Source organism: Daphnia pulex, chromosome 5 (assembly GCF_021134715.1).
Source record: "Daphnia pulex isolate KAP4 chromosome 5, ASM2113471v1".
In the NCBI taxonomy this organism is placed as follows: Eukaryota; Metazoa; Arthropoda; class Branchiopoda; order Diplostraca; family Daphniidae; genus Daphnia; species Daphnia pulex.
This window is the reverse complement of record NC_060021.1, coordinates 4,586,390-4,639,137: the sequence shown is the minus strand read 5'-3', so window position 1 is coordinate 4,639,137 and position 52,748 is coordinate 4,586,390. Positions and strand designations below refer to the sequence as shown.

The 52,748-nt window shown below is 38.3% G+C and overlaps 10 protein-coding genes and 1 long non-coding RNA gene across 12 annotated transcripts; 7 read left to right on the top strand and 4 right to left on the bottom strand.

Annotated features, from left to right (window-relative positions):
- The first annotated feature begins 7,794 nt into the window (after nucleotides 1-7,794).
- Nucleotides 7,795-9,658, top strand: LOC124194803 (alpha-aminoadipic semialdehyde synthase, mitochondrial-like). Its single transcript, XM_046589189.1, has 4 exons — nucleotides 7,795-7,800; nucleotides 8,040-8,288; nucleotides 8,350-8,592; nucleotides 9,473-9,658. Exons 1-4 carry the CDS (start codon nucleotides 7,795-7,797, stop codon nucleotides 9,656-9,658), a joined length of 684 nt encoding a protein of 227 aa, XP_046445145.1.
- A 16,440-nt stretch (nucleotides 9,659-26,098) lies between these two features.
- Nucleotides 26,099-26,585, top strand: LOC124193987. Its single transcript, XM_046587973.1, has 2 exons — nucleotides 26,099-26,362; nucleotides 26,425-26,585. The coding sequence occupies exons 1-2, from the start codon at nucleotides 26,126-26,128 to the stop codon at nucleotides 26,503-26,505; spliced, it is 318 nt and encodes a 105-aa protein (XP_046443929.1). The 5' UTR covers nucleotides 26,099-26,125; the 3' UTR covers nucleotides 26,506-26,585.
- Nucleotides 26,586-27,018: 433 nt separating this feature from the next.
- On the top strand, nucleotides 27,019-27,652 carry LOC124193339. Its single transcript, XM_046587105.1, has 2 exons — nucleotides 27,019-27,282; nucleotides 27,345-27,652. Exons 1-2 carry the CDS (start codon nucleotides 27,046-27,048, stop codon nucleotides 27,423-27,425), a joined length of 318 nt encoding a protein of 105 aa, XP_046443061.1. The 5' UTR covers nucleotides 27,019-27,045; the 3' UTR covers nucleotides 27,426-27,652.
- Nucleotides 27,653-27,892: 240 nt separating this feature from the next.
- On the top strand, nucleotides 27,893-30,774 carry LOC124193336 (kanadaptin-like). Of its 2 annotated transcripts, none has more exons than XM_046587101.1 (7): nucleotides 27,893-28,687; nucleotides 28,761-29,277; nucleotides 29,358-29,544; nucleotides 29,635-29,789; nucleotides 29,866-30,039; nucleotides 30,098-30,502; nucleotides 30,572-30,774. In XM_046587101.1, the coding sequence occupies exons 1-7, from the start codon at nucleotides 28,218-28,220 to the stop codon at nucleotides 30,710-30,712; spliced, it is 2,049 nt and encodes a 682-aa protein (XP_046443057.1). In that variant the 5' UTR covers nucleotides 27,893-28,217; the 3' UTR covers nucleotides 30,713-30,774. The 2 variants fall into 2 exon arrangements, with proteins under 2 accessions (XP_046443057.1, XP_046443058.1); XM_046587102.1 differs by having other exon boundaries at nucleotides 27,945-28,687; nucleotides 30,575-30,774.
- On the bottom strand, nucleotides 30,533-32,235 carry LOC124193338 (snRNA-activating protein complex subunit 1-like). The gene is made up of 6 exons (XM_046587104.1): nucleotides 31,944-32,235; nucleotides 31,694-31,840; nucleotides 31,483-31,636; nucleotides 31,250-31,412; nucleotides 31,009-31,164; nucleotides 30,533-30,944 (listed from the first exon to the last, which is right to left on the bottom strand). The coding sequence occupies exons 1-6, from the start codon at nucleotides 32,081-32,083 to the stop codon at nucleotides 30,820-30,822; spliced, it is 885 nt and encodes a 294-aa protein (XP_046443060.1). The 5' UTR covers nucleotides 32,084-32,235; the 3' UTR covers nucleotides 30,533-30,819.
- A 115-nt stretch (nucleotides 32,236-32,350) lies between these two features.
- Nucleotides 32,351-34,204, top strand: LOC124193337 (beclin-1-like protein). Its single transcript, XM_046587103.1, has 3 exons — nucleotides 32,351-33,014; nucleotides 33,081-33,833; nucleotides 33,900-34,204. The coding sequence occupies exons 1-3, from the start codon at nucleotides 32,614-32,616 to the stop codon at nucleotides 34,066-34,068; spliced, it is 1,323 nt and encodes a 440-aa protein (XP_046443059.1). The 5' UTR covers nucleotides 32,351-32,613; the 3' UTR covers nucleotides 34,069-34,204.
- A 3,885-nt stretch (nucleotides 34,205-38,089) lies between these two features.
- On the bottom strand, nucleotides 38,090-40,277 carry LOC124193610 (brain-specific homeobox protein homolog). Its single transcript, XM_046587519.1, has 4 exons — nucleotides 39,491-40,277; nucleotides 39,090-39,390; nucleotides 38,623-38,925; nucleotides 38,090-38,312 (listed from the first exon to the last, which is right to left on the bottom strand). The coding sequence occupies exons 1-4, from the start codon at nucleotides 39,572-39,574 to the stop codon at nucleotides 38,194-38,196; spliced, it is 807 nt and encodes a 268-aa protein (XP_046443475.1). The 5' UTR covers nucleotides 39,575-40,277; the 3' UTR covers nucleotides 38,090-38,193.
- A 1,031-nt stretch (nucleotides 40,278-41,308) lies between these two features.
- On the bottom strand, nucleotides 41,309-45,853 carry LOC124193456 (leucine-rich repeat neuronal protein 3-like). Its single transcript, XM_046587272.1, has 5 exons — nucleotides 45,601-45,853; nucleotides 42,781-43,434; nucleotides 42,322-42,705; nucleotides 42,056-42,234; nucleotides 41,309-41,948 (listed from the first exon to the last, which is right to left on the bottom strand). Exons 1-5 carry the CDS (start codon nucleotides 45,697-45,699, stop codon nucleotides 41,576-41,578), a joined length of 1,689 nt encoding a protein of 562 aa, XP_046443228.1. The 5' UTR covers nucleotides 45,700-45,853; the 3' UTR covers nucleotides 41,309-41,575.
- Nucleotides 43,501-45,596, top strand: LOC124193457. Its single transcript, XM_046587273.1, has 2 exons — nucleotides 43,501-43,890; nucleotides 44,401-45,596. Exons 1-2 carry the CDS (start codon nucleotides 43,750-43,752, stop codon nucleotides 45,223-45,225), a joined length of 966 nt encoding a protein of 321 aa, XP_046443229.1. The 5' UTR covers nucleotides 43,501-43,749; the 3' UTR covers nucleotides 45,226-45,596.
- Nucleotides 45,854-45,963: 110 nt separating the features above from the next.
- LOC124193459 lies at nucleotides 45,964-46,448 on the top strand. The gene is made up of 2 exons (XR_006874269.1): nucleotides 45,964-46,183; nucleotides 46,263-46,448. It is a non-coding gene; the product is annotated as an uncharacterized LOC124193459 (long non-coding RNA).
- Nucleotides 46,449-46,914: 466 nt separating this feature from the next.
- On the bottom strand, nucleotides 46,915-47,511 carry LOC124193458 (cysteine-rich PDZ-binding protein-like). Its single transcript, XM_046587274.1, has 2 exons — nucleotides 47,178-47,511; nucleotides 46,915-47,103 (listed from the first exon to the last, which is right to left on the bottom strand). Exons 1-2 carry the CDS (start codon nucleotides 47,389-47,391, stop codon nucleotides 47,015-47,017), a joined length of 303 nt encoding a protein of 100 aa, XP_046443230.1. The 5' UTR covers nucleotides 47,392-47,511; the 3' UTR covers nucleotides 46,915-47,014.
- Nucleotides 47,512-52,748: the final 5,237 nt, after the last annotated feature.

The window sequence follows — 52,748 nt, the reverse complement described above, 5'->3', positions numbered from 1 at the left end:
GGTGGGAAGCTACAGGTTGATTGACTTTGGTTTTCTAAAGGAGATCGCCTTTTTTAGACGAGTAGGATGCAAAGCCTTAGTAAACCTTTGGACTGAGAAGTGATCACTCAGATCGTCAGAGACTTGGCAATCAAGCACCATTGTCACTTGACCTAAAAATGTATAGATCTAAAATATGGCCATCAACTGCGTTGGTTCGTCACCATACTGATGCAAGTTACATATGGCTCAGTAAGGGAAACTTATAACACACTGGATTTACTTCTCATAAACTAAGCCACGATGTCACGACATCACGATGCCATGACCAATTTTAGCTCCCGATTGGGTCGAAAGCAAAATTTGGAGACAGTTCGTTACTGACACTGAGAGACGGGGACCAAAAGATAGCTACATATCTGATGTCAACACAGTTGACAGCGGGAGCCGTTGAGATATGTTCAAACTGATTACAATTGAGATCAAAATATGAAGCAGCCTGTGGTGGATTAAGTCATGGAAAACTATATCAACCCATTTGCCTCTAGGATCAGGGATCAGAATTTTAAAATTGGTAGCATTCAAAGACAATGTTTTCAAAAAGAAGTAAAATTAACCGATCCCACGATACAAGCAGCCACTGCAGAAAATCAGCAGACGACTATATAGCAATATAGTATAAATATTTCAGAATAAAAGATCAGGGAAAGCTAGTTCTAACTACCAGAAGTATAGGTAATCAGTTTTCATTGGATCTCAGTGAAATCTTTTTTTTTTTTGTGGGGATCTTACAAAGAGTTAGGTATGGTGTGATTTATTTTTTTTTATTTCCTGTTAACGGGGAAAGAGGAGCAATAGAGAATACTTTAAAGCCCTTTAATTTCTGATTTAACTAATTGACCAAGACGGGAACGATCTCTTAAAAAAAACTTCGTTAGCTATGTGTTAGGTACGAAAATGAGATTTTTCTAAATTTATCTCTCCAACCAACTTTAATTTATAAATCCTCATTATTAGTTTCAGTACCCCCCCCCCCATTTTCTTCTCTGTGTATTTTGTCTTACGTTACATGGGGTACCCCATAAATTATCATTTTCTCTTTTGACTTCTATTCTTCCTAATGAGCATTAAGACAACGAATATTTCTAGATGGGGATTTAGATGAAGATAGCCAACAAAGAGACAACTAACCGGTCAGCGGAAGTTTCTCCGGTAGTCTCAATCTCTGCCTTTGACCATTCCGTCCAACTCACCCAGATTAGTTGGGTTGGGAAGATTTAGGCAATGAGGCGTTGTTCAGCCTGTATGTAAAGATGATGAAAATTATGGTGTCCTGGCAGACTTATTAGAATCAAGGGGGAAAATGTCCACATTTCATCATTACTACAGGGAAATAACGAAAAGGAACTACGGGAATTACGAAAGAGTGGGCCTTCAATCAACCATAAAAATTTGAATAGATTTATTCATCATAACTATAAAGTGTAAAGTCTTGTTCATGTAGAGAATTTATTTAGACCAAACATGTAAATGGCAAAACTCGATCTTATTAATGGTTAACTGAAATATCAACGTCACTTGCAATTTTGAGAAAAAGGATTTGTGGAAATAGGATTTTTCAGTTCATTTTTGTCTTTTCTTTTATTTATTAGCTACTGGTGTGGTTCCACAAAGTTCTTGAAGCCAGTGGTCTCTTTCCTTCGGAATCATATCAATATAGTCGTTTTATAACTCGATTACTTCTTGATCTTAAGCGTTTGTAACGTTAAGCTAGTCAAGCATATTGACATTTAAAAAATTTTTCCAATCTCTAGGTTCAGTCATGAATTTAGACAAAAAACATAACATAAATTTCATTTCAATCAATTATATTTTTGGGCTTACAAATCTTCTTAGACTCGAGCAAAATGCCTCTCTCTCTCTCAGTTTCAAAATGCTCGTCAATCATAGAACTATGTTATTAACAAATAAAATCAGAATACACGAGTAATTTAAACCCAACTGTTCAATTTAGGAACAGAAGGCTGATCTGTGGATCAATTACCTCATGATATGCCAAGAAAAACGGTTCGTAAGGCCGACGCCAACCTAAGTTATATTATCCACCAAAATAATTTTCGATGTCTCCAATGAACTAGCCCTTAACATTTTCTTCTTTTCTCCTTGGTAATGAAAAGCCTTCGCTCAAACTTGTCAGAGTAATATAGCTAGTAATGTTACTTTTTAAGATTCTTGAAACGTTGAAGTGATCTGTCACTTAATCAAACCTTCTGTAGTCAGCGTTCTAACAAACTAAAGCAAAGAAAGACTCCTAAACAATTTAGAAATAAAAGAAAACACAACACAGAAGTATAAACATCGTAATTCCCACAGAGATAAAATTAACAGGAAATTGTTGCCAGAGAGAAGGAGAGAAATATGTTGTTGAAATGCTGCATCATAAAGCTGGAAAGAAATAAAAGAAATTGTGAATTATTAATTTTTTTCATCCACGTAAATTATGAACAAAATTCGTAGACACACCTTTCAATCGTTTCATTATATTGCAATTAAAAAATTACCAATTAAACTTTATAAAAAATATCTGTATACTGATTTAAGGAACGTTTTCATCCGCGCCCATTTTAGTGCCCTTCTAGTCGGTATGTTATTATGCCTACCTCTATAAAGGTTTGGCTTTTTTGCGTGTGTGAGGCCTCGATGCGTTCTGTTTCCAAATTTTGCATGTTTTCTGGTTCTCACAGGGTGTCCTCCTTCATTTGGCAAGGAGATTATGTTTGTGACGAGTCAGGATCATCATGGCTTCAAGTTGCGCTTCTATTAATCAAGAGTAGATTTAGGCTAGGGCTTTGCATTTTATTTCTTTTTGAGTGAGGGGTGGTCACTTGCCGCTGTTTGGTGTTGTTTCCCATTATAAATTTTTCTGTGTCGGAGTTTTTGGCGCATATTATGCCTAGCTGTTGCACGGTCTGAGGAGACTTTTCTATTGATAATTTATGGTTGCATGCTTCGCTTTTCGTAATTATAGGTTACTGAGTTTTCCTAGGTGTTAATCAAGTGTTTTAGCTGCTTTTGTAATTGTGTAAGACGATCCTTAGCTAAGCTCATCGTGTCGACAGCTGTGTGGGTTTTGAATTCAGATAACCATGTGCTTTGTGGAACGTTCTTTTGGTGGCCTTCAGTGGTGTCTGAACTGACACAAAACACAACAATTTTAAATGGCTATTACTTCTGTAATTAATACATAACATATGTTTCAAATTTTATTTATCTATATTTATTTTCCAAAAAAATGAATTCGTTTGCAAATGATGGGAGATAACGGGAGAAAACTAGAGCTATCCAAAGTGGGAAAAGTCTCCCCTATGGCGTTTCATTATTATTTTTTTAGGGAGGGGAGGGGGCTGTTAGGTGCACTATTTATCAATTTTTTATTTTTTATGTAATTTGCCCTGAAGAAGGAAGGAGAGAAACGGCAAGGTTAACTCCCTGATTGAAAATTAAAGGGTGCCTATTTGAAAGATGATTCTTCATTATGAAGGGAAGGAAGAGGCAAAATGGATCTGTACAACAGTTGGTGGGTGGGCCTCTAGAAGAAGTATATGTATTGGTTAGGTTTTATGTATTGGTATTACATCCTTTTGGCTATCAGAATCTAATGAGATGGTTTGCATGCCTAGCCTTCCTCTGAGTGGTTTGAACCTTGTGAGTATGACATTTTTTTATTGCGATGCTTCCTGAATCTGTATACGAGGAGTTTGACATATTGGATAAAATGACATCAACCATCACTGACAACGGAAGAAACTTTGTGAAGGCGTTTCGCTTATATGGGCCTACCTAAATTGCTATTTCATAGCTAGGTTCAAGAAGTTCAAGAGTTTTTAATCTGCTGGGCGACGAAGATTCTGTATTTAATTAAACGGATGACGATAATGACGCAGTAGTTGCAAAAGATATCGATGATGACCGTGCAGTAGATAAGGATGATGATCACATAGATCAGAGGTCCTTATTATGAGGAAGAACTTCGCCAGTCATTCTGGCCAATCAGCCTCCTCAGCAGCCTGGGGAAAATTTTCGAAAGAATCATTCACACCAGACTAGAAGAGATCGCAGAAGCACAAAAGTGGTTCAGCAACGTTCAACATAGCTTAAGAAAAGGAAGATCAGCGAAGACGGCCGCGGTCTCGCTAACTTCATACGTCGAAGAAAATACCCGTGACTGTCTTCCTCAAAATTAAATCAGCCTTCGACTGCACTTTGCACTCAGCAACTCTAGAGGCAATGATAAGTAAGGGATACCCCTATACCTAGTGATCTTTCTTTCTCTGGATCACACTCATGGATACGGTATTTGATCTTAAGTTCACTTTTGTAATCCTGACGACCTGAATGTAAGCTGTACCATAACGAACCCAATCCAGGCAGCACATAACGTGCAAACATTCTACAACCTATTTGTTGAGTGGCTTCAGTCAATAAAACTAACTATCAACGCAGCAAGATCGACCTTCATCATGTTCGACTGTTTGCGCAAGAGGAACCACCTTACACTCAACCAATCAAGATCTTGAAAGCTATGATTGCATCGTCGAAGCCAGAAACTTTCCTCGGCCTCACACTCGATCCACAACTAAAATGGAACCTGCTCATTAGGAATCAGTGCAACTCTGCACTGAGGGCTATCGATGCCGTTATACAGTGCCTCGGACTCACTTAGGGACTAAAAAAGAAGCGCCTAAAATCGCTCTATTATTGCAAACTCAAACCTACAATAACTTACTGCTGCTCAATATGGTCTGCTTAAAAATTGTTGAAACTGAAATCTCAATCAATCAACTGAGACTTAAAACTATGAACTGTGAAAGCTTTTACATACATTAATCACTACAAAAACAGGGTACATAAAACAATAGTTAAAACTAGTTAGCTAAAACATGAGCCTAAACTAAAATTTTAATACAAATATTATTTCCTTTTACTTAAAATTTAGACAAATATTGGGATTTCGAAGTTTGAAACCGGATTTGAATACTATATTCACATCCTCGCAGAAATCGGACATCATGGGTCTTTCAGCGGAGCATCCCGAAACTAATGGGCTTGTCGAAAAAATCAATAGATCAATCGCCTCTACGCTAGCAGCTTTTGTGAATTTTAAACACTTGGATTGGGATGAGAAAATCGCAAGAGCTGTGTTCTCTATAAATACGTCGAAGCCGTCTACTATCGAGATCACTCACTTTGAATTGGTCTTCGGTAGACCGGCGGTTATGGCAATAGAATCAGCGTTTCCGTGGCCAAACTTTACTCCCTGAACGCACGAAGAGTGAATTGTAGCGGTATCTCGATGGCGAAAACCAGCCCGCCGCCTAATTCTTATCCGCCAGCGGAAAAGCAAATTAAATTACGACCGTCTCCGAAAGTCTGATCCATCCTTTTAGCTTTGCGAACTAGTTCTGATCGAAGACGGAAAACAAAAGATAGAACCAAAAAATTCATTCCACGGTTTGAAGGCCCATACTAAGTCTACCGCAAGGTATCTCCCACCTGCTATGCAGTAGAATACTTGCCATGCAACAGAAAGAAGCGTCTTTGGCGTCACTTTAATGCACACGACAGCCAAATCCGTCGATATTCCACACGGCGTGAGACGGATTGGTGCCCCGACGATGATGATGAGTATGAAAATCTGGATGAAGAGACCGACCCAATGTAGATTCCGGATTATGGAGTGAACGATGGAGCCGAAGCTGCGCCATACAACCCGGGAAGCAACGATCAGGATATCCAGCAGTTCGAGCCGAAGCCCCTTCTATCGCCTTTCACCACACGGACCGCAAGAGCTGTAAGGCATAACAACATCAACGACGACTTTATTTATTACTAGCTTTTTGTGTTGTTCCCTTCTGTCAGCATTATTATTTTTTGTGTGTGTGTTTTGTTGTCGTTGTCTTATCTGTGTTCCGTTTTGTTATCCGTCTTATCTGTCCGTCTTACTGTTGTGAATTATTTCTATACCTTAAAAATTTATTTTATGTCTTTGAGACAGAAGCAGATCGAAATGATGCTTGTATTACTTGTTAAATATTAACCCTATTTAAAAAAAAAATTACTCAAGAGATAAATTTTAATTTTTTTTTTTTACCTTTTTTTTATTAACCTTCTGATTTTTGCGACGGACACGTCGATTCCTCTGTTTATTGCCTCGACGCTTGGGCTTGTTTTGGAAAAGTAGAATTTTTTTGGATTCCCCATCCATGGCTTTTGCATCCTGAATCTTTACGATTGAAAAAGCTTTCATCAGAAAGCACCCTTTCTTGAGATTCCATTCCCCTTCTTTAAATGGCTTTTCCTGTTACAATTAAGGATAAGATAGTTAGGTAGGTAACTTATTAACCTATTTTATATATTTACCCCAGTGAAGTAATCTGGATTGCTTGTGAATTATTTCACAAACCAGAGTCCACGTTTCCGATTTTACGTAGGCTGGAGAGTGGTCTATCAGAACGTAGAGCACCTCTCTGCAAAAAGACGCTTGTTCCACGACAGTTTTTGCATTTTTTGCTCCTTCAATTTTTCAAAGTGTTGCATGACCATGTCATCCATGCCATCCATGCCGTCCAGCGTTAAGTGTTTTAACGAGGGTAATTTCAAAATCTGTAATAAACATTTTTCCAACTCAGTGCTCCAACGTTACAGAACAACTGTTGAACTAAGAATGAAGAGTGATATGCCCCCCCCTTCTCCCCACCTCACAAGTCATATTTAAAATTAGGTTTTTTTTTATTTTATCAGGTGTGTTTCATTTTCCTTTTTCTTGCCAGCATGATATGCGAAATTTTCATTTTTCTTTCTTAATATCGCACAGGGAATGCTACAATGCTTACTAAATTAGGATCGCCCCCAAGGAGCATTGACTATGGTCAATGGATTGTTGCAGAATTGTCCTGATTGGGGCTTAAGAATCACAGGAGTTCAGTAGTATTCTATGGGTAGCTCATGATTTATCTCATCTTTTTTAATATTATCTTAATATAAATAATTTATTCTCAGACTTTGATGTCTTGGCTTTGAATCTGGCTGGCTACCCTTTGTTCGTTTGTTTCTTCAAATCCACCATGGTGATCTTCGCGAAGTAACTTCTCGGACGCTCCCAAAAACTATTGTGAACTTTATATCCCAATTATCTTAACTGCCTGTTGATATAATAACTGGCTGATTGTTACACTTGGCCAATATCAGTGACTGCAAGAACTTTACATATTAGCATTTTTTGGCTTTTTCTGTGAAGTCTTGCTACAAGAACATTGTAGAATACTTTGAATTAAACATTTCACATTGCGTTTTTACTCTAGAAATGATTCTATTTTCGATTGTTTGTTCGAATCTGGATCCATGCCTTACGTCCCTGTCCCCTTCCCGTTTGAAAACAGTAAAGAATTTGAGGACTGCTTCTTTGCTGATTTCATTGCCGAAGGAATCATTCAACTACGTAGTTGTTATGTTTGTTAGTAAATCGATTGAGCCATTTAACTACCAATATATTTGCTCATGACGTTGATCAGTATTTGGCTCATGACGCAATTGAAATTTCCAACGATAAGATCCCGACGGTGCGTTTTCTATCCCACTACTAATAATAAAAATAATAAAAATCGCCTTTGGATCGAGCAGATCGTGTGGAATGCCAAGAAGGGCCAGTTGTTCAATACGAGCAAGGATAGCAAGGGATAAAGCGGCCACTTTAGCGCTTCCGCCGAAGCTTTTATCTTTGTTGACGAGCATATATTCCCCTCCTTCGCCACTATCATGAGGGTATTAGCTTTTTTTAAATATTTGTTTGATCGTACGCCCGAAATTTTCCTGTTTTCCGAGTGTTGTGGCATTACGTAAGAGTTTAATGTGTAATGTGTCACGCCATAAGTATGAATAATGAGAGAAGTTTCTCCAGCAATCACGAATCCACCCCACGTCTCCGACTCCCTGCGCCAAAGTGAGGAGAAAGATTCCCAGTTGAATATCAACACACACACACGTAACACTGGAGCATCTAGAAGGGGCTTATTAGTAAAATATGGGTGAAGGTTCTTGTTCAACCCTCCAACAGAAGATCTTACCCCATGATGGGTTATGCAAATGCCGGAGCAATCACCCAGGAAGACATAAAAAATGCACCCGTCATCGTAGGAGTCAAGCAAATCCCCATCGACTGTTTGCTACCCAACAAGACCTATTGTTTCTTCTCCCACACAATCAAGGCTCAGGAAGCCAACATGCCTTTGCTGGACGCAATGTTGGAAAAGGTATCCTTTTATTGGTGGTCCCGCAATTGTTATATTCGCTTCATTATTTCGTTTTCCGTAGAATATCCGACTGGTTGACAACGAGAAAATGGTGGATGCAAACGGCCTGCGTGTTGTGGCTTTCAGCAAGTACGCTTGTGTGGCCGGCATGATCAATATTCTTCACGATCTAGGTCTACGACTCTTGGCCCTCGGACACCACACCCCGTTCATGGTGAGGATTAGCATTTTAAAGATTCGCAGGTTTTGTTTGTGCCATTTGTTCAAAAACTTGTTCCTTTTTTCTCTCTCTCTCTACAAACTGGTCATTAGCATATTGGACAAGCGCACACAAGGGGTCCAGCAGTGCAGCATTGGAAAAATATTTTGGTTCCCCAGCTCAAGAGGCAAAAAGGGAAGTCCTTGGTTGTCTTTGGAAAAAATTTGGAAATAAAGGCAGAAAAGGAAACGAAAAGGTAGAATAGTACGGGGGAGGAAAATATAAAGAAGGGAGTGAATTTCACTTATATAGCCACTAGCTAATTAGTGCTAAGAGAGGCCACGGATAGCACCCTTAATCGAAACAATTTTAAGAAAAATCTAGCAACCAAGTCAGCCGTGAAAACTACCCCCGGACAATCAGTCCTTCGCGTGATGACATCTAGTGGGAAATTCAACTTTTGAGATTTTAGAGCGTTGTGCATCAACTATGGTGATTGCAGAACCATTTAAATTTGGGGAGTTTTTGTTAAAAAAAGGTAAATATCCCCTAGGCTTTTGGAACTTTGTTACTTGCCGGTAGCTCGTGTTTATTCATTGTTTATTTATTTCAAAATTTTTGGGGGGCAACACCCAAGGAAATTTCCCCTCTGCACTGCCGGACTCCTTGAGCGCACAGTTATCGCAATTCGGGAATGGCTCGCCAAGCCGTTCGTGATACTGGTTTTGAGATCACCATAGGCATGTTGCCCAAATCCATTGGTCCTTTGACCTTTTGACTAGGCAATTGCTCGTAAGGTGCTCAAGAAATCTACAAGGTAAATAACGTCTATCTTAATTGCAACAGGATGATTATTCTCACTCGCCCTCACGTTTTTTTTACAGTTTATTTATTTGTGGTAACAGGGAGGATTATTTCCACCCGTTTTTTTTTTTTTTTTTTTTATTTTCTGCACGAGAACGTCCCCCCGGACATGTTGCAAAAGGTGGCCGATCACGGAGCCACGAACAAAATTTACGCCTGCGAAGTCAGCCGGCGCGATCATCTCATTGGCATTAATGGCGGGTCTTTTGACGCCAAAGAGTACGACGAATATCCCAGCCGTTACATCTCCGTCTTTAGCAAAAATGTGAAAAACCAACCGTCCCAGTCGTTCAACAACAACAACTAAAGTGCTCCCCACATTTATTGCTAGATTTCTCTTTACGCTTCGGTTATAATCAACGAATCTATTGGGCTCGCATCTTGCCAAAGCTCATCACCATTCCGGATTCCAAAGTACTCATCCGCTCGGCTCAGAGTCACCTTCCCTGGGTGCAGACGTCACTCGGCTCACCAACTCTGCCACAACGGCTTCTTGCCATTTGCGACATCAGTAAATCAGATTTCTTTTTTGTGTTGTTTTTGCAATTTTGCACGATTAATGAGTTGGCTCTATTTGTTGCTGATTATGCTGTTTAAATCCAAGTTTCCGACCCCTGAGGTTCGATCGAGTTTATGAACGAATGCACCACCATCAACAATCAGTTTTGCCTCTACGACGCCGAACAGCACAAGGACAACAGTTTAAAAAATAAAAGAGAAATTTTTAAAATAAATTTCGAAATATTTTTACATAATTCCTCTGTGTTTCATAGAATGAAAGGCCCGGAAATTTTGTTCTTACGACGTCTCACTCTCACGAAGTCGAAATCTTGTAGCTGGATCAACGCCACAAATTGTGGGGAATTAATTTGGTTTGTTACGGCCAATCTAGCAGCACAGACTATTCTCTGACCTGGCCCACACCGTGGGATTCTCTTGCTGTCATTGCCACCAAAATGTTGATGGAAGGTGAAATTCAACGCAAGGGCACGGTCTACCAGGAGAGGTAGCCAAACGCCATGGTAGCAGAATATCCATGGAACCTTGAAGTTTTCCTAATTTGCCGCTAAGATCACGGGCGTAGCCTGGCCACAACACTCTAATGCTGCCATTGTCGTCAATCGCCGCTGGTGGCTGAGGGTGGGATTCTACGAATACACAGAAGGAGAGGAAGACTATGCGTCACACACAGCTAGTGACCAAGCTAAGCCCGAAATCCAAGTGGCATTTTCATTGAAGCTTCCGGGTCCCTTGACTATTCTGGCTAGCCACACAGATAGGGCGTTTGGCTACCTCTCCTGGTAGACCGTGGCAAGGGCATGGTCTTGTCCTTGACCCAGGATATTTACAGGCCAATGCTGAAACGCCTCAAGGCCGAAGGCATTGTGGCCGAAGAAAAAACCACTTGGATTTGAATCTCTCGTAATTTTGTTAACTGGGAATTCTCTCTTTAACAGGAACAGTTAATACTCTTTTGCGACTAGGTTAAATTTAACTCATTTAAAATCCCATTAGGATGCTCTTTGGCGATACCAGGGAAACTTTAGCAGGGAAAAAATGCTTTAATTAGTTCTTGTTAACGTTAACCATTGAACAAAAAAAGAATCTCCGATTTGGCGTTGCATGTCAGTCGGTCGGAATGTCAAGACTCTGCTTCTTTCAATTGATATTTTATGAAATAAAAATGCAATAACTCATAGTTTATTAGACAAAGTGCCGTCTAACGGCACCTTTGTCAGAAATGGCATTAAAATTTTGTTAATTTTCTCCCCAATTATGGATCCAAATTCAAAGTCGTAAATACTAAAACGCGATGTCAATTATTTCGATGTCCGCCATTTTATCAGGTTGTTTTGCGTTGCTTGTAATGGATGAAAGTGTGATTTTCCCAATACAAAGTGGATTTTGTGAATAAGTGTGTTATTTTTTGTAATTTGTTTTGCGTCAGTTTATTGCTACGTATCTTGGTTAGTATGTGTAGCATTTTGTGTTTCCACATCATATTTCTTTTATTTAAAAAAAATGTTTTCCCTTTTGTTTACTCTTTTCGCGACCGAATCCACAGAGAATTGGCCCGAGGGAAGAAAAGGAAGAAAAAGGAAAGTATGAAAAAAGGAGGCCCATACTTTTCTCCTCTCCTCTTTCTTCACTCGGGCCAATTCTCTGTGAATTTGGTCACTCCACGGTTCTCTAGCATCCAAACTCCAACCACAACTTCAAATTGACTGGGGGAAGTTCGCTTACACATTAAGACCAAATCTCCCATCTCTCAGAGATTTCGATAACTGGATTAATGTTGCAGTCGGCGCTGAGGAAAACCGTGGTACGAACCCCTAATCAAAGAGCCCCCTACACTCTTCGTCAGCAACAAACGAACTATGGCCAAAGCAAAAGTAGTGGATACCGTCAACACCAGAACGGTTCCGGGAAAACCATCGACGGCACTTCTCCTGGCCCCACCATTCTTATGCAATCGATCACTCCAAAAAACAAACAGGCTGCCCATTCCTCAATGCTCGACCTGCAACGAAAGACCAGGCCATCGTCTTGACTTCTGCAACACATTCAAACGAATGTCAATCAATGAACGCCCTCCCCTTGTAGCTGACAACATCTATTGCTTTAAATGCCTCACAAAAGTGGATTATGGACCAGACTGTTGACGCCCGAACATGAAATGCCAGACCTGCGGTCAAGCTCATCACACGTTACTCCATGGTGCCGACCAACAATTCCCAAAAAGAAAGGTAAAATTTTAACTGACGTACTCATGATCCGTGCTACTCCCAAAACAAAACTCCAGCCTATACTTTTAGCAAAATTTCCCGTTACAGAAATCAAAGGTAATATCAGCGTCAGATCGTTTGAAATTCTAGATCCAGGCAGCGAACCCACTTTGGCAACACGATCTCTGGCTATGAAATTACAGGTTTCAGGCCAAACCGTCCTGCCTGTTGAAAAGAATTCTGAAATTGTATCATACCATCTCAAAGCTTTAAATGGTATCGTCAAAACAACAGACGTGTTCGTTGTTCCTCAAATTAATCTTTCCTGTCGTAAAATTAATTGGCCGCTGTTAAAGAAGAATTGGAGTCATCTTGACGATCTCACCCTTCCACCAATTGACACTTCGTTGGTTGAACTTTTAATCGGTATCGACCAAGTTTACGCACACACGTACCTTGATGTAAGAAGACCCGTTGATGGCGAAGTTGATCCAATCTCTTTAAAAAGACATGTGAAGAAAAACGTTGACAAAAATTGTCAACCGCTTTTTCTTGTCATATTGGTCATATAATCCTTGACACTTAGACAATATAATGGGCTAATTCTTTCCGCTTTGCATTTTTCATTCTCTTTCCTTAATGTTCGTTGCAGGAAACTGTGGGAATATGGAATCATCTCAACCCTTGATTGGGAAGGGACAGCAAATGTATGTTTAAAAATGTGGCGATATCCATACGCAACAGTAAGGGAAAGATTTTTTTTGTATTCGACTATTTTCTTTTGTCGGCTTTTATTACTCCCCACCTACTCGTCTGTTTTCTCTTGGTGCTGACCTCGTCCTTTGTTTTGTTTTTCTCTTGTCGGTGGGCGGCTTAGCAGGCTTGCTGCAAAAGGGTGGGAAGAAGGGTGAAAGTGGGTGACATGCCATGGGCTGAATTCTATTCAACCCACCCACCCCAACTGTCATCATACAATCAACTAACGATCGTAATCAAGCCCAACAGGCCTATGTGTAAAGTAATGACGGTTTTGGCCGTTCGATTGACTTATTAACGACGCAATCATCATGAAACTATTCCTTGTCATAATAATAAATAGTCTACAAAGATAAAGAGTATAGTTCTTAGCCATTCAAATCACATACACAAGGCTTATTGTTGTGACAGATAGTGTGAAACTGAAAAATTTTCTGAGTCCATACCAAACGCGAAACATCTCTAATGTGATGTATTTCAATATTAACAAGGAACTATAGCTCCGTCGATAGCGTACTGAGCAAATAATAGTATGTCAAGTTGTTCTTGAGTATCAAACGTCGCAACGATAAACAAAAAAATTTCAAAAAGTTAAAAGGCTTATAAATAAAATTTTTGATGTCTGTAACCTAATCGGAGGGTGGTGGTGGGTGGTGGGAAAGAATATGAGGCAAGGGAGGTGGGTGATGAGGTAAAAATGAAGAGTTAGAGTGAGGGTGACTATAACCGGTACTTGCATCCCTTTTTTTCGATACAATGAGAAGGTTTAGCACCCGGTAAGATGCAAGCCATTGTGTCAACTTTTTTCTTGACATAATGTCTCGGAGCTGGTTACATGACAACAATGTCAACGGAAAAAATGACAATTGCCTACTTTTCCTTGACATCTCTTCTTAGAGAGAATAGAGCCCGAATTTGAAACATGCGATTTGGCAAGAAAACCCCAACGCAATAAATTTTGACCGTTAATTATCTTTTTCATTCTTCTTTTCATTATTATTTCTTTTTCATTTTTTTTTCAACTGATTATATTTTTAATTTTTTTTTTTGCTATTGGTGTGTTGATTCTGGTACGTATAGTGAGCCGTGAGTGATTTTCCTATTTAATTTTAAAATCTTTTTCTTCTTGAACAGTCTTCTGCGTTTTTATTCGTTACTACGTATTCCAAAAAAACTGAAATAAATGCCATACACACAGTGTGTGGCGATCAAAGTACTTAAATCTCGTCTTTTTCAGGAGTTTACGTTCATTTTTGGGTAGTTAAATTAAGTGGGCGGAATTTTCATTTTATACTACTGAAAATTGGCCAATTTTCTGATTACTTAGAAAATTAAGTACCTTATTCATATTTAAAGCCATCAAATTTACTTAAAATTTTATTGCAAAAAAAATTTTAGTTTTCGAAAAAAAAAAATTATTTAAAAATGGACGCTATTTTTTTTTATTTACAGGGTGATATCTGTTTTTTCTTCATTCTTATTCAAAGTCATAAGAAAGCGGAGGAGGAAAATTCAAAGTTTTTTATCTATACTTGAATTATATGTGAATTTTTTCCCGTTTAACTACGTCAGCAGATTTTCCAACAATAATCATGAAATTTTTCCAGTACAAACTGCATGCATTGATTCATATATTATATATTACACTAATATAATATCTAAATCGGTGTGTTGGAACATTGTCCGACTACGAAGCAGAAGATTCATCCATTCAGTGAGGTCTATGGGGAAAAAGGCTAAAATTATTTGATTTATTTAAATCGATAATTCAATATGGATAAGTATGCTAAAAAAATTCAAGTAGAAATGTATTTCAGTACTGCTATACTTCTTTCTACACAAAATTTATAAGAAGAGTAGCAAACTTTAATAGGTAAATTAAGTACCCAGTCGCCGCTGTGCATACTACAAAATATTTCATTTTGGAACCTCAATTCCATTTTTTTATTTCTTACTAATCGTGGATATTTCGACTGTGTCAAAGAAATGATGACGTCATTACAAATCAGCACAAAAAAGTGAAATAGTCAAAAAGCAAAGGATTCGTGGGGTTGCGTGTAGATTCGTGAACTTCTGCGATGTAGCGAGTTAGGTATATACTCTCTAGCTGCGAAGGTTCTTGCCGTGCTGCGCTTTATCACGCGCAGCCATGAAAGGCTTCCCGTTTTTTATGGCCCAAGTCCAAGGCGAACAAATAAAATCACCGATCAGCTTCCTCTCGTCTGTGGATTGGCTCGTGGACGAATCGATTGGACTTCCGGATTGGTTGTGCCTTACACAACTTCCGCGATGATGTTCCACCTTCTTTGTATGCCCGTTTTTCACACACACAAGTTGTGTGTATTAGTTGCGTCTCTCGTTCAACGGGGTTTCCCGTCGACGGGCACATCATTGAACACTTCGATAACAGATGTTTTTGACGCTAGCTGCTTCGTCACGGTGGTTACCTAAGAGACACCAGAGTAAGCCATTTCGCGTAGGTTTTACAAAACCATGGAATCCCATGGATCAGTTAATCACCCATCAAAACCAAAGACCTCCTTTCTCAGAGGATATCCCTTTTCACCGACTCAAGGTAAGAAATTTGTATTCTTTGAATAAATAGTCTGAAAAGAATCAGAAATTAGGCTTCAACCGTTGATTCACACAAGTCAAATCGACCTTTGAAAAATTAGCAATCGTTCGGAGACATTCCTACAAGCAGAGATTCGACATTCAATCGCCACATGTCATCTAACAGCTCATCGGAGATGAATAATTGGTGCTACGAAATGCTGTTGTCCAGTGGCGGAAGTAGTGGATTACAGCAGCAGCAAACAAACATCTCTAGCAACGCATCCGACTACACTTTATTCCCTATCGCGCTGGCGGCCGCTTTCCTTTGCCCCGCTCCTCGGTCAACCTTCAACCTTAACAAACAACGCTGTAACAAGATGGACAAGCAACATCCATCACCTCTTTTCTTTCAAGCCACAGGTAGCTTCCCCGGCGATTAAATTTCTATGGTGATATTGTCCGCACAATCATTGGATATTTTTGGATTGTACAACGTTTGGAGCCTTGTTTTCCAGTTTTTCAAAGAAGCTCATTTGCAATTTTTTGAATTATACGTAAGTCTATCGTTTTATTATACGTAGTACTGCAACTGTGTTTCTTGTCCTCTTGTCAACATAGCTGTTTTTTTTTGCTTCATTCTTTGATTTTGGAACCACGTTTTGACTTGAGTTCCAGTCTGCAGTCCGTTGACATCACACAACCAAATGAAAGAAAGGAATCCAAAATGAAAAAAAAAATATTTTTAGTATTTCAAAGTTTTAAAATAGTTTAAATTTAATTTAAATAATTTGAAATATGACATGCGAGCCGGGGAGCCGGGGCACATCACTCACTCACGAACTTACGTTGAAGAACCACCTAGTTTATACTTGCCCTTTTTTGTTTCTTACTTAGCCTTTTGTTTTGATAAAATGGACCCTTATGGAGTCCTAACGGATGTAGAAATAAATCTGGTTGAAAATCTGAACGCTGGGGAAAAAGTAATGTCTCACCTCAACAAAAAGTCGAAGCAGCAAAAAATGCAAAAACGCTTCTTGCTCAAGCAACTTATTCTCGAGAAATTCTATATGTCCTAAGTGACTATTCACCTGCTTACAAAAAGTCAGAAACATGGGGGCTATACTGTGAAATAATACACAATTCTGGGCTTTTTGTTGGGGTAAAAATAGTTTAATAACGTAAGCTAAACCTAAAATAACTACAGATCTTTCTAGGAAAAGCCGCTGAAAAAAGGAGATTGGAATAAGAAAGGCGCCTTTTGATGAAGGCAGCTTCCATCATCAATCTCAAAGATGCTTCAGAAGCAGATAAAAAACAGGAAAAAGAAAACAAAGTTGCTGCCAAGCTGATGAAAACTATGCAGAAAAAAATTTGTCCAAAGACTAACAAACAAAAACGCCGTGGAAAAGGTCAAAGAGCTAGACGTGCAAACCGCAAACAAAACAAATCTGGCAAAAAAGGTAAAAAACATAATTTGAAAAACCAAAACTAACTGTTCTCGACTAAACTCTGTTCCTTTTAAAACTAGGCTTCTAGTCTGAGAAACTCTGAGACGACGAAAATCAAAATTAAACACAAGTTCAATCGTCAGCACACTATTATATTTTTTTGAATTCAAACCTATATTTTTTTTTTAATTCAACGAGTATAAACGCAATCAATAATAATAAAACCATTCCTGTTACCTGAGTGTTGTCGTTATTTAAATAATACAAAAAAAAATCGGTAGGAGCTGCAAACAAATGCAGTTGCAACAAAGACATGAGTGGAAACTTCACACAACACTTCACAGACACTTGATCCACAATCCACATTGATGACACTTCACACAACGAAACTTCCGAAATCAAATCAGTTTATACTTGCCCTTTTTTGCTTCTTAGTTGCCCCTTTTTTGTTTATAATTGCCCTAATGGATATAGAAATTAATCTGGTGGAAACTCTTAAAGCTGGGGACAAAGTAATTGCTCACTTGATCAAAAAAGTTGAAGCAGCGAAAAATGCAAAAACGCTTCTTGCTCAAGCCACCCACTGTCGTGAAATCTTATATGTCCTAAGAGACTATTCGCCAACCTACAAAAAGTCAGAAACGTGACTTTTACGTCTTAAAAATCGACTTAAAAATCGTGTGTCGCTAACTATCTCAGGTAATAAATATTAAAAAACCATTCCTGCCAAAAATTTATTATAATTTTTTTTTAAGGTTTGCCGGAGTTGGATGTATCATTTGAATGCCCTCAAATGTCTGAAGGACGAACAGTGTGTGCCTCACTCCTTTTCAAGAGGCTTATTCGGTTGGAGTATATGACCGAAGACGAAAGGTTAGTTGTTTAAAATTTATGTTATCTTCATTATTAATAATATCTTTTTCTATTTTTATGCAGATGTGGCCCAAAATTTTTGTTGGCTAAATTCTCTATGGACTGGGAGAGAGGAGACGATCTTGGCGGGTGGGAATATGGAAATTCCAAGTCAAGAATCCTGCAATTAGTTGCCCGAAATAACATCGACTTAAGTATGCGCGAAACATCTTGGCCACGCCAAAACCGGACCGTTTTTAGGTGTTCGCTTTATATTCCTGATGGTATGTAGTTAATGAAAATTTAGTGTTTGATTATAAAATAATTTTTGTTTTCTTTACATTTTGTTTAGTGGAGAAAACGAGCACGAATTCAAAAAAGGATGCTAATGTATTGGCACACATGGTATTAGCACAGAAACTGTTCGAAAAAAAATTTGACAGGTAGTGTTAGCTGTGAAATAATACACAATGTCGAGTATTTTGAGGAGGTAAAACAGTATTATAACCTAAGCTAAACCTGAACGAATAACAAATCTTTCCATGAGAAGCCGCTAAAGAAATGAGAGTAGAACAAAAAAAAGGGGCGCCTTTTGATGAAGGCAGCTTCCATCATGAGCCTGAAAAATGTTTCAGAAGCGGATAAAAAACTGAAAACAGAAAACAAAACTGCTGCCCAGCTGGTCAAAGCTCAGCAGAAAAAGAGGACAAACAAGCAAAAACGCCGTGGAAAAGGCCAGAGAGCCAGACGTGCAAAACGTAAACAAAACAAATCTGGCAAAAAAAAGTAAAAGACAAAATTTTAAAAACCAAAACTAACTGTTCTTGACTAAACTGTTTCTTTTTAAAACTAGGCTTCTAGTCTGGGAAACTCTCTATGAGACGAAAACAATCAAAATTGCACAAAAATTCAAGAGTCACAGCATTCTAATTTTTTAATGACCGATATTATATTTAAAACTACTAAATAGAAAAGTCTTCGTAAAAGAAAAAAGGCCAAGTAAACTACTTCATGGCGGGAATAGGATTTATAAAAATAAGCGACTTAAAAACCTGAATGATATCTGGTTGCATACATCAGAAATTACACATTCACGGTCATTAAAGAGAACCTCTCTGCATGCCGGTGCTAGCCGGAATGAGACCTCCTTCTTTCGCCTTCGGCGGCCCTCTAGCGGACATTTACTTATCACTAAACACAAACAATCTAAGCAAACATATCAGAGTTGCCAGATTGATAAATCCACAGAGGCTCTTCGCATTGTATTCCCCTGACATTTCATTGATGATTCTAGCAACATAGTCTCGGGGGTTGTACGGAGAAGGGTTTATTACGGGTTCGAAATAAACCCTTCTCCGTACCATCCCAGTTTTTGAAGTTCTCCGTACCACCCTTTTGTTGAAATTCTCCGTACCACCCTATGTAAAGACCCTAGTGCACAACGAGGCTTACAAGCCTCCGCACATGGATTGCAATGAAATTAACGATTTAATCCTCACAAATAGCGGTTTATATACATTATTTCGTTTCCTTTTTAATTCTATTAAACCTTTTTATCGTTCTATCTAATTAAAAGTGCGATGCATTTACTATCGATTTCTAAGTATCGATAGTAAGTCTGGGTGGCATGGGTGCAAACAACAGAATTTGTTTATTTACGTTTTTTAAACGATGACGTATTTAGACGAAAGAGCTGTGCAGAAGCTCTGTAGGCATTAGTTACGAATAAAACTTTCGAAGGAATTGCTATAGGCAGCTTGAAGAATATCAAAGGGAGAAACAACGAATAATCGATCAACGAGTAAGAATACGCCAGGGGAAATCTAGTGCTAGGCTTGCTGGTCAACCTGAGTTGGCCTCAGGAGCGAGAGTTGTCAAGAGATGCTCAAAAGAAGTATCCATCTTGATATGGTCCATGTAAGTGTTACTTTTGTTCAACTATATTTCTTTTTTAAACAAGCTGTATTTAACTTGGTGTTTTCTTGCATGTTTATAGACCAAGTACTTGAAACGGAAGACCCAAAATCCCAAGAAGTCAGACAGTGGAAATCCTAGCAATCAGACTAAGCGATTAAATAGTCTTCATGACAAGCATGTGCTGGTGTCATTGAATAATCATTTTCATTCCATTGTCTTATTTGATTTGTGTGAAGATCAAACAGATTTCGTGCAGTGTAAAATGGTGTAAGTTTTTCAATGAAAGTGCTGTAATCTCAGGTAGTTCACTGGTAATCCAGAGACGTAATGTTAAGTTTAAAATGTTTATTTCAACCAAAATTATATTTGTATAGATATCCAAAGAAGGCGCGTATTGACAAGATAATTTTGATCGTCCTAAACTCCTAATGAGAAGGGTGTTATCGTGATGCAACCAGATTTAGATATATAGTATTCCCGTGACACACTTGGTTCAGGTAAAGGTTATTTTGCAGGAATCGATAGCAATAACATCGCACTTTTAATTAGATAGAACAATAAAAAGGTTTAATAATTAATAGAATTGAAAAGGAAATTAAATATTGTTATTGTACCGCTATTTGTGAGGATTCAGCCGTTTATTTCATTGTAATCCATGTGCGGAGGCTTGTAAGCCTCGTTGTGCACTAGGGTCTTTACATAGGGTGGTACGGAGAATTTTAACAATAGGGTGGTACGGAGAACTTCAAAAACTGGGGTGGTACGAAGAAGGGTTTATTTCGAACGCGTAATAAACCCTTCTCTGTACACCCCCCCCCCCCAAGACCAGTCTGGATTCTAGTAAAATTAGCGTTAAAGCTCATTCGCTCGTTAAATAGCTTAAAAGAGCATGGAATCCGATGGAATCTTCATCATCATGTCAAATTGATAGACTTTTGCCTACGGTTTTGAGACACCATCATATATCTCAATATCTGCTTCAAGCGTCTTGTCTGGAGACAAGACGGCAACTCTAGAATACCAGTAGGACAATTATTTGGTTAGTATTAAATGTTATGATGTTTTACGATTAGGCCTACCATGAAAATTTTTGGTTCAGCACCAGCATTCAGTCTCCATCTGGAATAAGGGTAAAAGTCACTGAGAAGATATTCCCCTTTTTAACGTCACATTCTTCGAAATGCTGACTACAAATCATAGATTTACTGAATTTTGCATTTGGAATTAACTCTTTCCATCGAATAGAACTATTTGGGGGAACAGAAAAAAAGCGATATCTTATTTCCTGCACTAAGTAATAAACAATTTGTAAATATGCAGTTCTTATTAAAATAACAGGGCACTTACCATTGTCATTTGGTTTCCAACAAGGCACAAGACACCATTTAAAAAAATTAGTGATTGTAAAAATAAATTCAAAGTTACTAGCTAGATGGATAACTAGATGGAGGAAGTAGGAGGCGGAATATAGTTTGCTGGAGGGGTGGTTTACAGACCCCGTAAATCGTCTCTGAGAGAATTATTCCCCGCCATATGGATGCAGTAACCATAGGTTTGATGACTGTCATAACATTGTTTTTTATATCGTTTAGAAATAAAATACTCCAGTTTGTCGAATTCTGTTGTTCATTTTAATTATTTTTCATTTTGTCATTTTGTCAGAGCCATTAAGGGGGAGGTCAGTCAGTTCCATAAGAAAATTTAACCTGGGTTCCGCGATTCAGTTTTTCCGAGCTCCCCTTTTTTTCCCTCCTCCTACTTTTGAATTGCTACGAAAAAATCCTGCTATCTCGTGGCCGAATAAAAAATTTGTAGCAATTACAATTTTTTTTCTGCAGCGTTTGAGGTCTCGTGGGTGGAAGCTATGGCGACATGGCCGTTGCAAAACCTAAACGTATTTACTGCTTTATTTGTGGAAGTGTATAAGAAAACAAAAGAGAAAAATGTGCACTGTTTTGTGTCCCAAAAGGCAAACTCAAAGAATGGTCAGTGGCAATAGGTAGTAACAAGCTTAAACAAATGTCAAGACTGTGTGATGCACACTTCTTGGAAGAGGATATCATCAAAGGAAAGTTAATGGTGGGAAGCTTTTACCCAGAAAAATGGCACCTAAGAAAAAATGCTGTTCCCAAATTGCTACTAAGTAATAACTTGTAATTTATTAATGTTTTCATTTCAGTAATTATCTTCTTTAATACAGTTCAAGGTCTACAGCCTTCCTTACGGAAACCTCTTCAAACTTTGAATGGACAAAACCCAAGAGTGCTTGGAAAAAAGAAATCATTACAGATTACTACGGTATTAAAACTTCCTTTTTGTTTATTTAAGTGTTGTATGACATATCATTTTTAACAGACTGTTCAACATACTACAAAGGATAACGAAAATGTTGTTCCAATCAACCACTGCAGCACAAATTCAAGTGTGTACATCATTTACAAACATGTTCTATCCCTGTAATGCAACTTTTTACTTCATAAACACAGATATTGGATGTGCTACTAATGTGATGTTGAATCAACCACAAACAGAATGCCTACGTGAAGACAGAAGAAATGGTAGCTGCATGGTTATTGAAGAAACAAATGATAATGCTGTGGTAATTTAAAAATGTTACTCTCTCATGTCTTACTCTCTCATGTCATACTCTCTCCTCTCATACTCTCTCATCTCATACTCTCTCATCTCATACTCTCTCATCTCATACTCTCTCATCTCATGTCATAATTATGTAAATTTTCAGATTTATTCACTTACAAAGGATAATGATGTCGTTGATGCTATTAACCACTCACGTAAGTACTCCATTTATAAACATGTGTAATCCCAATAATACAAAATTATTAGTTTATATTTACAGATCATGGATGTGGTTCAAATCCTTTGTGGCTGAATATACAAGAATCAGAATGCTCAGTTGAATCCCTTTGCATGGATATTCAAGAAACAAATGATACCGCTTTGGTAAATGAAACAATCACGACTGACACGTCACCGGTTTATTCACCTACCGAGGACCTCGTTACTGTTGTAACAAGTAGTCAATCCAGCACACTGCCAGGTGAGTACTTAATTAACTATTCCTTTAACACACCAACGTAACAAACTTTTTGTATCAATACAGATCTTGGATGTGTTTTAAATCCTTTGTCGCTGAATGCAAAAGAATTAGAATGATCTGGTGCATCCCTAAGTGATAGTTGTTGCATGGATATTGAAGAAACAAATGATACCGCTTTGGTAAATGACACAATCACGACTGACACGTCACCGGTTTATTCACCCTTCGAGGACCTTACAAGAACTTATGGATATCTACAACTTGCAACTATTCAAATGTTTGAATTTTTTAAAAAGGTAGAATCATTAGTAGATAAGCATTTTTCTAACAATGATCGCATATAAGATATGCTTTTGAACAAGTAATTTATGAAATTGGTTCTCTACATTTAATACCCCTTTCATGTGATGATCATCCCGAAGTTCTATCATTTTTAATAATGGAATGTGTCCAAATTCGTTTTTATTTCGAATCTTAACGATTCAGAGATCTCAATTTAGCTAAAATTAAAACCGCTGTACATACGCGTAATAAAATAAAAAAAAATTAATTCAAAATAATTGAAAATGAAAATTGAAACGTACCAAGGACAAAGGACACACCAGTGCTGTGTCCTTTTAAGTTCTTGCAATCATAAACATTCTTGAAAAGACAATTTGCTCTGTCAACAACCATTCTTGGTAAGTTAATATGAACAGCCATGTTTCTTATTTCTTTTAAACCATTGACAAGAGTTGGGTCTGAGTTGCGGAAGCAGCCCATCTGAATAAAAAAACAATTACAGAAGTTAGGTTTACAGGATGACAGTTTTGGAAATCTTCTTCAAAATCACTGGGCTCAAACATTGTTGTAAGATTTGTCTCCTTCAGGAGAGTGTTTTCTGCCTCACCAACTTATGAAGGAACCGCATTATCTGCTTCATAACAGAATGCTAGCCATTCTAAGCCAACATCTTCCACTATAGAGAAGACAGAATAAAAATTAGCCAGGAATAGTACATATTGAAACAGTCTGAGCAATAATAAGCATCAGCGCGATAATAAGAATCAATCAACAGGGCATTGGGATGAGAAGGGCAATAAATTCCAATCCAAAAACCACCTCCTAATGACATTATTCCTAACAAAATACTTTAATTTGCAATTCGTAGAAAGATAGTACGAACAGTAACAGGCAACAGCACGAACAGTAACACAAAACGTCACAAACTTAATTTGATAGTTTGTCACCAGCGTTGTTATAGGAAACGGCAGCATTGGGTAACTGATTGATTCTTTTGCTCAGACCTTCAGACATCAACAGAAAACAAAAAAGGAAAAAATGACTTTTCCATTCAACATCCGTTGAACGGGGATCGCCATGAAGCGCAACGCAACGCACAATGACAAAGGGTAGCCGGCATTGCCTTTCGAATTAAAGAAATGTCAAACTCGTTTTTCTGGCAATGTCACAGAGAAACTTCAAGCGCTTTTTATTTAAATTACTTAGTTTAAACTTAAATTTTACCCTTAATAGTTAATTAAGGGTACGGAGGTACGGAGAAGGGGGGGGGGGGCACATCACTCTTCATTCTGAGTTCAACAGTTGGTCTGTTACGTTCGAGCTACTTAGTTGAAAAATGTTTCTAACGGATTTGGAAATTTCGCAAGTTAATTCACTAATCGCTGGACCAATGGCGATGAAGCACCTAAGCAATGAGTAAGAGGGCGCAAAATCAGCAAAAACGGCTCTGGAACAAGCAATGTATTCCAGAGAAGTGCTTTACGTTTTGCGAGACCATTGCCCGAATTACGTTAAATCGGAAACGTGGACTGTGGTTTGTGAAATAATCCATAACCCAGATTACTTCACTGGGGTAAATATATAAAAAAGGTTGATAAGTTAATGACCAAACTATCTAATCTTTAATCCTAACAGGAAAATCCATTGAAAGAAGGTGAATGGAAACTGAAGAGAGGTCGTTTTCTGATGAAAGCCGCTTCGATCATGTACGTCTAAAGGATGCCCGAGCCATGGATGTAGAATCCAAAAAAATGGATCTTTTCAAAAATATTTTCAAAAACAAGCCCAAGCGTCGAGGCAACAAACAGAGAAATCGACGTGTCCGTCGCAAAAACCAGAAGCTTAACAAGAAAAAGGTTAAAAAAAATTATAACTTATCTCTCGAGTAATTTTGTTTTTAAATAGGGTTAATTTTTTTTTACTCTACACTACAAGCATTATTTCGATCGACTTCTGTCTCTAAGACAGACTATAAATTTTTAAGGTATATTAACTTTCTATAACTAAATTAACTAACTATAACTATAACTAACTAACTTAACTTTCTAATTGCAGCTTATCAAAAATTCTATTGCACCGTCAGGCTGACGGTGTAATGTGTATTTAAATGTGTGTATTTAAATTACTTAGTTTAAACTTAAATTTTACCCTTAATAGTTAATTAAGGGTACGGAGGTACGGAGAAGGGGGGGGGGCACATCACTCTTCATTCTGAGTTCAACAGTTGGTCTGTTACGTTCGAGCTACTTAGTTGAAAAATGTTTCTAACGGATTTGGAAATTTCGCAAGTTGATTCACTAATCGCTGGACCAATGGTGATGAAGCACCTAACCAACAAGTTAGAGGGCGCAAAATCAGCAAAAACGGCTCTGGAACAAGCAATGTATTCCAGAGAAGTGCTTTACGTTTTGCGAGACCATTGCCCGAATTACGTTAAATCGGAAACGTGGACTGTGGTTTGTGAAATAATTCATAACCCAGATTACTTCACTGGGGTAAATATAAAAAAAAGGATAATAAGTTAATGACCAAACTATCTAATCTTTAATCCTAACAGGAAAAGCCATTGAAAGAAGGTGAATGGAAACTGAAGAGAGGTCGTTTTCTGATGAAAGCCGCTTCGATCATGTACGTCTAAAGGATGCCCGAGCCATGGATGTAGAATCCAAAAAAATTAATCTTTTCAAAAATATTTTCAAAAACAAGCCCAAGCGTCGAGGCAACAAACAGGGAAATCGACGTGTCCGTCGCAAAAACCAGAAGCTTAACAAGAAAAAGGTAAAAAAAAAATTATAACTTATCTCTCGAGTAATTTTTTTTAAATAGGGTTAATTTTTTTTAACTCTACACTACAAGCATTATTTCGATCGACTTCTGTCTCTAAGACAGACTATAAATTTTTAAGGTATATTAACTTTCTATAACTAAATTAACTAACTATAACTATAACTAACTAACTTAACTTTCTAATTGCAGCTTATCAAAAATTCTATTACACCGTCAGGCTGACGGTGTAATGTGTATTTAAATGTGTGTATTTAAATTACTTAGTTTAAACTTAAATTTTACCCTTAATAGTTAATTAAGGGTACGGAGGTACGGAGAAGGGGGGCACATCACTCTTCATTCTGAGTTCAACAGTTGGTCTGTTACGTTCGAGCTACTTAGTTGAAAAAATGTTTCTAACGGATTTGGAAATTTCGCAAGTTGATTCACTAATCGCTGGACCAATGGTGATGAAGCACCTAAGCAATAAGTTAGAGGGCGCAAAATCAGCAAAAACGGCTCTGGAACAAGCAATGTATTCCAGAGAAGTGCTTTACGTTTTACGAGACCATTGCCCGAATTACGTTAAATCGGAAACGTGGACTGTGGTTTGTGAAATAATCCATAACCCAGATTACTTCACTGGGGTAAATATAAAAAAAAGGTTAATAAGTTAATGACCAAACTATCTAATCTTTAATCCTAACAGGAAAAGCCATTGAAAGAAGGTGAATGGAAACTGAAGAGAGGTCGTTTTCTGATGAAAGCCGCTTCGATCATGTACGTCTAAAGGATGCCCGAGCCATGGATGTAGAATCCAAAAAAATGGATCTTTTCAAAAATATTTTCAAAAACAAGCCCAAGCGTCGAGGCAACAAACAGAGAAATCGACGTGTCCGTCGCAAAAACCAGAAGCTTAACAAGGAAAAGGTAAAAAAAAAATTATAACTTATCTCTCGAGAAATTTTTTTTTTAAATAGGGTTAATTTTTTTTAACTCTACACTACAAGCATTATTTCGATCGACTTCTGTCTCTAAGACAGACTATAAATTTTTAAGGTATATTAACTTTCTATAACTAAATTAACTAACTATAACTATAACTAACTAACTTAACTTTCTAATTGCAGCTTATCAAAAATTCTATTACACCGTCAGGCTGACGGTGTAATGTGTATTTAAATGTGTGTATTTAAATTACTTAGTTTAAACTTAAATTTTACCCTTAATAGTTAATTAAGGGTACGGAGGTACGGAGAAGGGGGGCACATCACTCTTCATTCTGAGTTCAACAGTTGGTCTGTTACGTTCGAGCTACTTAGTTGAAAAAATGTTTCTAACGGATTTGGAAATTTCGCAAGTTGATTCACTAATCGCTGGACCAATGGTGATGAAGCACCTAAGCAATAAGTTAGAGGGCGCAAAATCAGCAAAAACGGCTCTGGAACAAGCAATGTATTCCAGAGAAGTGCTTTACGTTTTACGAGACCATTGCCCGAATTACGTTAAATCGGAAACGTGGACTGTGGTTTGTGAAATAATCCATAACCCAGATTACTTCACTGGGGTAAATATAAAAAAAAGGTTAATAAGTTAATGACCAAACTATCTAATCTTTAATCCTAACAGGAAAAGCCATTGAAAGAAGGTGAATGGAAACTGAAGAGAGGTCGTTTTCTGATGAAAGCCGCTTCGATCATGTACGTCTAAAGGATGCCCGAGCCATGGATGTAGAATCCAAAAAAATGGATCTTTTCAAAAATATTTTCAAAAACAAGCCCAAGCGTCGAGGCAACAAACAGAGAAATCGACGTGTCCGTCGCAAAAACCAGAAGCTTAACAAGGAAAAGGTAAAAAAAAAATTATAACTTATCTCTCGAGTAATTTTTTTTTTAAATAGGGTTAATTTTTTTTAACTCTACACTACAAGCATTATTTCGATCGACTTCTGTCTCTAAGACAGACTATAAATTTTTAAGGTATATTAACTTTCTATAACTAAATTAACTAACTATAACTATAACTAACTAACTTAACTTTCTAATTGCAGCTTATCAAAAATTCTATTGCACCGTCAGGCTGACGGTGCTCGAATGAGGTTTTGCGCTATTGCACCGTCAGGCCGATAGGGGCGCTCTGACGGCTGACGGCTGGGGTACCCTCCCCTATTCTGACGGCTGGAGCTGCTACCCCTTCCTGACGGCTGGGGTACCGTACCCTCCCCCTCCCCAATTTTTGGGACCGTTTCGGCGGTTTCGCACCACTGTTTCGCGTTTTAGGAGTTTCGCGTTCCGCCGTTTCGCTTCGCGTTTTAGTAACACCCAAGTTTTAGTTTATTAGAAATTTAGAACTAACTGGAAGGGACCTATGAAGTAGGAAATTCAAGATCTAGTTTGTTATTCAGTTCATTATGTCAGCGTTGAGCTCAAATTTTTGTCCATAGATTAAGCATCCCCCTCTCTATCTATACCTGTGCAGTTATCAAAGTTGAAGTTTTAAGAAATGGATGACGTCGCAGAGGTCTTTAAATGCACGGAAAAAAATGGGACTATTCTTCCAGTTTTCAAGAAACCTGTCATTATTGGAAGGAGACCAGGCACGAAAGCATCAGTAAAACCAATTAATCGTCTAACAGACAATCTCGATATAGATTCGAAGCAAGATGTAAACTCTTCTGCAGATGATAATGTGAAGAAAGAAAATGATGTGGTCATAAAAAATTCTACAAAGAAATTGGAGTTGGAAGATAAAATCAGTTCGAATAAATCAACTTTGGTTTCTGCTCAAAGTTGCAACTTAAACTATGTTGCTCCATCTACATCTTCTATCTGTCAATTACCTTATCAGCTTGAAGTTTTAAAGGATGGTGTGATCATACAAAGTGAGAATCTGCAGTTTAAGCAGAAACCTTTTTATGTTTTTGGTAGACTACCTACATGTGATTTTGTTCTGCAACATCCATCAATTTCCAGGTAATTTTTTTAGATGAATGAAATTGTAATCAATTGTTATTTTCTATTTTGCTGTTTATTCAACTGTTTCCAGATATCATACTGTTTTACAGTATAAAATTGATGATGAACGGGGTGATTCAGGATGGTTTTTGTTTGATCTTGGAAGCACCCATGGAACTTTCCTAAATAAACAACAGATTCCTCCAAAAGTATACTGCCGTCTACATACTGGCCATGTCTTCAAATTCGGAGTATCTTCAAGGTTGTTTATCCTTCAAGGTCCAGAAGAAGACCAAGAAGCTGTTTCTGAATTAAGTGTTACCCAGCTTAAGGAAATGAAACTTAAAAGAGAATTGTCAATTGACAAACTTGATAACCAACACTCATTTAATGACAAATGTGGCGTTTCTACTGCTTCTGTGCCTCCTTCAACTAGCAGTGGTATTAACTGGGGAATGAGAGAGGACGCTGAAGACGAAAATCCTTTGGCTGAAAATCCATTCGCTTTAGCCGACGACTTTCAGTTAGATGAAACTCTGTATTTGGATGACCCTAAGAAAACCCTTCGTGGGTGGTTTGAAAGAGAAGGTTATGAACTTGAATACAAGGTGCATAACTTTACATTTTATTAGAATAATTTTACTAATGTTCTGCTATAATTAACATGTCATTTTCTGTGCATATGTAGGTAGAAGAAAAGAATTATGCTCATTTTATTTGTCGCGTTGAATTACCCATTGACTCCGCCAGCGGAGCACCGATCGTTGCAGAAGCTTCGGTTAAAGGTGGAAAGAAAAAAGAAGCCGTAGTCCAATGTGCCTTGGAAGCTTGCCGTTTACTTGATCGTCATGGGATGTTACGGCAGTCTAAACATGGTAAATTTCTTAGTTTGTAATAACTTGTCTTATATTTCTTATGCTATTCTCTATATTTCTTATTTTATTATTACTTGTTATATTTCCTAGAGAGTAAAAGTCGTCGAAAAAAGCGTAATTTTGATGATGACTATTATTCCAGTGACGAAGATACGTTTCTGGATAGAACTGGAACTGTTGAACGGAAGAGACAAGCCCGGATGAAAGAGCAAACGTCAGATGTTGTGGAGACTTATGAGAGCTTGGTAAGTCAGCGACAATTCGTCCTCTCATCACTTATGTTTTGTTTTTCACCTTTACTTGAAAATTATTTTTTCGCAGTCACTTAAATATAAAGACGTATTAAAGGAGGTCGCAGACATCCAGCACACTTTAACTAGAATGACTGCTGCAACACGGAATCCAGCAAAAATCGATATCGATGATGTCGACGCCTACATGGAAGCTCTACAATCCTACGAATCGAGCAACAAAAAGTCAGCTGCAACCCTTAGAGTAATGATTTAGTTTCAACTATTATAAATAGCCGATCAAATAACAATTTGAATTTCAGCTTAAACTAGGCGAACTCCAAAGAGAAGAGACAAGGTTAAAAGCTTTACTTAAGATTGCGCGACCTGCTGTCCTTTCTTCATCTGAAATACTTTCTGTGAACACAGTAACGGAAAGCAGAGTGGAAAGCAAATTAAAGGTCTTGTCACAGGAAAAACTCGAACGTGAAGTCGACTCAGAAAAAAGTGTCAGTTCTGAACCCGTTTTAACGGTGCCCGTAGTTTCGGTGATTTCCTCAGAGGATGGGATTCCTGGTTCTGATGTATCAAAAAAACATCTACCAAATCTAAAAGAAGAAACTCTATTAGAAGCTCCCACCTGTGAAGTTGATCAATTCAGCGAAGGGAAAAGTAATAACGAAAAAATTGGCTTAGTGATCAGAAAAAAGAGGAAAAAGGACCTAAAGGTACACATTTTTATAACTATTAACATTGAATATCGGGATAATTTTTGTATATTTTTTTTATTGTGTAAGAAGGTTGAAAGCGTAAAATCAACCGCCAACACAAGCTCAAATAGCTACATTACAGATGACTCGAAATACGCCATGTGGACACCTCCAGAAAATCAGAGTGGTGATGGGAAAACTTCATTGAACAGAAAATACGGTTACTGAGTTTTGGGTTTATTTTCGAATGATTGTTCAACCCTATGAGAAATAAAAAAAATTTCCTTCAATGTATTTTTTACGAAAATTTTATTTTTAATAATGATTTGATCAGTTCAGTGGTCTCGCTTAGATTTCGATGATTTCCTGGCCGAGTCGATAGATGTAACATCTACAGGCATACGACGTGATCGGCTTTGAGACTGAAACGAAGAATTCACTATTCTTCTTCGAATAACACCTGCAAAACGTTAAAAAATTATGAAATGCCTTAAATTTAACATTAGGGGGAATATCAATAATACCTTGATTTACTTCTTCAGCAACGCTCGTAGGTTTTCCTTGCTTGGTACCATTGTTTTTTATTTTAGCAATATCGGACTTGAACGCATCTATAATTGCCTGAATTTCAGAGGGAAAATTCTTACTGGGAGCAGCAGATGAAGAAGTTGTTACAAATCCTAATACAATTACATGGATCCAGTATACTCTTAGTTAAATGTTGAATATTACTTAAGAAACTAATTATTGCTATAGAAATTTTACCTGCTATCTGAGGCTTTAACTCTTCGTATTTAGAGTGCAAAAGATCTACATTTCTTAGACTATTTGATGACAAACCCTCACATCCAATCAATCTACATTCATTCTCATCCATTGCATTTCCAACGTCTTCTTCAGACTGGCATTTTTTATTCATTTGGATATACTATATTTTTAAATAATTTAATAAATTAAATGATTATTTTTGTTTTACTTTCATCTTTCTATTACTGTACCTTGTTTGGTGTACTGCAAGCACAGAACAAAAACGCTTCAGCAATAAAAAGTTTCTGGAAAATAAATTCAGCATCCATATTATTCTGTTCTTTCAATTCACAAGTGAAGTTCATGAACTCCTTGAATTCACTTAGAGTTAAACGAATTTTGGATCTAATAAATAGTTGGAAGGGTCAAGAATTTTCACAGTAAATAGTTTAACGGACATACTTGGATTTTTGAGTAAAGTACAATCCATACATAAGGTAAAGTCCTCCAACCCTGGATGCAAACTCCTTATTTACATTCAAAATTATAGCTTTTGCAATAGCTAACAGTTCACTTGCAAGAAGTGGCAGTTCTTCCGAACTCCTTCCACTACATCAAGAAAGATTTTTTAATGAAGGTGTAATTAAATATATCAAAACCAAATGTTAGCAAAGCGAAAATTATTGTACGATCTTCAAACTTTTCGACGTACCAAAATATAAGTTCAAAATGTGATGCTTTCCATACACGTGCAAAGTCAGCAAAGCTCAAACTCTCTGACTGTGAAAATTTTTCAACCAATATATCACAATCATTAGCACTTCCGATGGCAACAATAGCATCGTCCAACATTTTGATTTCCAAACACAATTAACGTGTGAATAATCTAATCTTTATTAAAGAAACACACGTACGGCACGTATCAACGTTTGTTCTCTTTTTGTAATTGTAAATAACAATAACTTGATATTAAAGAAGGCCCACGCATTGGCGCAATATTCGACATTTCAAGATGTAAAAAATTAAATCAACGCAGTCAATAGGTGGCGTTCGCCGTTGGATTCTCTGCCTGACTCTCCTCCTTTATGTCCAACCTTACAATCTAATATCAGGTCATGCGTCGGCCTTTACTCTATTAAATAACTAACAGACTGAATGACAGGGCTACGATGATGATCAACAAAATCACAATTGTAAAATAAATTGGACTTTTAACAATAACAGTGAGTTTTTTGTTGTGTTTGGTATCTGGTAGTCAAACGAACGGCATAAACGACTAAAGAAAACAGTGACAGCAATGCCAAACACAAGTAAATCATAAAAAAGGACAGTATTAAACTTAATTTTAACGTTTCATTTGAGTGGATAAAATCAAAAAAAAAATGGAAGAAGATGGTCGTGTAGTGTTTTGCTGTCAAAGATGCTGGACACCATTGAAACTGGATACAGGCTTCAGCTGTTCCCTGGATGAACACACAATAGCAGAATTATCATTACCGGCTGTTCGAACACCTGAACTGGATTACACATCACAAGCTTCAAGCCTTGATAACTATGTTCCAAGTAGACAAGACCACTTGTCTATTAATCAAGGATTTACTTTTGTTGGTCATGCAATTGCTGGAAATTCTGGAAACACCAATATTGGGCATCTCAGCCACTACATTAGAAAATCTACTAGGTTGTTTGATCTTGTTTCCAGTACATCAGACATAGATCATCCTCTTTGTGAAGATTGCTCAGATTCACTATTAATACTTTTAGAGCAACAGCTTTTCCAGAGGTATTTGCAGTTATCAATATTTAATGGTGTTTTATAATCTTACCAGATATTTATCAAATTTCAAAGTGAAGAAGAGTGTCTAGAGTACAAGCAATTTTTGGCAAAAATCACTAAAGAAACCGAGGATGAGAACTTGTCCAACTTGGAAGTAATAGAGAAAGAATTACTCTGCCTGCAAGCCGAAGAACTGGAGTTGAAAAATGAACTAAAAGAACTGGTTCATAAGCATGAGCTGATCACCAAAGAAATTGAAGCTGAGATAGAAGAAGAAAATAATGTTAAACAGGAAGAAGAGAAATATTGGAAATCATACAGCGTACATCGCAATCAACAATTTCAAGTGCTAGATGAGCAAATAAGTCTTGAGTGCCAGTTGAGATTCACGCGGTCGAATCTGGACCGTCTCAAACAAACCAATGCGTTCAATGCCGCATTTCATCTGTGGCACATGGGTCATTTTGGCACCATAAACGGATTGAGAATGGGTAGATTGCCGTCTGTTCCCGTTGATTGGGCTGAAATTAATGCCGCCTGGGGCCAAGTAACTATTCTTCTTTCTGCACTAGCGCGCAAAGTAAACCTTGTTTTCCAGCGCTATAAATTAGTGCCGTTCGGAAGTCAGTCGAGTATTGAAGATCTCGTGGAAAATAAGGTTTTCCCCCTCTACGGATCGGGCGGCTTTCGATTCCTGTGGGATGCAAAGTTTGATTCCGGAATGTGCTCATTTCTTGATTGTTTACAACAATTCCAGCAAAAAGTGGAAGGCGCCAAACAGTCAGAGGACGATACAGGACGCCTTAATTTTCAGTTTCCTTACAGGTTTGTAAAAACGGTTACCATTCTTCTTAATGATGCACTAATTATCATGGTATTTTTATATTTCAGGATGGAACGAGGTCGGATCGAAGATCGTGCAACTCGCCAATGGTATTCAATCAAGATACAATTCAATTCTGAGGAGCAGTGGACCAAAGCCCTGAAATTTATGTTAACTAATTTGAAATGGGGAGTCGCTTGGGTTGCTGCCCAGAACTCGTTGCCAGAATTATTGTAATCGATTCTTCATCATGTCTTGAGTTACAAAAAATTGCAGACGGACGAAATATATTCTTAGATACGTGTATGCTCGTAAAGATTATTATGTCGGTTGTAAATGATAGTAAATCCCGAAATTAAATGCTCTTCATCTATTTTGGTTGTCGTTATTTTTATAATCAATGTAAACTCCACGTTGCACTATTAAATATTATTTCATATAATAACTTTCATTCTGAAAGATGGTCTATTCGTTATAAAGCGTGCACATAATGCAGCATGTTACCCAGAAGATAAAAGTTCAATTTTGCCGTTTCGAGTCGCGTATCGCTGGAAAAAACAATTTAGTTCACTCGTTCTTCTAGTATGCTAATGCTTATTTTGCTAAACTACTGTGAATCAAATTCATTTTCGATTTTAAATGCAGTATAATTCAACTGGTGCGTTACAATTTGCAAAGTTCAAAAGAATAACAGAAGGAACTTTGATTCCTCGCAGTGGATTTTCCTAAGCAACAGTTCAAGTTAGAAAGAGCACCCTTATTCTTGAATGAAATAGTCATGTCAATGAAATCATGCTAATTGTTGGAAAAAGTAGGTTTCCTGAGCGTCACAGTGGTCATGGCAACAAGGACAATGATCCAATAGCATTTTACTCCTCTGCAACATGGACGACTCACGAATCAAAAGGGTTTGTCGGCCCACTCTAGCAGATAGATGAAAGAATTGAGCGAAGGCGGGAAGATAGTGTCTATTGTTAGATCATGCTCTTCACTTAAATGTTTATTGCGTTATGTACCTATTGACTCTTTCCCTCCACGTACCGTACACAAAGCGCTGGCTAGAACTAAGTTCCGTATACTGTTGGGCCCTTCGCTTTTATTGAAAGTCCATTCACCCAGTTATTGTCCCCCTCCCTCGGCAGCTAGCTTTGGAATACGACCCTTTTCTCTTTCGCCCCTGATGGACTCTAAGCGGATTTACAGGACTCTCTTTGCAGCAAAAATGTCCTCACCGGTACACCCAGTCCTTCGCGTCCTCCTGATGTCTACGAAGCCTTCTGGTTAATTTGTTGCTAATAGATGTGTAAAAGCCTTGTTATTAGAACTGATTTGACTTTATTACTGACGTCATTGGCTGCTGCCTTAAAAGGTTGTGATTCCTTGTTTCCTGAATGTAGTCAAGTGACCGCCCTCCTATATTTTATACCCTCTACTGCACGTTAAATGAGCTTCTAAATTGTCTGAAAATTCAACGCCTGCGACGTGAAGATACTGTGCTGTCGTTTTTAATAGCCTATGGTGACGTTTAAAAATCAGCGTGATTTAGAAAATTTCAAACTGCTAATGAATTGCTAAGAAAAAGAAAAAAAAAAGATCGTCAAACGGTGTATCGAACTGCCAAAGACAATGCATTGTTAATTGACTTAATGACGTACTTACTGATGAGTAGACTGATGTAATGCTAGGTTGTTAGATGTATTAAAAAGGATCAGATTCCCATTAACCCAAGCTTAATTCAAGAGCGTTTACAAAAACGACTTAGGACCCTTAAAAGCTAGTCGCGTAAGTTGCAAAGAGGTTCGATTCAGAGACAGCTTAGACGTGATTGCCAGTAGTAGATATATAGTGCATCACTTGTCTGTATGTGAGGGGGGAAAGGAGGGAAATAAAGGGATGGTTTGGGGGGAAGAATGTCAGCCTATTGCGTAACTACCCATAATTATATTGTTGTACAGTAGGCTATATATATGTGAATGCGCAGTCAGACAACTGCTGTCTACTCCAAGACTCCGTGTAGCATCACACAATCCGCCTCATTAAGGGCGGCTTTTCCAGCACAAGGGACGTAGCATTAGCCAATCGAGTTAATAAATTGACAACATTTTGGCGATGAGATGCGGACAGAAAGATGCCATTAAGGTTATTTTTCGTTTTGTTTTTGCTTTTATCCTCGTTCTACTTCTTTCCTATTAAGTAGCTGCTGGAGTAAGTCCATTACCATTTCAATATTCTGCACAAAAGTTTCAGGGAACGTTCTTTGGTTGTAAACACATGGGCAAACACAAAATATAATTCCGACTCAAATACAACTGAACTTATCAGTTTGACTAGTTCTTGGACCATATTTACATACTATAAGCGTAATAAAATGAGTTACGATACTGAATGTAAATGTGTGTGTGTGCACATTTTGGGGTGAAGCTGGCAGGAATTAATTTGATATAGCTAATTCGAAGCGCAATTGCAAAATAGAATTACCGGTTTACGGTGCGTTTAGAGAAATACTGATCATAATGAGCACTTCGGTGAAGAAGAATATTCAAATTGATTTTTTTAATGAAACACAAGTATTGTAGGGCCTATTCACATTTAAATTACGCAACCCAGTTTCTTGCATTTGGAGCAGATACGATATTGCACATTTGTACTCTGTGTGCCTTTTTAAGCTATTGGTGCGGAATGAATTTTCCTTTTTAAAACTTAAATACTATCGAAACAAATCTTTGCCTATAAGAGACTGATAACAAAATTAACGTTATAATAATGAGAGATGGTTGGCCTATATTCACATTTGACCAAAAACTCGCAAAAAGTGACTGAATGAAACACAAGTTAATGTTTTCCAACAAACTTTTGCGATCTCGGATCAGCTATTTAGATAATACAGAGATAAAACTGATTTGACTGTTGAACACGTTAATACATTACTAATATACGTACGATATTGCTTAGTGATTACGTGAGTATAGTTAGTCACATCTTTCATTGAAAAATCAGACATCTAATGGGAATCTGGTATAATAAATTGGTGGCAGATTTTCCTTTAGACTGTTTGCCGCCTCCTTGTCCTTTTGTCATTCAGATAACACTATCGGAAAAGTTGTCCTTGGTCACTCGTCAGCAACAGCACCCGACCGGGCACCGCAATCGAGAAAGTATTCAAGGCTGCTGATGGAAGAGTAAAGTCACGTGGCCGGCTCCAGCGGAACACTTTCCTCCAAACATCATCGGTGTTCCCTTTTGCTGGCACCCCCCTTTGGCAGCCGTTCTTTTTAGAGTGTGTCCCAGCTCTATTTTTCATTATTCCCAGAGCCTGCAACTTAATCAACGGAGGACGCTGTCCCCGTTGCATTCCCTAGACTAAGTGCCATCTTATTGGAAACGGGTGGCTGTATACACATAAGAACGTGCGTCTAAATGACTGGCATAATTTGCTTTTGATCAGAATTGATCCGATTTCTAACAAGGTACCTCTATTGGGCCATTCCTCTCCGCGTTCCCCTAGTATCTCATTATCTCTCCTCTTCGGCCAATTAGACCTTCCTGCCGCCAAGCAGCCGCTGCTTGATGTTCTGGCGGGTGTTTACGTCGAAAAAAAGTTCCTCGTCAAAGCTTCATCAGATGACTTTTGTCCACGCTCTTCCCTCTATTCTATCGGGCGCTTGGGCCAGATATATATACCGCGTTAGAGTCCTAGAGCCAACATAATATCCGCCAATCAGGGCTAGCTCAATTAAATGTCACTTATTCCAGTTGACAAGATGTGCCCAGCTTGGATAACCAGTATCAATCAACACATTTTCCTCAATACTAAAGACTTGCTAAGTAAATCAAACCAGCGTATGTCCTATATGCAATATTCTCATTACATCCGACTTCATTCATGTTTCTAGTATACATTGATTCGAATAAGGAACGGAACAATGCACAATCAGTCAATCGACATTTTTGTTAGATTTTCATCAGTTGATTATTTTCATTACCGTTGAAGTTTTGGTATGTTTTGGATGTATTAAGTGTTATACCCCTTTTATTTAATATATAGAATGTCATTGATGCTGACACAATATTTTTAAAAAGTGACTAATTGGTCGAGTGGTTATGAACAACAAAAAGACGTCCGTTACTTCGATTTAAATGATATGAATAACGTGATGTAAGATGTTCTACCCATTTTTATTGAGAAAAAACGCGCTAAATTAAAAAATTTCATTTATATAGTTGTTTGAGCTATAGTTCTTAGTATATTTCTGGTAAGTATGATTTCAAGTTTACATAACGTTAGGGGGAAAAAAAGAGACGAAATCAAATAAAAAACAAACAAAAACAATAATAAACAAAATAAATTTGAATTCTGGAAAATTATGTATCATCACTCATAACATCAACATCATCTTCGAGTAGGCTGTCGGAGCATTCGGACTCGGACGACATATCGTTGGACTGTAACGCACCACGAAAAGATAAATCGGCCGGACCATCTACAGGCATACAAAGGAATTGAAAATCAAAATTTTAGCTTTTGGATGTTTTGAAAGTTCAAAAAATTCAAAGTATCTACCCGAACATTCAAATTTGAAATAAATATCTGCGAGCCGCAAAATAGTACGCGTAAAACTAAATTATTTAAAAAAATCGTTTGCAGCTGCTGAAAGTATTATTTTTGATTTGTGACTTGCAAATTTACTTAACTTGCTATTAAAAATATGGTTTTATAGCATCATAGCATGAATTTAAATTTTTTTAATGATTTAATGTGACCAAGAAGTTTAGATAAAAATGACATTTTACCTTGAATGGAATGATCTAGTTGGCCACCTGACGTAGTATTGCAACTGTGTTTCTTGTCCTCGTGTCTACGTAACTGTTTTTTGTGCTTCATTCTTCGATTTTGGAACCACGTTTTGACTTGAGTTTCGCTGAGATGTAATGCGTGAGCCAATTCAACACGTTCGGGAGTCGAGAGGTAGCGCTGCTTTTCGAAACGCCTCTCGAGTCCATGAAGCTGGTGATCGGAAAAGACTGTCCGAGCTTTCCGCCTGCGTCCGTGTTTAGCTCCGGCATCGGCGGCCAGAAGAGCCGTCAAAGGTAACCCTTCAATGTGTTAGAACGGCCAATAAAACGACAGACTTATGTATAATTAAAAAAATTTCAAATGAGCTTCTTTGAAAAACTGGAAAACAAAACTCCATACGTTGCACAATCCAATGAGTGTACGGACAATATCAGCACAGAAATTTAATCGTCAGGGAAGCTACCTGTGGCTTGAAAGAAAAGAGGTGATGGGTGTTGCGTGTCCATCTTGTTACAGCGTTGATTGTTGAGGTTGAAGGTTGACGGAGGAGCGGGGCAAAGGAAAGCGGCCGCCAGCGCGTTCGGGAAGAAAGTGTAGCCGGAAGCGTTGCTAGAAATGTTTGTTTGCTGCTGTTGTAATCCACTACTTCCACCACTGGACAACAGCATTTCGTAGCACCGATTATTCATCTCCGATGAGCTGTTAGATGACAGGTGGCGATTGAATGTCGAATCTCTGCTTGTAGGAATGTCTTCGAACGATTGCTAATTTTTCAAAGGTCAATTTGACTTGTGTGAATCAACGGCTGAAGCCTAATTTCTGATTCTATTCAGACTAATTATTCAAAGAATCCAAATTTCTTACCTTGGGTCGGTGAAAAAGGATATCCTCTATGAGAAAGGAGGTCTTTGGTTTTGATGGGTGATTAACTGATCCACGGGATTCCATCGTTTTGTGAAACCTACGCGAAAGGGCTTACTCGGGTGTCTCTTAGGTAACCACCGTGACGAAGCAGCTAGCGTCAATAACATCTGTTATCGAAGTGTTCAATGATGTGCCCGTCGACGGGAAACCCGTTTGAAAGAGAGACGCAACTAATACACATAACTTGTGTGTGTGAAAAACGGGCATACAAAGAAGGTGGAACATCATCGCGGAAGTTGTGTAAGGCACAACCAATCCGGAAGTCCAATCGATTCGTCCACGAGCCAATCCACCGACGAGAGGAAGCTGATTGGTGATTTTATTTGCTCGCCTTGGACTTGGGCCATCAAAAACGGGAAGCCTTTCACGCCTGCGCGTGAAAGTGCAGCACGGCAAGAAGATCCGTCGCAGCTAGAGAGTAGGCTATATACCGTACCTAACGCATTACATCGCAAAAGTCCACACATCCGCACGCATCTACACGCGAACCCACGAATTCTTGGCTTTCTTGACTATTTCACTTATTTTTTCTGATTCGTTATGACGTCATCATTTCCTTGACACAGTCGAAATATCCACGATTAGTAAGAAATGAACAAATGGAAATGGGTTCCAAAATGAAATATTTTATGTATCGCATTTATTTAAGTTTTTTCTGAATACGTACAAACGAATACAAACGCAGAAGACTGTTCAAGAAGAAAGAAATGTTAAAACGAAATAGGAAAATCACTCATGACTCACTATAGCAGAATCAACACATCAATATTCAATAGGGACAACAAAATTGAAATGTAGTCAGTTAAAAAAAATGGAAAAGAAATAATAATGAAATCAAGAATGAAAAAGATACTTAACTGTCAAAATTGATTGCGTTAGGGTTTTCTGGCCAAATCGCACGTTTCAAATTCAGGGTCTATTGCGACTCAGTTATAAGCGGTTGTAAGATTCGCTAGCTCAATTACACCCCGTTAGCAGCATCACTCACAATGGACGCAGTGCTTAGAATGCCTGCTGGCGAATATACTGCGGTTGTGTGCTTTCCAGTTCCCACTACCATCGTTTGGCGATAAAGCTCTTCAACATCAGTAGCACAAGGATGACACCAATCATCATCGGTTTGGCTTTGTTGTGTATAGTCCTGTGCCCTATACACGCGTATAAGACTGAATGCTGTGCTGCTGTGACAACATGTGCACGGCTACTATCTTCGGGTAATCGCATATTATTGATCTGAAAGCTCGTTACGCATACATCGCGAGTTGACGAGGCATCAGCCCATCAAGTGGAAGCAAAATGAGTATCCGTGCCCAGATCAATGAAAGATGACAAGGATAACAGCAGACTGAAATGGCCCCATTAGAGCTACCATTTCCCTTTTTACTCGCTGCTTATCAATTGGACAAAGAGATGAGTCAGATCCAGAAATACCCAGACAATTGTCGTCATCTTTGTCCGTGGTCATAAATAATAGTAAACTGTGTACCGTACGCTATACAGTTTATCCGTGCCCTATCGCCGTAATCATTCCCGGCGAATCAACTGCTGCGCTTTTGTTTACCTATCGTTTTTGTATAGAGCCGGCCCTGAAAGAGAAGAGCATACTGCAAGATGAAAAGAATCAAAGGGGGAAGTTGATGCACTCCAACTCTTCTTGGTTTCCCTATTCAGATAGCTTCGCCTGCTGGATGACTGACTCGACAACATGTGATAATTCTGTCACCGATGATCAAAAATAAGAGTAAATAAAAGCCAAGGTTTTGGATTGCACAATGCATGTCATGTAATTCGAAGGTTTTCAAATTTCCAGACGTTTTCGTTCATATAGTTATGGCGAGATAACAATCATAGGAAATATAAATTTTTGATTCACTGTACCTTTAGCAAGTATAATCGTAGTTATTAGTAGATAAAATAAAATAAAGCGATTTGGATGCGTTCTAAATGACAGCAGTGCTTGATAGGTCGACATAAGGAACCAGCTAACTTAATGAATTTTAAGTGGTTATGATAATTTCTCCATAATTAAGGTTCTTCGTAATATTGGTTATATTCTTTCTTTACAATTGCTTGCTCATCTTCTGGTTTATCCCCAACACCTGCCGTCCTGACGTAATGTACTATTTGCCCAGAAGTGGTGTCATACATTTCGCGAAGGTTGGATTTTCTGACCGCCATCATAATGAAGCAAGCCATTCCACCTATGACCGCAATGATTCCCAATAGTGAAAAAATAATCAAACCCTTGTTTGAAGATGTAGTTCGAACAGTGGACCCTCCGCCATGGTTGTTATCTCCACCGGAAATGATATCAGTAGGATTGGTACAGTTTACAATTTTCGTATCAGTTGCCAGCGAATCTAGCAATTTTTCTTTATATTCTTCCGGTCCGGCGCAACTGTTGAAACAGTAATCATGATTGGAATGTCAGTATTTTGATAAGAAAATTGCTCAATGCTCATCTAGTTTAAATTTCTCGCAGGTCTTAACAAAAATGAGAATTACCGTAAACTCGTTATTAATTCAGGTGTTTTGTCCGAAACAATAGGAACGAGACTCGTTACCATCCATCCAATATTGCAGTCGCACTTGAACGGATTTTCTCCAATGTCAACTAGTCCCAAATTAGCCCACGGAAGCAGAGAGGGAGGTATGTTCTGGATGTTGTTTCCTCGAAAATGAAACTGTTGGGTCGTATACGGTTCCAGATTTAGTTTAAGTAAAATATTAAAAAATATTTAATAAAAGGCGCAGTTAATAATTAAACAAACCTCGCTTAGTTGAAAAGTCCCGTCACTTTCATCCATGTTGCTGAAAGCAGCAGGATGTATGGTTTTAAGGGCTGGATTGAACGAGCACCAAAGTTGAATCATAGATGTAAGCGGCGTAAACGTGTTGGCGTCAATCCATTCTAAAGAAGGCATGCTCGACACATTCAAATATTTGAGCTTGCTCAGGCCTTGGAAAGAATCTTTGTCGAGTGTTTTGATTGGGTTGTTGTTGAAATTTAGGTATTCCAAATGTATGGCGTGCTGAAGCTCTTCCGGTATAATTGTGAACTTGTTTCCGGCAAGGACTAGCAATTTTAGCGCCGGCAATGCATGGAAGAAACCACTAGGCACCGACGACAAATCCGTTTCGGCTAAATTCAAAGTCTATAAAAATAAATTGACAAAAATACGAATTAAATTATTTTTAAAATTTCACCAATTTTTAGTTTGAACAGATACCTTTAACTTCCTCAGTGATGTAATCGCTATTGCCGTTTGATGATCAATTACTTTTATTGGGTTGTTGTTTAGCTCAAGTGTTTCGAGAGACAATAAATGATTAAACGCATCTTTATCAATGGAAAATATTTTGTTGTAGCCGAGTTTTAGAGTTTTCAACGGAATTGGCTCATAGTCGTCTTCACTGAATGGTCCCTCAAATACACTAGCGGTGATTGAGTCATGAGTCAAACTATTTTCGCTAAGATCCAAATATTCCAACATTTTTAGAAATTTGAATGCCGCTTTCTCAATAACTAAGAGACCATTTTTCCGATAGCTCAGTCGTAATAATGGCAATTCCGGAAATTGTGTTATTTCTATAAACTCGTTGGAGTCAAATTTGGCTTCGATAGTAGTACTAGGGACATTGTTTGGCCATTCGGAAACCAAAAAAGGATTTTTCAAACCTTTTTCATTACAGTCTATGACGAACGGGGATTCACCCTGGCAAGAACATAATGAACAAATGTGGGATTTTAGCGGATCTTCTTCGTCGTTGCTGGAACTTGGTATTGTAGCTTGGATATTCGCAGGACGTGCCGATATTTCCAATTTTGATGAAAGACTAGTGTCGACCGATTTCTCATTGATTGCACTTTCCGGCGAAAGTAATGTTGAGTATAAAAGATAAACAAACTGGACAGTGCGGCAACGCAGGATAGCCAGGAAAGAAGAGAGGGGGAGAAGGACCTACCCAGACAAAGGAATAAGAGAGGGGGACTCAGTGCTGTTGACGATTGTGGCTAGGCGAGTAGCAATACAAAGCGTTCTTTGCAGCAAACAGGTTCACGTGTTAATTTCTATATCAACAGGTTATGGGCCCAGCTGTACGCACAGCTAACAGCTACTCTGTCTGAACAATTATTTTTTTTTGTGTGTGTCCCCGGCTAACTGTTCCCAAGAAATTAGAAATTCTTTTCTGGAGTGATGGAGAAAGATGGCCGCCGCCATGTTGTATGGTGTCTGAATGGGAAAAACTACGCGTCTTGGAAATTTGGAATGAAGCTGGCGTTACAAAGTGTTGAGCTTTGGGAAGTCGTGAACGGGACTCAACGGCAACCTGCTGAAGTAAGTTTATTGATGATTTATTGTTTTCTTTATGTGTGTGATCCGTGCCTGACAACAACGCGATATGAGATGCCTATCTGTGGCGTGGTACCAACTATTAAATTGACAAACTTAGATCCCGGCGTGAGTGCTTAATCTCTGCCACTTGATTTTGTTTTTTGTGTGTTTGTGTTTGCTGGACATTTCTCTTTTTTGTGTTTCTTTCTCAATCTGTTTGGTCACTCTGGCTAAATTCCATCATATGATGGTGGACAAGTGTGTGCTAGAGTTGCAAGCATCTAGGAGACAGCTGAGTGTTTTTCCACATCGAGATGATGTGAGGGAGATTCCACATTGAGATAATGTGAGAGGTATTCCACATCGAGATGATGTGAGGGAGATTCCACATTGAGATAATGTGAGAGGTATTCCACATCGAGATGATGTGAGGGAGATTCCACATTGAGATAATGTGAGGCTGCCATGGATATCACAAACCTAACCATCTTCTCGTTTTGTTACCACAATCAGAGACGCAATGCTGACCAGGTGATTGAAAATGCAGCTGATATAACCAACTGGAACAAGAGAAATACCACGGCAATGCAGAACATATTTGGCGCCATCAAAGAAGACCAATCAAGGATCCTGATGTCTTGTAGCACAGCCCAAGAGATGTGGATGAAATTGGAGACTGAGTATGAAGAAGATGCCGCAGACAATGCACCTCTATTGTGGACAAAGTTCTATGGATGCACATTTCGACCAAGCCAAAGTGTATCAAGCTTCCTGACTGAGTTGGAACAGATAGCATTCCGTCTGAAGAGCCTCAACATAGCTATTGATGATAATCAAATAATGGCAAAGATACTCATGTCGCTTCCTCCAGAGTTCCGTGTTTTTGCCTTTGCATGGGACAGCACGCCTGTTGCAGAGAAAACTCTCAAGAAACTGACTACTCGCCTTATAGCATTGGACAAGAGCCTGCGCAACGACGAAGAAGCAAAATCGACATCTGATACTGCCTATCTCAGTAAGCCGAACAGAGATGAATCACAGCACAAAGAGCAAGCACTTCCTGCCCAGTACGGTCAGAACAAAGGAAAAAGCCACCCTTCCAGTCAACATGCTGGTATACCGAGAACATGCTGGGAGTGCAACTCCACTACGCATGTTAGAGCTCAATGCCGTCAATACAAACGCCGGCGTGAGAGAGAAGGAGAAGAAGCGGACAGAAAAAGGAAGCGTTACGATCGACATGACAGAAGAGATGATAAACTATGTAAGCTCCCAGGAGCAACTGGCCGATGCACTCACGAAACCCCTGGCTGCTCCACGCTTCAAGTATCTCCGTGACAAGATTGGCGTTCGGGGTGTAGGGGAGGTGTAACTGAAGAGTTAAAGGAGGCTGATATTTCTTTTCTTATTATTTGTCTTGTGACACTGAACCTAGTATTTATGTCTGATTCAAATATGCTGTGTATTCTGTGCTCATGTTTATTTTTGGGGGTCCAGTTTGAGGGGAGGTGTTGAGTATAAAAGATAAACAAACTGGACAGTGCGGCAACGCAGGATAGCCAGGAAAGAAGAGAGGGGGAGAAGGACCTACCCAGACAAAGGAATAAGAGAGGGGGACTCAGTGCTGTTGACGATTGTGGCTAGGCGAGTAGCAATACAAAGCGTTCTTTGCAGCAAACAGGTTCACGTGTTAATTTCTATATCAACAAGTAAAACATCTGAAGTTGTCGAAAACTGAGAACTATCAGCTCCAATATGTACCAGCCAGAAGTTAGCTAGTATCAACAGAAGAACATAACTTTGCTTTGCCATTCTACACCTAATTTACTAATTTACACCCGTTGGCACACTTGCAGCGCGTTTACTTGATAGTCACAGGTTAACTAACGGCCACTAAATCCACCGCTTCCTTAGTATGTACATCAAAAATTGGTCCTTAACTTGTTTCGTTTTCGTGTCGAGAAGATATCCAAGTCGATGAAGAACAAAGACTTGTTTCACTCCCTCTGTGTGTTAGATAACAAAAACGAGATAAGCGCTAGATAAAGAAGGTGATTTGGAGTTAAGATAAGAAAATATGGTAATGCAATGGATGCTCACCTACCATTCTTAATCTACCAAGTAACTTTAATTTTCCTGGTAAATAAGTGAAACGTATGTTGATGGTGACTAACTGTCCCGATTTTACTTCCGTGCCGGAAGGATCTTGGTAATCTTGGAACTGCCAATACTTTAATTCCATTTGTATGTTCGATTCTATGGGATCATTTTAAGTTTTTAACGAATTCAACAAGAGGTATTATTGCGTTCTTTTCAAATGTTCAAAATATATGTTTTAAGCAGTATCTAATTATGGCCTACCTCCATACAAACAGCTTCGATTTTTTTTCACCAGAGAAGTGACCAGCGTCTTGCTTTGAGACTGAATTTCAAGGAAACATAACAAAGCTAGCCTTGGAACGAATAATTATACCGAATGAAATATAATTTAAAAGATAAAAAATCATAATTATGCAGCAGCTACTTCTCTCGAAATATATCGTATAACGCCTTACAAGTAATATTTTTTGTTTGTTATTGCTTAGCATGGACTTAGCCAACAAGTAAAAAGTACTGCAAATTTTCTGGAATTAGTATATATATGTAAACAGCATGTTTAATTCTAATGCTAAATTGCATAGAACGACATCATTCGCTGTGTTTATTGATTATTGAGCTCATAAAAAAAACAATTCTCAGTCTAAGTTTAATTGTTCAAAGGAGATTAACCTTTGGTCCTTAACCTTTTAAGCATTACCTCTGACAAAATAAGGGATGGAGTTCAGAGTATAATTTACATATCCATCCATTAGCCATGCCATAAGATAATTTACAAAGAAAATTTACTGGTAATATTCTGCATATACTTGAGGTATGAAAAATTTACAAATTTTAATACCAAAAATTAATATAGTACCACTCAAGATAATTACAGTGATTGTAAGGTCTCAAACTTCACATGAGTAAAGCACTAGAGTACGAAAAGAGTTTCAAGCATCTTAATTTCATATATTCCATTCAATGTCACATTCACTTAAAGATTAGGAGACATAGACAAGATTGTAACACAACATAACACAACAGATTATCAAGTGGAAGATTGTTTGTAGCTTTTTGTGTCAATAATTTTCTTTCCACACATCGAACAGATTCCTTTTTTATAAGCACAAGGTTGACCTGTAAATTCCAAATTACAGTAATTTTGTTAGACTCAATTCAGCTTCTTTTCTTATAAATTCTTTGGTACTTACAATAATACGATCCATTTTGATGAACTTTCTGTTTACATATTCTGCAGCCTTCAAATTTCGGTGTATATGGGTTGAAACGATTTTTTGTAGAAGTAAGAGCTTTGTTTTCATTGAGCTTGCGACCACCACCTTCTGTGGTATTTCGAGCTCCTGATTTCCATGGGTCTGGAGTTATAACTTTACCCAGTTTTTTCTCACATTTATCGCACACCATCTTTCTACAGGCTTTAACTGCGTTTTTAGTTTAGTCAATCAACAAAAAAACTTCAAAGCTAGATTCGAGTCGACTAGTCGAAGCTTTGTTTTTGCAAACTACCACCTAGCGATCATAAGGCAAACTTCAGTTAGTTCACATAGACAAGCAGAGATGGCTTTAACCTTTTCTAAGACTGGGATGGTTAAATCTATTGCCACGACATCATGTCGTGGCAATACGGTCGAAACTGTCTATTGCCACGACATCTGTCGTGGCACTATCACTGTCGTCGTCACTAGAACGCCCACCCGACACTAGAACGTCCATATTTTAGAAACGAAACTAGAACGGAAAAACTATTGCGACATTAGAACGGCTATAATAAAACCTGCGGTGGAGTTTAATTCTTTACCGCTAGATGTAGGAGATGTATCCGTTTAGGTTGCGCGAATTTTGAAACAAATTAACGCTTTTAATCTTGTCAAAATAACGCAGTCTCCAATTCCCCCATAAAAAAAAAACTGGGCAAAAAACCGAAACCTGAATCTGGGCAAACAAACATGATGGCACATTATTATAGGTATCAAAGAAAAATAAAGAGAGTTGACTTGAAGGCTACCACATCGGTAGCCCGTCACGGAATTTTATTTGTGCGTGGGCTATAAAATTGATTTTCCATGATTTTCATGAGATGGCTCTTCGGGGTGTAATAGATCAAATCAGAGGAGCTATATCCGTGGATACGAAATATATTATATACAGTACCCTCACAAAGTTTGGAAACACGGCGAGTGTTTCCGCGCTTCTAACACGGCGGCTTACGGGCCAATGTGTCTCCCTTTTTTCGCGATAACTCACGTTTGAGTTATCGCAAAGCAAATTTTAAAAAATCTTCTTGGTGAGGAAAGAATTTTCTTTCACCATGATTTTTTTCAGATTTTAGTAAATTGAACTTTATCCCCAAAGTGCTAGACATAAAGTTTGGAAACATCGGCGCGCTCGCCATATGTTTCCAAGCTAAAGTGTATGCTAGTTAAAAAATCATAAAAAATTGAAATTAATAAATTTTTACTTGAAACTTTTACCAACGGTAGACGACATAGTCGTCTACATTTGGACAAAGTTTCAAATTTTTCTAATGAAACTCTGATTTGTCCCGATTTTTTAAAAAACAATTCCGATTTATTTTGGTGGCGCAGGGACGAAATCCTAGCCCGGGGGAAGAATAGAAGAGGGAAAACCGCCGGACCCCTTTGTTCTCCCCTATTCTCTTCCCTCTATTTTTCTATTTTAAAAAATCGAGAAAAATCAGAGTTTCATTAGAAAAATTTGAAACTTTGTCCAAATGTAGACGACTATGTCGTCTACCGTTGGTAAAAGTTTCAAGTAAAAATTTATTAATTTCAATTTTTTATGATTTTTTAACTAGCATACACTTTAGCTTGGAAACATATGGCGAGCGCGCCGATGTTTCCAAACTTTATGTCTAGCACTTTGGGGATAAAGTTCAATTTACTAAAATCTGAAAAAAATCATGGTGAAAGAAAATTCTTTCCTCACCAAGAAGATTTTTTAAAATTTGCTTTGCGATAACTCAAACGTGAGTTATCGCGAAAAAAGGGAGACACATTGGCCCGTAAGCCGCCGTGTTAGAAGCGCGGAAACACTCGCCGTGTTTCCAAACTTTGTGAGGGGACTGTATATATACTAGATGATGGATACAGCACGCGGCCCGCCATTTTTCCTTCCACGGAGCTAAGCGTCAACGATTGCGGCCAGTTAACAGCTCGGCGAAGATGAAAGGAAAGTTCGTGAACGACCGGGGGTGTGCGGACGATTGATGGGAGGGAGCAAAAAAAAAAAGTGGGTTGAAAAAGATGAGCAGCATAATACATTTATGGAGCTAGACTATAAAGTCTATAATATTCCCGAATATACCATCGATAGCGCCAAAGGTAATAGTGTATAGCTTACTCATTTTTTTAAATAGCCCGCGCTCTCTTTATTACGTAAGCCAGTTTGAATAATTTACATTTCTATAGATGCACTGGTTGATTTTGTGCGCAATAAACCAAGCCCTTTAATATGCCTCATTTCGCTATTGAATCGGTGCGTTACTAGCTTGGGTAGAATGACATCATCGATTGTTGGCATTGAGCAGATAAGCGCAGACCCGGATATAGGAACCTCCCACGCTCCTTGTACACACATAATAAGACAGAGTTATTACATAGCAACTTCTCATTACTTGTGATTATTTTTCTTCTTCTTTTACTTCGGTGCTGAATAAAACGTCAAACAGTGTTGTATACCACCCAGGCTGTATCTTCGTCCCAGGCTGGCGCGTTTTCTCTATAATATTACATGCGCTGCACACAGTGATAAGTGTTGGTACTGTGCATGGGTTATACGCGCGACAGCCAACACTATGGTCCTTCAAGAAAGGAGGGAGGGAACACCACGTTTTACGTAACGCCTCGATTATGTATTTAGCGTGATGCGGATAATCTAATGCACCTTCCACACCGTTTCAAATATTCAATGGAGACGGCACTTTGTTCTTTTAGATTGATTTCGACCTGCTGTGGAAATCGCGGATGGAACAGAACTTAAACATTAATAATATTCCAGTCGGCAGTCGCTAATTGATTCAAAGACATCGCCTCTCTGTATATCTTACGGCACACAACCTTTGATATTATAAGAACTAGGGCCAACAGAATTGGGTAGATCGCTTTATAGATTCCTTTATTCTCTTGCCGCTGCCTTTGTGTAATATAGGACACAGAGTTGCCACAGGATATTATATAATCGAAAGTTGGAAGCTCCAAGACTCATGTCCTGTTTGGCCGCTCGCAAATTGAAAGCAGCTCCCGCGTCCGGCACTTGGTTCCCCCATTTCAACGCGGGGAGACTGGGGTCATTTGGTATACGGGGTAAGACGCTCGTTTGGCTATTATTTCGAGCCATATGAAATTATACGTTTTTCAAAATAGCCAAAGTGTGCACTTCTATTCGTAGAATGCATCGATCAAAATTTTATCCGTCTGCACATCATTCTAAAAGTTATAATAGGCAAAAACATAATTCATTACTCCCGAGTAACTTTTTTTTGCAAATTATTTCTCTGTTTAACAGAATATGAAGAAGATATTCATGCTATTATGTTTTCTAAGAAAGATTATGCCTTAAGCTATAGTTCCGTGTATTTGCATGTCTGGTAATTAGTTTTCATTTCATTATATTTCAATAATTCGATAAAAATGACTCTTGTGGTAGTTTGGCCATTTATTTTTGGGGTAAGTTGTCCCATTTACTTAACATTGTCTGCTAGCTGGGGTAAGCTGGCCCATTATTTTCGTCAGCTTCTACTTTTCTCTTGACGGCCAACTTTTCCCTTGTAGCGGTGGCGATTGTCCCTAAAAGTGAAGTGATAAACCACTCAATTTCACTGTTTATGAGTAATTTTATCGTTTATATTTTTCGGCGCAACATTTTAGCTAAGATAATAAGCTTTCATTATTTTTAAAAATTTCACAATTCTGGTAAAAATTATGTGGTGCAGAACCGGGTGTGTAAAAAGTGAGCCAACTAACCCCGGTCTCCCTATATTGGAAAGCCATCTTTATTTTTAGTTTTTTGGATTTTGAATGCATGTGCTAGTAAAAGGGAAAGAGCCAATATTTCGGAGCTGCTTTTCGACTATAAATAAAAATGCAAATAACTGTCAATGGGCATCATCGGAGGCGAAAGCCAAAAAAAAGAAGAGGACTCACCGTTCCAACTGGTCCACATTTTATCTTTGAAATGAAGACGTGGTCTTTTTTGACGGGCCTCCCCGCCTCCCGCATTTGAGGGTATGGTTTATTAGCTAAGTTAGCTAGTCGACATCCGTTAATAGATTTTTTTGATTAGCTAGTCTAGGCTATTAAAGATGTTTTGGATAAGCGAGTGCATTCGCTAATCTATGGCAAGTTTTTAGTGCCATATGTAGCACCTCAACCCAGCACCTCAACCTCAACCCGGCACCTAGCTATTTTCCGGCGCTATTTTCCGGCGCTATTTTGTCAAGCTATGCTGACATCTAGCGGAGGGAGAATTAAGCGGCCCCATCGAGTGTATAGAGCGGCGTTTCTCACTCTCTCATAGACGCCAGCGCCAGCAACGGATTAACGGGATAACCACGCTAATGTATTTTTTTATTAGCGCGTCAATAAGCAAAAATTACTTGGCGTAAGCGTAATTAGGGTCCTTGCATGAATAAGGGATTCCTTTAAAAAAAAAATATCATTAGAATCAGTTTTCCCGCTGATTTTCATGGTATTTTTTTTAATTTTTTAAAAAATTATTTTCCCCCGCAATCTCACTTCAAAGTTGAGATTAGCTCCCCCCACTGTAAAACGGACCCCACGCCATTTTTGGTGGGTGGTCCTTGAAAAGGTTTTTGCAAAAATGATAATCAACAAGTCACAAGACATAAGTTAATTAATCATACATGCGATGGGTTTCGTTGTATGGTTTTTACATTATACACATTACATGCTTATATACATAACGAGAGTTATATAGCAGTTTCTGGATGCAGAAATTTTTCTTTTCCTCTTTCTACTCCTCCCAATGCAAAGCCATATGGCACGATGCCTTGTGGATTTTCCAGTGATTTTTTACTACCCACGTGCAACAACGTCCCAACGCCTTCTATAAGAATCGTCATTGTCAGAGTGGAATGTTAAAATTATGGAAATCTACACTTGCACAAGTGATCCTTTAATAAACAAGAAAACTTATCTTTTAACTTTCTCTCGTTGGTTTTGGTTTGTGAAAGCGTTGCGTGAAAAAGTTTTTTTCCTGAAAAAGGAAATTGGAAAACAGAATGACAACTCTGCGTATTGGAAATGCCACGAATAAGCAGTTTTTGATTGCCCCTTGAATGATCAATATCATCTCCAATTTCCCAATGGTCAGTTTACAGCATCTTTGAAACTTTAGAAAAAGGTTTACAATCTTGTTTTGTTGTCCGGTGAAACACGTTCGAAAGCTCATCAAGTTATCCCGATCAATGGATTTCACATACAAAATTGCGGGGCTACTTAGAAATGCCGATGGCTGCCGAGAAGTAGGATATTTTGGTGTCTGTCTAGACTTGGTGCTTTGTACTTGACTGTTGTGGATTTTTGAAACGATCCAGATAACACTACGCTTAGCAACGTCATGAGAACCGTAGACGCAATCAAAGAAGAAGACGTAAAGAAGGACATAGACGAGAAGCGAGAGGCACAGCAGATGTTTACAGTAAAAAGATACAGTGCAAATTCCAATTAAAATTATCTACTCGTGTGAATCCATTTCGGACTGTGTTTGGCATGAAGTTTTCA

Coding starts and splice junctions, on each gene's coding strand:
- LOC124193336 (XM_046587101.1), top strand. CDS start 28,218: ATGGATGACGTCGCAGAGGTCTTTAAATGCACGGAAAAAAATGGGACT. Junction 29,278..29,357: donor GTTATGAACTTGAATACAAG/GTGCATAACTTT, acceptor GTGCATATGTAG/GTAGAAGAAAAGAATTATGC. Junction 30,503..30,571: donor AGAGGAAAAAGGACCTAAAG/GTACACATTTTT, acceptor TTATTGTGTAAG/AAGGTTGAAAGCGTAAAATC.
- LOC124193457 (XM_046587273.1), top strand. CDS start 43,750: ATGGAGAAAGATGGCCGCCGCCATGTTGTATGGTGTCTGAATGGGAAA. Junction 43,891..44,400: donor CTCAACGGCAACCTGCTGAA/GTAAGTTTATTG, acceptor TACCACAATCAG/AGACGCAATGCTGACCAGGT.
- LOC124193338 (XM_046587104.1), bottom strand. CDS start 32,083: ATGTTGGACGATGCTATTGTTGCCATCGGAAGTGCTAATGATTGTGAT. Junction 31,841..31,943: donor CATTTTGAACTTATATTTTG/GTACGTCGAAAA, acceptor TTCTTGATGTAG/TGGAAGGAGTTCGGAAGAAC. Junction 31,165..31,249: donor GTTAAAGCCTCAGATAGCAG/GTAAAATTTCTA, acceptor TAATTGTATTAG/GATTTGTAACAACTTCTTCA.
- LOC124193458 (XM_046587274.1), bottom strand. CDS start 47,391: ATGGTGTGCGATAAATGTGAGAAAAAACTGGGTAAAGTTATAACTCCA. Junction 47,104..47,177: donor TCAAAATGGATCGTATTATT/GTAAGTACCAAA, acceptor TGGAATTTACAG/GTCAACCTTGTGCTTATAAA.
- LOC124193339 (XM_046587105.1), top strand. CDS start 27,046: ATGTTTCTAACGGATTTGGAAATTTCGCAAGTTGATTCACTAATCGCT. Junction 27,283..27,344: donor ACCCAGATTACTTCACTGGG/GTAAATATAAAA, acceptor TAATCCTAACAG/GAAAAGCCATTGAAAGAAGG.
- LOC124193337 (XM_046587103.1), top strand. CDS start 32,614: ATGGAAGAAGATGGTCGTGTAGTGTTTTGCTGTCAAAGATGCTGGACA. Junction 33,015..33,080: donor GAGCAACAGCTTTTCCAGAG/GTATTTGCAGTT, acceptor CAAATTTCAAAG/TGAAGAAGAGTGTCTAGAGT. Junction 33,834..33,899: donor AATTTTCAGTTTCCTTACAG/GTTTGTAAAAAC, acceptor TTTATATTTCAG/GATGGAACGAGGTCGGATCG.
- LOC124194803 (XM_046589189.1), top strand. Junction 8,289..8,349: donor TGGACGCAATGTTGGAAAAG/GTATCCTTTTAT, acceptor CGTTTTCCGTAG/AATATCCGACTGGTTGACAA. Junction 8,593..9,472: donor CTCTCTCTCTCTACAAACTG/GTCATTAGCATA, acceptor ATGTTGCAAAAG/GTGGCCGATCACGGAGCCAC.
- LOC124193610 (XM_046587519.1), bottom strand. CDS start 39,574: ATGGAATCCCGTGGATCAGTTAATCACCCATCAAAACCAAAGACCTCC. Junction 38,926..39,089: donor TCTTTTCTTTCAAGCCACAG/GTAGCTTCCCTG, acceptor AACACATTGAAG/GGTTACCTTTGACGGCTCTT. Junction 38,313..38,622: donor ACTAGATCATTCCATTCAAG/GTAAAATGTCAT, acceptor GTATGCCTGTAG/ATGGTCCGGCCGATTTATCT.
- LOC124193456 (XM_046587272.1), bottom strand. CDS start 45,699: ATGGCAAAGCAAAGTTATGTTCTTCTGTTGATACTAGCTAACTTCTGG. Junction 43,435..45,600: donor TTTCGACAACTTCAGATGTT/TTACTTGTTGAT, acceptor TTATACTCAACA/TTACTTTCGCCGGAAAGTGC. Junction 41,949..42,055: donor GAATTAATAACGAGTTTACG/GTAATTCTCATT, acceptor CTGTTTCAACAG/TTGCGCCGGACCGGAAGAAT.
- LOC124193987 (XM_046587973.1), top strand. CDS start 26,126: ATGTTTCTAACGGATTTGGAAATTTCGCAAGTTGATTCACTAATCGCT. Junction 26,363..26,424: donor ACCCAGATTACTTCACTGGG/GTAAATATAAAA, acceptor TAATCCTAACAG/GAAAAGCCATTGAAAGAAGG.